This window comes from Salmo salar, chromosome 17 (genome assembly GCF_965601325.2).
Source record: "Salmo salar chromosome 17, fSalSal1, whole genome shotgun sequence".
Taxonomy (NCBI): Eukaryota; Metazoa; Chordata; class Actinopteri; order Salmoniformes; family Salmonidae; genus Salmo; species Salmo salar.
Genome location: NC_138307.1, coordinates 73,877,924 through 73,941,804, shown reverse-complemented (window position 1 = coordinate 73,941,804; position 63,881 = coordinate 73,877,924). Strand labels below are relative to the sequence as shown.

The following is a 63,881-nucleotide window of genomic DNA, read 5'->3' as shown; positions in this document are numbered from 1 at the left end:
CCATGAGTGTGTTCGAGCAATTATAAAACGCTGTTCTGGCAGATTCCATTTTTTCGACAATACAAGTGGAAGTAGAGGTCAAGTTGTTGAGCTGGTCAAGAAGATTGATGAAATGGTGGCAGTAGCTGGAGGAGGGTACTTCACACAGTAGCTACAGGAGGGTCCCCTCCCCCAAAAGGAAAATAAAATAAGGTTGAAGACATCCTCCAGGAATTGTATTCACAAAAGACAAACATTATAGGCTGACAGACTGATTGAGCTCCTAGGTTGCAGTAACACACAAATTAAGTTAGGAATAAAAATATAGAATTGGAGCATAATATCACTCTAAAATATTATAATATTTTTATGATATTATTGTTAATATTATAATATTTTGAAATGAATGAACATGCTATATATACTGTGAACAAAACATTGATTTGTAAATTCAGAAAGAAAAACGAACTTTGCTATTCACAACTATGGTTTGTCAATTCATATATAGGCGACACCTTATCTGAATGACACAAACAGTGAATCTGACAAACATGGCTTTAAAGTTTATTTTGCTGTCCAGTAGATGAATGATAATGCACTGATGTTTTATGTTATTATGATGTAATGTTTTATGCATATCAACCATGACCACCGATTTGACCTATGACCCCTAAAATGCTGATACTTTGTATGACCTTGAACTATATGGGTAATGCAAAAGCAAAGCACAGTATCTATAATCTAAATGTTGATCCAACTTTCTTGTTTGTGTTTGAGGGAAACAGTTGTAGAGTTCAAACTACATTCCAACTGTATTTAATGGTTTTACATAGTTATGTTTTCATGTTTTGAATGTTGTATTGTCGTAACCCTCAAGCATTTGTTCACCATAAGGTAAGATCTATTTCATAATGGAGAATGTTTATACTTTTATTGCATTTATTGATTGTGCCATGTTTATGTTGGTGATAACTGTATCATTGGCTGTCTCATGGTGTGTGTGTGAGGGTGTGTGTCATGATCAGGATGGTCTGAACTCAGAGCCCGATAGAATTCCAGGGAAAACCTCAGTAACTGCAGTCAAAACACGGTGGAACAAAGCCAGAGCGCAGTACCTTCAATTAGTAACTTCACATACTGCTGTTTGCTTTGGTTTTACTTGGATTTTGTAGTTATCTAAAAAAAATGGACATTATATTTTTACTGAAACAGAAGATATTTGAACCTGGACACTTCGCCACAATATAAAACGGATACTAAAGACCCTAATTTTAGTTTTAACTCAATTTTGACCAAATGTGTTTTTACTACAGTCTGCAATTGTATGGCAGAATAGCTGTGCACATAATCCTAATACCTCTTCATGGACTACATTACACCGCCACTACACTATTTTGATACACAACAGAATAGAATAAGAAGTGAGTATAGGCAATGCCCACTGAAGAAAAAGTGGGTATAGGGCGTATACCTGCGATTAGCCTCCACTACAGCACTGGCCCTTTGTGTTTTACAAAAGTGCACTCTCCAACATGAGTGCGCCGATATTACGGTTGCTGTCCTTTCATCATCACGAGCCTGTCACACACTGAAGGTCCAATAGGGTTGTCACTGCGCAAACATGTCTATAATAGATAGACTTTTACAATTTCCCCGTCTCAGTGAACACGGCAACTTTCCAACCATTTACCCAACTCTTCCCTACTAGCGAGTCAAGGAAATTCTGACAAAGTTTGAGGATATTCTTCAATGAAAGTAAAGGACAGTAATGTTACAAGTAAAGTAGGAATCCCAGGTTTCAATCGGTAATAAGATATGTTTCAAAAAAGGAATGCATTCGGAAAGTATTCAGACCCTTTGACTTTTTCCACATTTTGTCACATTACAGCCTTGTTCTAAAATTAATAAAATAATACAAAATTCTCATCAATCTTCATACAAAACCTCAAAATGCCAAAGCAAAAACAGGTTTAGTGATTTTTTTTAAACAAATGTATTACAACTAAAAACAGAACCTTATTTACATAAGTATTCAGAACCTTAGCTATGACACTCGAAATTGAGCTCAGGTGAATCTTGTTTTCACTACATTGTGCATCCTGTTTCTACAACTTGATTGGAGTCCACCTGTGATAAATTCGATTGATTGGACATGATTTGGAAAGGCACACACCTGTCGATAAGGTCCCACAGATGACAGTGCTTGTCAGAGCAAAAACCAAGCCATGAGGTCAAAGGAATTGTCCATAGAGCTCCGAGACAGGATTGTGTCAAGGCACAGATCTGGGGAAGGGTACCAAAACATTTCTGCAGCCTTGAATGTCCCCAAGAACACACTGGCCACCATCATTCTTAAACGGAAGAAGTTTGGAACCACCAAGACTCTTCCTAGATTTGGCCGCCCGGCCAAACTGAGCAATTGGGGGAGAAGGGCTTTGGTCAGGGAGGTGAACAAGAACCCGATGGTCACTCTGACAGAGCTCCAGAGTTCCTCTGTGGAGATGGGAGAACCTTCCAGAAGGACAACCATCTCTGCAGCACTCCACCAATCAGGCCTTTATGGTAGAGTGGCCAGATGGAAACCACTCCTCAGTAAAAGGCACATGACAGCCATCAAAAGGCACCTAAAGGACTCACAGACCATGAGAAACAAGGTTCTCTGGCCTGAATGCCAAGCGTCACGTCTGGAGGAAACCTGGCACCATCCCTACCGTGAAGCATGGTGGTGGCACTACAAGTTTTACATTTCCATGGGATCAAATTAATCCTACATCTGTACAACTGAGACATACAAAGGAATTATAGACAAAAAGTGACTTGTGATTGAGTGATGTATCTCAGGTTAATCTTTGTCAAAAAGGAGAGAATGAAAGTAAAATGGAAATTCCTGAACAGATTCGTAGGTATACAGGGCCTGTTATGAATCACCTGATATGAATCTGGTTATCAGATGGATCTATTGTGTGTGTCTGCGTCATGAAAGAACTAAATACTTTTTCTCCATCTCAGTTTTTTTGTTCTAGAGCGATTTCCTTCAGTGCTTTATGTCTGAAGGCCTGTAAATAGCTCACAAAAAAGAAAGTGGGGTTGAATTGCTCCATGACAACTCAATAAACAGTCATTGATTCCAAAACATTCCAAAACATTTGCCATCAAAAGATAGAGAGGGTGACTATAAGGTAACAGAATAAGAGTCATGAAAGACTCAAAATGTCAGACAGTGATTCAGATGTCAAAGCAAATACTGGACAACAACAACTAAGGATATTTCTACTACTCACTTCCTTTGGCCGCCTTTCCTTCCAGTTCTCTGCGGCCAATGACTGGAACGAATTGCACAAATCACTGAAGCTGGAGTCTTAAATCTCCCTCTCTAACTTTAAGCATCAGCTGTCCGAGCAGCTTACCGATCACTGTACCTGTACACAGCCAATCTGTAAACAGCACACCCAACTACCTCATCCCCATATTGTTATTCATCCTCTTGCTCTTTTGCACCCCAGTATCTCTACTTGCACATCATCATCTGCACATCTATCACTCAAGTGTTAATGCTAAATTGTAATTATTTTGCCTCTATGGCCTATTTATTTCCTACCTCCCTACTCTTCTACATTTGCACGCACTGTACATAGATTTTTCTATTGTGTAATTGACTGTACGTTTGTTTATGTGCAACTCTGTGTTGTTTTTGTCGCACTGCTTTGCTTTATCTTGGCCAGGTCGCAGTTGTAAATGAGAACTTGTTCTCCCTGGCCTTCCTGGTTAAATAAAGGTGAAATAAATAAATAAATAAATACTCTATCCCAACTTGTCAAACCTTTTATGTTCACAGTATTTAGGAACGTTTAACAGCATTTTCTGTTTCCATCACACCGTCATTACTTTTTAATGCGACAGGTAGTTTGCATAAAGTAACTATTGGCTCTTACAGTATATGATGAGTACTGGCACCTAAATATGCAGAGTACCAGCACCCACAATGACTACCAGCACCTATTTCAGTCCACTTCCAGCACTGGTTCAAAGCCGCCAGTAGGTCAAACTGTCAGATGACTTTGTTTGGGAAAGGTGTAGTGGTTTTGTAGAGTGCTTTCTGAGGCAGCTCAATAACAGGCCTATAGACTTCTTTTATCTCTCAGATATAGGACAGACACTTCTAAACAAATTTCCTTTAGATTTCTGTGGGGGACTATCTGTTGTTCCATGTAGTGAATCTGGCCTGATAATTTAGCTAATAAACCACAAAGTATAAGCATTTTAAAGTCAAATAAGTCTTCCTAAATATGTATGTCTGTCAGTAACTTTATAAAAGATTATAAATGCACTGTGACTTCAATAAATGGAAAGACTATTAATACAATAGTATAATACACACAGCACAGTAAAGATATACAGTTCAAGTCGGAAGATTACATACACTTATGTTGGAGTCATTAAAACTCATTTTTCGACCTCCACAAATTTCTTGCTAACAAACTATACTTTTGGCAAGTCGGTTAGGACATCTACTTTGTGCATGACAAATTTAATTTTCCCAACAATTGTTTACAGACAGATTATTTCATTTATAATTTACTGTATCACAATTCCAGTGGGTCAGAAGTTTAAGTACACTAAGTTGACTGTGCCTTTAAAAGCTTTGAAAATTCCAGAAAATGATGTCATGTCTTTAGAAGCTTCTGATAGGCTAATTAACAGAATTTGAGTCAATTGGAGGTGGATGTATTTCAAGGCCTACCTTCAAACTCAGTGCCTCTTTCCTTGATATCATGGGAAAATCAAAAGAAATCAGCCAAGACCTCAGAAAAAACATTGTAGACCACAACTTTGGTTCATCTTTGGGAGCAATTTCCAAACTCCTGTAGGTACCTCGTTCATCAGTACAAACAATAGTACACAAGTATAAACACTATGGGAACACGCAGCCATCATACCGCTCAGGAAGGAGACGCGTTCTGTCTCTTAGAGACTAATGTACTTTGGTGCGAAAAGTGCAAATCAATCCCAGAATAACAGCAAAGGACCTTGTGAAGATGCTGGAGGAAACAGGTACAAAAGTATCTATATCCACAGTAAAACGAGTCCTATATCGACCTAACCTGAAAGGCCGCTCAGCAAGGAAGAAGCCACTGCTCCAAACCGCCATAAAAAAGCCAGACTATGGTTTGCAACTGCACATGAGGACAAAGATCGTACTTTTTGGAGAAATGTCCTCTGGTCTGATGAAACAAAAATATAACTCTATGGCAGGACCCAAAGGGCTGACATTTTTGATGCTTCTCTTACTAAGGACTTAGACTTGGCCTGTGACGTAGTGTCCCCATGAGTGATAGAACATTGAGCCAATCAGCACAATGCTCCTATTTTCTACTGGCTTGCCCCACCACCACAAAAAGCACTGAGCTAGGCTGAAACACCTGCATTTTGGAGCTGCCTAACTCTGGAAAACCAAAAAAAGAGACCATGTTTGTATGTGGCTTTAATTCAATGATAGACATTTTTTTTTACATAGTTTGCAAACTGATATGTGACACTTATTCATGCCAAAATAACATGCAAAAAAAGGAATAATAATGCATTTTTTATTTTAGCAAAAATGCATTTGTTCCATTGTTAACATTTTTGTTGGTGGACCAGTCTTTGAAGGTATTCACAAATTAAGGAGGAGGGCTTTAAGCATCCTCTTCACAAGCTCAACAAACCCTGCTGGCTTATCAACTTCAACTCTCGTTTCAACCACATGGAATGCAGCCTAACCCGAAACTGCTGTGAGAATCTACCTCTCTTGTTATTAAACCTTTGTTTCCTCATATCTCTCAGAACATTAAAGACTAAAAAGAACATTGCGAGGCTCTGGCCTTGTGCAAGGACCCTTAAATTCTGATGCAGCTTGGTCCTAGCACCGGTCCTAGTACATTCTTACTTAACAGTATGTTGTAAATAGTATGTATTATGGTTAGTACACAGTAGCCTATGCAGTTTTAGTAAGTATTAGGCAAGACAGATTTAGGACACAGCCTCTGTACTAGTCTAAAGACAGTTTGTGAAGGACTAGTTGGTACGTTCCAAGATGGCTGCTCCACTTAGGACTATAACAGCCATTTCTGATTCGTCAAATTTGATAAAAATCGGCAGGATTGTAGGACTCACCAACAGTAACTGGCACTACAGATGTATTTGAGCCAGTTTGCTACAGCAGGAAAATAATCCTGCAGGAACAGGAAATGGGAATTATTATGTGGATTACAATTAATGTGCATTTTTATAGGGGTTGATACATTTTTCGTCAGGGACATTTTGACATTTTAAAGTGGAAAATGCTCTCCTGCACCAGGGTGATCAAATTAAGATCCTACATCTGTACAATTAGGCCTACTTCTTCCTAGGGCCGGCGATATGGGCGGCAAAATAGTAGGCTATATGAATATACTTTCTAATTTACCTCATAAAAAACAGAATTTCTGTGTGTTTCATCCCATTTGGCACAAAAAGTCTGCCATAAACAACAAATGTGCCCACTCTGGTCTTGAAACGTGCACTATAGATGGATGACTTGGCACAGGATATATGTGCAACATCACAATCACTACTCTTCAAATGAAATTAAATCAAATTTTATTGGTCACATACACGTGTTTAGCAGATATTGCGGGTGTAGCAAAATGCTTGTGCTTCTAGTTCCGACAGTACAGTAATATCTAGCAGTTTCACAACATATACCCCCCCAAAACACGTAAATCTAAGTAAGGAATGGAATAAGAATATATATATATATATATATATACATATACATATATGTCAGAGCGGCATTGGAGTAAGATACAGTGGCATAGTATAGAGTACAGTATATCCATATGAGATGGGTGATGCAATATTTACAAACAATTAAAGTGACTAAGATACTGTAGAATAGTGATTCCTAATCTATGTCTATAGGCAGCAGCCTCTGATGTGCTCCCTCTGCTGCTTCCTGAAGTCCACGATCATCTCCTTAGTTTTGTTGATGTTGAGTGAGAGATTATTTCCCTGGCATCACACCTCCAGAGCCCTCACCACCTCCCTGTAGGCTGTCTCGTCGTTGTTGGTATTCAAGCCTACCACTGTAGTGTCATCTGCAACTTGATGATTGAGTTGGTGGCGTGCTTGGCCACGCAGTCATGGGTGAACAGGGAGTACAGGAGGGGGCTGAGCACGCACCCCTGTGGGGCCCCAGTGTTGAGGATCAGCAAAGAGGTGTTGTTTCCTACCTTCTACCATCTGGGGGCAACCAGTCAGGAAGTCCAGGACCCAGTTGTATAGGGCAGGGTTCAGTCCCAGGGCCTCGAGCTTGATGATGAGCTTGGAGGGTACTATGGAGTTGAATACTGAGCTATAGTCGATGAACAGCATTCTTACATAGGTATGCCTCTTGTCCAGATGGGACAAGGCAGTGTGCAGTGTGTTGGCAATTGCATCGTCTGTGGATCTATTGGGGCGGTAAGCAAATTGAAGAGGGTCTGGGGTGGCAGGTAAGGTGGAGGTGATATGCTCCTTGACTACTATCTCAAAGCACTTCCTGATGACAGAGGTGAGTGCTACGGGGCGGTAGTCATTTAGTTCAGTTACCTTTTCTTTCTTAGGTACAGGGACAATGGTGGCTATCTTTAAGCATGTGGGGACAACAAACTGGGATAGGGAGAGATTGAATATATCTGTGAACACACCAGCCAGCTGGTCTGTGCATGCTCTGAGGACACGGCTAGGGATACCATCTCGGCCGGCAGCCTTGCGAGGGTTAACACACTTAAATGTCTTACTCACATCGGCCATGGAGAAGGAGAGCCCACAGTCCTTGATAGTGGGCCGCATTGGTGGCACTGTATTATCCTCAAAGCGAGTGAAGAAGGTGTTCATCCTGTCTGGAAGCAAGACGTTGGTGTCCGCGACGGGGCTGGTTTTCCCATTATAATCCGTTATTGTCTGTAGACCCTGCCACATACGTCTCGTGTCTGAGCTGTTGAACTGGGACTCAACTTTGTCCCTATACTGACGTTTAGCCTGCTTCTTCCATATTCTCAGTCTTCTTGCCCTGGTTAAATGTGGTGGTTCGCATTTTCAGTTTTGCGCGAACGCTCCCATCTATCCACGGTTTCTAGTTGGGGTACAGTAGGTTTTAATAGTCAGTGGGGACAACATCTCCTATGAACTTCCTGATAAACTCATTCACCGTATCGGTATATGTATCAATATTATTTTCTGAAGCTACTTTGAATATATCCCAGTCCGCGTGATCAAAACAATCCTGAAGCGTGGATTCCGATTGGTCAGACCAGCGTTGAATAGTCTTCACCACGGGTGCTGCCTGTTTGAGTGTCTGCCTATAGGAGGGGAGGAGCAAGATGGTATCGTGGTTCGATTTGCCAAATGGAGGGTGGGTGAGGGCCTTATATGCATTCTGGAAGGTAGTATAGCAATGGTTGAGGGTTTTAGCAGCGTGAGTACAACAATCAATATGTTGATAGAATTTTGGGAGCCTTGTCCTCAATTTGCTTTGTTAAAATCTCCAGCTACAATAAATGCAGCCTCAGGATATGTGGTTTCCAGTTTGCATAAAGTCCAGTGTTCTTTGAGGGCCGCCGTGGTATCTACTTGGGAGGGATATAGACCGCTGTGGCTATTATTGACGAAAATTCTCTTGGGAGATAGTACGGTCGGCATTTAATTGTGAGATGGTCTAGGTCCGGTGAACAGAAGGACTTGAGTTCCTGTATGTTATCACAGTTACACCATAAGGCGTTAATCATAAAATATATATCTCCACCCTTCTGCTTCCCGGAGAGATGTTTGTTTCTGTCGGTGCGATGTACTGAGAAATGAACTGGCTTTACCGAGTCAGACAGTATATCTCGAGAGAGCCATGTTTCCGTGAAGCAGAGTATGTTACAATCCCTGGTGTCTCTCTGAAAAGCAACTCTCGCCTTGAGCTCATCAATTTTATTATCCAGAGATTGGACATTAGCGAGTAAAATACTCGGGAGTGGTGGGTGGTGTGCACGCTTCCTAAGTCGGACCAGAAGACCGCCTCAAGTACCTCTCCTTTACCAGGCATTGTTTTGGGTCAGCCTCTGGAATAAGTTTGCCATCTCCGTCGGCGCCATTATTCTTCAATGCTTCAGTCTGACAAAGATGGAGAGAGGTCGTAATGGGGGTACTGACCCCTTGTTCAATGCTCAGTGTTACAGCTAATCAGATCCCAAACATAGAGCAGTATTTTAGCTGTATGTAGCCCTGTTATTGAGCTGTCTCATCAAGCACTCTACATAACCACCACTAGGGGGTCACCTTTACCTTACAAAGTCATCTGAAAGTTTGCGCTATCCACTACATCAAAACCTTCATGACACATTGCCTGCCATGTGTTTCTCTACATGAACACAGCACAGGTTAGACAATATAGAGACAGTCTAACCCATGTTTACAGGGACGGGAGTAACTGAAAATACCAGAGGAGATACCTGAACTGACAACAGTATGAGAAAATTTGCTGAATCACTTAGTATGTAAACAAAGGCGTTTAATGTGCGTGCCTCTTGGTCACAACACATACTTTCTCCATCTTGATAATAGTTTCCTGTGCTGAAGAAGGTTGTGCATACTGAATCGATTGGTAACTTGATTAGAGAGCAGTTATGATGGCTCTTACATTCATTTGAATGCAGTTTGAAAAGTAATGAGGATAGCTGAGGTGGGACCAAGTCACTATTATTTGAGTAACAAGTCAAATCAAATCAAATCAAATGTATTTATATAGCCCTTCTTACATCAGCTGATATCTCAAAGTGCTGTACAGAAACCCAGCCTAAAACCCCAAACAGCAAGCAATGCAGGTGTAGAAGCACGGTGGCTAGGAAAAACTCCCTTGAAAGGCCAAAACCTAGGAAGAAACCTAGAGAGGAACCAGGCTATGAGGGGTGGCCAGTCCTCTTCTGGCTGTGCCAGGTGGAGATTATAACAGCACATGGCCTAGATGTTCAAATGTTCATAAATGACCAGCATTGTCAAATAATAATAATCATAGTAGTTGTCGAGGGTGCAACAAGTCAGTAACACAAGAGTAAGTGTCAGTTGGCTTTTTCATAGCCGATCTTTGAGAGTATCTCTACCGCTCCTGCTGTCTCTAGAGAGTTGAAAACAGCAGGTCTGGGACAGGTAGCACATCCGGTGAATAGGTCAGGGTTCCAGCAGGTCTGGGACAACAGGTCTGGGACATTTAGCACGTCCGGTGAACAGGTCAGGGCTCCATAGCTGCAGGCAGAACAGTTGGAACTGGAGCAGCAGCACGGCCAGGTGAACTGGGGACAGCAAGGAGTCATCAAGCCAGGTAGTCCTGAGGCATGGTCCTAGGGCACAGGTCCTCTGAGAGAGAGAAAGAAAGAAAGAGAAAGAGAGAATTAGAGAGAGCATATTTAAATTCACACAGGACACGGGAAAAGACAAGAGAAATACTCCAGATGTGACAGACTGACCCTAGCCCCCCGACACATAAACTACTGCAGCCTAAATACTGGAGGCTGAGACAGGAGGGGTCAGGAGACACTGTGGCCCCATCCGATGAAACCCCCGGACAGGGCCAAACAGGTAGGATATAACCCCACCCACTTTGCCAAAGCACAGCCTCCACACCACTGGAGGGATATCTCCAACCACCAACATACCATCCCGGGACAAGGCCGAGCATAGCCCACAAAGATCTCTGCCACGGCACAGCCCAAGGGGGGGCACCAACCCAGACAGGAAGACCACGTCAGTGACTCAACACACTCAAGTGACGCACCCCTCCCAGGGACGGCATGGAAGAACACCAGTAAGCCAGTGACTCAGCCCCCGTAATAGGGGTAGAGGCAGAGAATCCCAGTGGAAAGAGGGGAAACCGGCCAGGCAGAGACAGCAAGGGCGGTTCGTTGCTCCAGCCTTTCCGTTCACCTTTACACCCCTGGGCCAGACTACACTTAATCATAGGACCTACTGAAGAGATGTGTCTGCAGTAAAGACTTAAAGGTTGAGACTGCGTCTGCGTCTCTCACATGGGTAGGCAGACTATTCCATAAAAATGAAGCTCTATAGGAGAAAGCCCTGCCTCCAGCTGTTTGCTTAGAAATTATAGGAACAATTAGGAGGCCCGCGTCTTGTGACCGTAGCGTACGTGTAGGTATGTACGGCAGGACCAAATCGGAAAGATGGGTAGGAGCAAGCCCATGTAATGCTTTGTAGGTTAGCAGTAAAACCTTGAAATCAGCCCTTGCCTTAACAGGAAGCCAGTGTAGGGAGGCTAGCACTGGAGAAATATGATCAAATTTTTTGGTTCTAGTCAGGATTCTAGCAGCCGTATTTAGCACTAACTGAAGTTTATTTAGTGCTTTATCCGGGTAGCCGGAAAGTAGAGCATTGCAGTAGTCCAACCTAGAAGTAACAAAGGCATGGATTAATTTTTCTGCGTCATTTTTGGACAGAAAGTTTCAGATTTTTGCAATGTAACGTAGATGGAAAAAAGCTGTCCTTGAAACAGTCTTGATATGTTCTTCAAAAGAGAGATCAGGGTCCAGAGTAACGCCGAGGTCCTTCACAGTTTTATTTGAGACGACTGTACAACCATCCAGATTAATTGTCAGATTCAACAGAAGATCTCTTTGTTTCTTGGGACCTAGAACAAGCATCTCTGTTTTGTCCGAGTTTAAGAGTAGAAAGTTTGCAGCCATCCACTTCCTTATGTCTGAAACACAGGCTTCTAGCGAGGGCAATTTTGGGGCTTCACCATGTTTCATTGAAATGTACAGCTGTGTGTCATCCACATAGCAGTGAAATTTAACATTATGTTTTCGAATGACATCCCCAAGAGGTAAAATATATAGTGAAAACAATAGTGGTCCTAAAACGGAACCTTGAGGAACACCGAAATTTACAGTTGATTTGTCAGAGGACAAACCATTCAGAGACAAACTGATATCTTTCCGACAGATAAGACCTAAACCAGGCCAGAACTTGTCCATGTAGACCAATTTGGGTTTCCAATCTCTCCAAAAGAATGTGGTGATCGATGGTATCAAAAGCAGCACTAAGATCTAGGAGCACGAGGACAGACGCAGAACCTCGGTCTGACGTCATTAAAAGGTAATTTACCACCTTCACAAGTGCAGTCTCAGTGCTATGATGGGGTCTAAAACCAGACTGAAGCGTTTCGTGTACATTGTTTGTCTTCAGGAAGGCAGTGAGTTGCTGTGCAACAGCTTTTTCCAAAATTTTTGAGAGGAATGGAAGATTCGATATAGGCCGATAGTTTTTTATAATTTCTGGGTCAAGATTTGGCTTTTTCAAGAGAGGCTTTATTACTGCCACTTTTAGTGAGTTTGGTACACATCCGGTGGATAGAGAGCCGTTTATTATGTTCAACATAGGAGAGCCAAGCACAGAAAGCAGCTCTTTCAGTAGTTTAGTTGGAATAGGGTCCAGTATGCAGCTTGAAGGTTTAGAGGCCATGATTATTTTCATCATAGTACAGATATAGTACTAAAGTACTTTAGTGTCTCCCTTGATCCTAGGTCCTGGCAGGGTTGTGCAGACTCAGGACAACAGAGCTTTGGAGGAATACACAGATTTAAAGAGGAGTCCGTAATTTGCTTTCTAATGATCATGATCTTTTCCTCAAAGAAGTTCATGAATTCATCACTGCTGAAGTGAAAGCCATCCTCTCTTGGGGAATGCTGCTTTTTAGTTAACTTTGCGACAGTATCAAAAATACATTTCGGATTGTTCTTATTTTCCTCAATTAAGTTGGAAAAATAGGATGATCGAGCAGCAGTGAGGGCTCTTCGATACTGCACGGTACTGTCTTTCCAAGCTAGTCGGAAGACTTCCAGTTTGGTGTGGCGCCATTTCCGTTCCAATTTTCTGGAAGCTTGCTTCAGAGCTCGTGTATTTTCTGTATACCAGGGAGCTAGTTTCTTATGACAAATGTTTTTAGTTTTTAGGGGTGCAACTGCATCTAGGGTATTGCGCAAGGTTAAATTGAGTTCCTCGGTTAGGTGGTTAACTGATTTTTGTCCTCTGACGTCCTTGGGTAGGCAGAGGGAGTCTGGAAGGGCATCAAGGAATCTTTGGGTTGTCTGAGAATTTATAGCACGACTTTTAATGCTTCTTGGTTGGGGTCTGAGCAGATTATTTGTTGCGATTGCGAACTTAAGAAAATGGTGGTCCGATAGTCCAGGGTTATGAGGAAAAACATTAAGATCCACAACATTTATTCCATGGGACAAAACTAGGTCCAGAGTATGACTGTGGCAGTGAGTAGGTCCAGAGACATGTTGGACAAAACCCACTGAGTCGATGATGGCTCCGAAAGCCTTTTGGAGTGGGTCTGTGGACTTTTCCATGTGAATATTAAAGTCACCAAAAATTGGAATATTATCTGCAGGGAACTCAGTGAGGAACGCTGCATATGGCCCAGGAGGCCTGTAAACAGTAGCTATAAAAAGTGATTGAGTAGGCTGCATAGATTTCATGACTAGAAGCTCAAAAGACGAAAACGTTGTTGTTGTTTTTTTGGGGTAAATTTAAATTTGCTATCATAAATGTTAGCAACACCTACGCAAGTCTCAAGTCACAATGTCCGAGTCTCAAGTTGAGTCCCAAGTAGAACGGGTCAAGACTCAAGTCAAGTCCAAGTCGTGCATTCTCTAAGAGGTCAAGTCTAAAGTCAAGTAAAAACAAAATATATACATGCAACGACTTGTTCAACTACAAATCTTTGTCTATTTATTGAGGCTACCAGACAGCCCTTTACGTTATTTTGATTAGCCTATGTAATTGTAAAGTAGGGACCTTGTAGCAGTTGTAACAGCATGATTTCAGCAGAAGCCAAGGCAGGTTGACATGCTTAGAGTGTAGATGTATTTACAGGTCTTGGTAATCCAATGGTGAAAGCGCCATATCATACAAAATATACAAGTAGATTTACCAAATATACATGGGCAATAGCCCAAAATGTCATCGCCGTGTGTGTAGGTGGCAAGGAAGTCAGGCACAGGAGAAACCAACTTGGTATAACTGGAGTTGTTCAATAAATAATAAACAAACACAAACTCCAAAACCAACGTACATAAAAATAACATGAGTAAAAATACCCGTAGCTCACCAATACAAAAATACACGAAATCAATAACAAACAAAACAATCTCGGACAAGGTACATGAGGAAAAACAGAGGGTTAAATACACAACATGTAATGAATGGGATTGGAAACAGGTGTGTAGGAAAACAAGACAAAACCAATGGAAAATGAAAAATGGATCAGTGATGGCTAGAAGATCGGTGACGTCGATCGCCGAGCACCGCCCGAACAAGGAGGGGCATCGACTTTGGCAGAAGTCAAAGTCAAAAGAAATAGACAGGACAGGTTAAGCCTGATACAATCTGAACGGACACAGATAGAGGGCAAGACTGTACAGCATCCCCTTAAGAAACCACATTGAATCTGTCTAACAGGAGCTCAAACAGGTAAATTGATTCTTCAGGTCGGAAAGTCGGAGCTCTACAAAGAGGCCTGTTTACCCAAGTTGGAATTCCGTGTTTCATAACAGTTCAAATCGATTTTACCCTGTTGGAGCTCAGTTGTTTTGAACGCGGTGACAGACACACGGAATTTTGACATAACCCAGGAAAGCGAAATATGACAAAGGAAACCATACATTGAATTAAACAAACAGAACTTCTACCTCAAGAGTCTTGCGAATTTTCATGTGCACTATAAACATCGCGCTCACTCAGAGCAGGGCAAAAAAATGGTTGGTTATAAAATGTAAAATGTATCGTAGGTCTATCAAACATGAAACACATGTCTACATGCTGCAATAAACGGAATGGGGTTGGCAGTGGTGTAAAGTACTTAAGTAAAAAATACTTTAAAGTACTACTTAAGTAGTTTTTGGGGGTATCTGTACCTTACTATTTATATTTTTTCCAACTTTTACTTCACTACAGTACATTCCTAAAGAAAATAATGTACTTTTTACTCCATACATTTTCCCTGACACCCAAAAGTACTCGTAACATTTGGACAGGAAAAGTGTCCAATTCACACACTTATCAAGAGAACATCCCTGGTCATCCCTTTTGCTTCTGATCTGGCGGACTCACTAAAAGCAAATGCTTTGTTTATAAATTATGTCTGAGTCTTGCCCCTGCTATATGTCAATAAAAAATGAAAACATTGGGCCGTCTAGTTTGCTTAATAGAAGGAATTTGAAATGATTTACACTTTTACTTTTGATAGTTAAGTACATTTTAGCAATTCCATTTACTTTTAATACTTAAGTATATTTAAAACGAAATATTTTTTTACTTTTACCGTCTTTGCTATGAGACTCTAAATTGAGCTCAGGTGTATCTTGTTTCCATTGATCATCCTTGAGATGTTTCTAAAACTTGATTGGAGTCCACCTGTGGTAAATTTGATTGATTGGACATAATTTGGAAAGGCACACACCTGTCTATATGAGGTCCCACAGTTGACAGTGCATGTCAGAGCAAAAACCAAGCCATGAGGTCAAAGGAATTGTCTGTAGAAACCCGAGACGGGATTGTATCAAGGCACAGATCTGGGGAAGATCACTCTGACAGAGCTCCAGAGTTCCTCTGTGGAGAGGGGAGAACCTTCCAGAAGGACAACCATCTCTGCAGCACTCCACCAATCAGGCCTTTATGGTAGAGTGGACAGACGGAAGCCACTCCTCAGTAAAAGGCACATGACAGCCCGCAAAAAGCATCTAAAGGACTCACAGACCATGAGAAACAAGGTTCTCTGGCCTGAATGCCAAGCGTCACGTCTGGAGGAAACCTGGCACCATCCCTACCGTGAAGCATGGTGGTGGCACTACAAGTTTTACATTTCCATGGGATCAAATTAATCCTACATCTGTACAACTGAGACATACAAAGGAATTAAAGACAAAAAGTGACTTGTGATTGAGTGATGTATCTCAGGTTAATCTTTGTCAAAAAGGAGAGAATGAAAGTAAAATGGAAATTCCTGAACAGATTCGTAGGTATACAGGGCCTGTTATGAATCACCTGATATGAATCTGGTTATCAGATGGATCTATTGTGTGTGTCTGCGTCATGAAAGAAGTAAATACTTTTTCTCCATCTCAGTTTTTTTGGTCTAGAGCGATTTCCTTCAGTGCTTTATGTCTGAAGGCCTGTAAATAGCTCACAAAAAAAGAAAGTGGGGTTGAATTGCTCCATGACAACTCAATAAACAGTCATTGATTCCAAAACATTCCAAAACATTTGCCATCAAAAGATAGAGAGGGTGACTATAAGGTAACAGAATAAGTGTCATGAAAGACTCAAAATGTCAGACAGTGATTCAGATGTCAAAGCAAATACTGGACAACAACAACTAAGGATATTTCTACTACTCACTTCCTTTGGCCGCCTTTCCTTCCAGTTCTCTGCTGCCAATGACTGGAACAAATTGCACAAATCACTGAAGCTGGAGTCTTATATCTCTCTCTCTAACTTTAAGCATCGGCTGTCCGAGCAGCTTACCGATCACTGTACCTGTACACAGCCAATCTGTAAACAGCACACCCAACTACCTCATCCCCATATTGTTATTCATCCTCTTGCTCTTTTGCACCCCAGTATCTCTACCTGCACATCATCATCTGCACATCTATCACTCAAGTGTTAATGCTAAATTGTAATTATTTTGCCTCTATGGCCTATTTATTGCCTTACCTCCCTACTCTTCTACATTTGCACGCACTGTACATAGATTTTTCTATTGTGTAATTGACGTTTGTACGTTTGTTTATGTGCAACTCTGTGTTGTTTTTGTCGCACTGCTTTGCTTTATCTTGGCCAGGTCGCAGTTGTAAATGAGAACTTGTTCTCCCTGGCCTTCCTGGTTAAATAAAGGTGAAGTAAATAAATAAATAAATACTCTATCCCAACTTGTCACACCTTTTATGTTCACAGTATTTAGGAACGTTTAACAGCATTTTCTGTTTCCATCACACCTGTCATTACTTTTTAATGCGACAGGTAGTTTGCATAAAGTAACTATTGGCTCTTACAGTATATGATGATGTCACGATTCCCACCGACGGTGGCGCCCCCTCCTGCTCGGGTGGCGCTCGGCGGTCGTCGTCACGGCCTATTAGCTGCCACGGATTCCCTTTTGCTTTTCCCTTTTTTTATTTTGTGACACCTGTGGTCAATTAGCCATTAGAGGGGCTATTTAGTTTAGCTGGCCCGCTCCTGTTCGTGCAGGATTAATGATTGTTCCTTGTCAGACGGCTTGTGTTCGTGTCGACGTTGTTGGACGCCGTATGTATTGGGAACATTTGTTTTGTGTGTGGGAACATTTGTTTTTGTGTGAGTGTATATTAAAAACACCACTACCCTGTGTTCGCTGCTTCCTGCGCCTCATTCCTCCTCCACGATTACCAAGCCGTAACAGATGAGTACTGCCATCTAAATATACAGAGTACCAGCACCCACAATGACTACCAGAACCTATTTCAGTCCACTTCCAGCACTGGTTCAATGTCGCCAGTAGCTCAAACTGTCAGATGACTTTGTTTGGGAAAGGTGTAGTGGTTTTGTAGAGTGCTTTCTGAGGCAGCTCAATAACAGGCCTATAGACTTCTTATATCTCTCAGATATAGGACAGACACTTCTAAACAAATTTCCTTTAGATTTTTGGGGGGGACTATCTGTTGTTCCATGTAGTGAATCTGGCCTGATAATTTAGCTAATAAGCCACAAAGTATAAGCATTTTAAAGTCAAATAAGTCTTCCTAAATATGTATGTCTGTCAGTAACTTTATAAAAGATTATAAATGCACAGTGACTTGAGTAAATGGAAAGACTATTAATAAAATAGTATAATGCACACAGCACAGTAAACATATCACTAATACACAACTTTGGAACTATGCACACTTCAAGCTCTTAGTCACAAGGACGCACAAAAGTGACCTAAAACAATCCTTTGTGACATTCATCTTCATTATTATAATCAAAGTTAGCAAATTCTACAAGCTGGATGGGAGTGTTTTCTTTTCCAATCTTGTAAGTCCTGTAGTGTCTTCCCTATCAGCTCCACTACCTGAGGACGGTCTGTTCAAGTGTTTCTGAACACACGGTACCCGCCCTCACAGGACCTCACTATTTCTTTAAGAGGATGTTCTGCCTGTTCAAGAAATGTTTCTATGCTCATATGTTGCAGGTCCTCTCCATGAGTGAAGAGCATATGGTTTTCTTCCGTACCCACATAACCAAAAGTATGTGGACACCTGCTCATCGAACATATCATTCCAAAATCATGGGCATTAATATGGAGTTGTTCCCCCCCTTTGCTGCTATAACAGCCTCCACTCTTCTGGGAAGGCTTTCATGAGGTCGGGCTCTGATTAGTGATGTCGGGCTCTGATGTTGGGTGATTATGCAGTCGGCATTCCAATTCATCCTAAAGGTGTTTGATGGGGTTGAGGTCAGGGCTCTGTGCAGGCCAGTCAAGTTCTTTCACACCGATGTTGATAAACCATTTCTGTATGGACCTCGCTTTGTGCATGGGGGCATTGTCATGCTGAATCAAGAAAGGGCCTTCCTCAAACTGTTGCCACAAAGTTGGAAGCACAGAATCATCTGGAATGTAATTGTATGCTGTGGCGTTAAGATTTCCCTTCACTGGAACTAAGGAAACTAGCCAGAACCATGAAAAACAGCCCCAGACCCATTTTTCCTCCTCCACCAAACTTTACAGTTGGCACTATGCATTGGGGCAGGTAGCGTTCTCCTGGCATCCGCCAAACCCAGATTCACCGGTCAGGCTGCCAGATGGTGAAGCGTGAATCATCACTCCAGAGAACGAGTTTCCACTGCTCCAGAGTCCAATGGCAGCGAGCTTTACACCACTCCAGCCGACGCTTGGCATTGCACATGGTGATCTTAGGCTTGTGTGTGGCTGCTCGGCCATAGAAAACCATTTCATGAACCTCCCGACGAACAGTTCTTGTATTGACATTGCTTCCAGAGGCAGTTTGGAACTCGGTAGTGAGTGTTGCATCCGAGAACAGACGACTTTTACACACTACGTGCTTCAGCACTCTGCGGTCCGTTCTGTGAGCTTGTGTGGCCTACCACTTCATGGCTGAGCCATTGTTGCTCCTAGACATTTCCACTTCACAATAACAGCTCTTACAGTTGACTGAGGAAAATCTAGCAGGGCAGAAATTTGATGAACTGACTTGTTGGTGCAAAATTGAAAGTCTGAGCTATACAATAAGGCCATTCTACTGCCAATGTTCGACTATGGAGATTGCATGGATGTTTGTTCGAATTTATACACCTGTCAGCAACGGGTGTGGTCGAAATAGCCGAATCCACTTATTTGAAGGGGTATCCACATACTTTTTGATGTCTTTAAGAATAAACCTGTTAGTGCCAATTTTAGCATGCAAATCTTGGTGCGGCAAAAACAAAACATTGTGGGATGCATGCCAGCAAAGCCACTACACTACACAACACTAAACAATACATTAATTGCACTTTAACGGTGACAAACGGTGCCCATAAACTGTTAGGGCCTACATAAAGCTCTCCCAACAGCAGAGTCCCAACACCAGTCCCAACACCTTACCACTGCTACACCTGGCTATCAGCGGAGCCTTGTCTGGCAGCGAAACAGTTCATTCAGCCTCATTTACTGCCTTTTAAAAAATCATAGCTGATATGGCTGACTTGCTTAAACAAATGTGGCTTCTACTGACAATGGAGATGTACAAGCTATTGCATAAGGGGACGAAAAGCGGATAAGAGGCAATCCATAATTTTGATTAAGACATTAATGAGCGAGCAACGATGGATGTAGTCAATATAACTATTTGTTTTGCACTTTTGAAATGTACAGCGACAGAATTCAGAACATGGGCCGTTCTTACAGTGTTCTCCCTTTACACCAAGTCAGAATCGTTGAAAAGTAGGTTGACGACATCCGATCCTCGTTTGTTAAGTCAAACCACACCGCTGGTCCTGCTCACATTGCCCTACCCTATGCTTTGACCTCTTTCTCCCCTCTCTCTCCAGATGGAATCTTGCGACTTGTGACGGCCGGCCGCCCAACAACCTGCCCGCTTGACCCTATCCCCTCCTCTCTTCTCCAGACCATTTCCGGAGACCTTCTACCTTAATGCACCTCTCTCATCAACTCATCCTTGACCGCTGGCTACGTCCCTTTCGTCTTCAAGAGAGCGAGAGTTGCACCCCTTCTCAAAAAACCTACACTCAATCCCTCCGATGTCAACAACTACAGACCGGTATCCCTTCTTTCTTTTCTCTCCAAAACTCTTGAGCGTGCCGTCCTTGGCCAGCTCTCCTGCTATCTCTCTCAGAATGACCTTCTTGATCCAAATCAGTCAGGTTTCAAGACTGGTCATTCAACTGAGACTGCTCTTCTCTGTGTCACGGAGGCTGTCCGCATTGCTAAAGCTAACTCTCTCTCCTCTGCTCTCATCCTTCTAGACCTATCTGCTGCCTTTGATACTGTGAACCATCAGATCCTCCTCTCCACCCTCTCCGAGTTGGGCATCTCCGGCGCGGCTCACTCTTGGATTGCGTCCTACCTGACAGGTCGCTCCTACCAGGTGGCGTGGCGAGAATCCGTCTCCGCACCATGTGCTCTCACCACTGGTATCCCCCAGGGCTCAGTTCTAGGCCCTCTCCTATTCTCGCTATACACCAAGTCACTTGGCGCTGTCATATCCTCACATGGTCTCTCCTATCATTGCTACGCAGACGACACACAATTAATCTTCTCCTTTCCCCCTTCTGATAACCAGGTGGCGAATCGCATCTCTGCATGTCTGGCAGACATATCAGTGTGGATGACGGATCACCACCTCAAGCTGAACCTCGGCAAGACGGAGCTGCTCTTCCTCCCGGGGAAGGACTGCCCGTTCCATGATCTCGCCATCACGGTTGACAACTCCATTGTGTCCTCCTCCCAGAGTGCTAAGAGCCTTGGCGTGACCCTGGACAACACCCTGTCGTTCTCCGCTAACATCAAGGCGGTGACCCGATCCTGTAGGTTCATGCTCTACAACATTCGCAGAGTACGACCCTGCCTCACACAGGAAGCGGCGCAGGTCCTAATCCAGGCACTTGTCATCTCCCGTCTGGATTACTGCAACTCGCTGTTGGCAGGGCTCCCTGCCTGTGCCATTAAACCCCTACAACTCATCCAGAACGCCGCAGCCCGTCTGGTGTTCAACCTTCCCAAGTTCTCTCACGTCACCCCGCTCCTCCTCACACTCCACTGGCTTCCAGTTGAAGCTCGCATCTGCTACAAGACCATGGTGCTTGACTACGGAGCTGTGAGGGGAATGGCACCTCCGTACATTCAGGCTCTGATCAGTCCCTACACCCAAAGAAGGGCACTGCGTTCATCCACCTCTGGCCTGCTCGCCTCCCTACCTCTGCGGAAGCACAGTTCCCACTCAGCCCAGTCAAAACTGTTTGCTGCTCTGGCACCCCAATGGTGGAACAAGCTCCCTCACGACGCCAGGACAGCGGAGTCAATCACCACCTTCCGGAGACACCTGAAACCCCACCTCTTTAAGGAATACCTGGGATAGAATTAAGTAATCCTTCTAACCCCCCCCCCCCCCCCCAAAAAAGATATAGATGTACTATTGTAAAGTGGTTGTTCCACTGGATATCATAAGGTGAATGCACCAATTTGTAAGTCGCTCTGGATAAGAGCATCTGCTAAATGACGTAAATGTAAATGTTACAATGGTCGATGATTACATTTCTCTTAAACAAGTTATAGTCTACATGTGCACTACCAAATTAGAACAGTAGGCGAAATGAAGAGGTTAAAATAGACCAAATTATTAGGGTGAGACACATTGAATGCCATTTGGGTTTTTGCGTGTCAAAAAAGAAACACATCGAATAACACTTTCTATTATAGAATGTTGTGTGTGCTGAATTTGCACGTGCAAGCCAAGCACCACCACTACTATCAGTAGCACTGTCAAAGCTGTCCAAAATGAAAGTCTGCAAACAATCACACACTGGCCACGAACGATGTGTTTACAATACCGCGTTGATGAAAATAGACACAATTATTTGGGTGAGGCACATGGGCTGTTAACATCTTACTACGCAACATACACTTAGTATTACTTTCTTAGCTACAGTATACAGGTGAAGTTGGAAGTTTACATGCACCTTAGCAAAATACATTTAAACTCTGTTTTTCACAATTCCTGACATTTAATCTTAGTAAAAATTAGCTGTCTTAGGTCAGTTAGGATCAGCACTTTATTTTAAGAATGTGAAATGTCAGAACAATAGTAGAGTGATTTATTTCAGCTTTTATTTCTTTCATCACATTCCCAGTGGGTCAGAAGTTTACATACATTCAATAAGTATTTGGTAGCATTGCCTTTAAAGTGTTTAACTTGGGTCAAACGTTTCGGGTAGCCTTCCACAAGCGTCCCACAATAACTGGGGGGAATGTTGTCCCATTCCTCCTGACAGAGCTGGTTTGTAGGCCTCTTTGCTCGCACACACTTTTTAAGTTCTGCCAACAAATCTTCCATGGGATTAAGGTCAGGGCTTTGTGATGGTCACTCCAATACCTTCACTTTGTTGTCCTTAAGCCATTTTGCTACAACTTTGGAAGTATGTTTGAGGTCATTGTCCATTTGGAAGACCCATTTGCGACCAAGCTTTAACTTCCTGACTGATGTCTTGAGATGTTGCTTCAATATATCCACATAATTCCCCTCTCATGACACCATCTATTTTGTGAAGTGCACCAGTCCCTCCTGCAGCAAAGCACCCCCACAACATGATGCTGCCACCCCCGTGCTTCACGGTTGGGATGGTGTTCTTCGGCTTGCAAGGCTCCCCGTTTTTCCTCCAAAAATAACGATGGTAATTATGGCCAAACGGTTCTATTTTTGTTTCCTCAGACCAGAGGACATTTCTCCAAAAGTATAATCTTTGTCCTGATGTGCAGTTGCAAACCGTAGTCTGGCTTTTTTATAATGGTTTTGGAGCAGTGGCTTCTTCCTTGCTGAGCGGCCTTACAGGTTATGTCGATATAGGACTCGTTTTACTGTGGATATAGATACTTTTGTACCTGTTTCCTCCAGCATCTTCACAAGGTCCTTTGCTGTTGTTCTGGGATTTATTTGCACTTATCGCACCAAAGTATGTTCATCTCTAGGAGACAGAATGCATCTCCTTCCTGAGCGGTATGACGGCTGTGTGGTCCCATGGTGTTTAAACTTGCCTACTATTGTTTGTACAGATGAACGTGGTACCTTCAGGAGTTTGGAAATTGCTCCCAAGGATGAACCAGACTTGTGGAGGTCTACAATTTTATTTCAGAGGTCTTGGCTGATTTCTTTTGATTTTCCCATGATGTCAAGCAACGAGGCACTGAGTTTGAAGGTAGGCCTTGAAATACATCCACAGGTACACCTCCAATTGACACAAATGATGTCAATTAGCCTATCAGAAGCTTCTAAAGCCATGACATAATTTTCTGGAATTTTCCAAGCTGTTTAAAGGGACAGTCAACTTAGTGTATGTAAACTTCTGACCCACTATAATTGTTATACAGTGAATTATAAGTGAAATAATCTGTCTTTAAACAATTGTTTGAAAAATTACTTCTGTCATGCACAAAGTAGATGTCCTAACCGACTTGCCAAAACTATAGTTTGTTTACAAGAAATTTGTGGGGTGGTTGAAAAATGTATTTTAATGACTCCAACCTAAGTGTATGTAAACTTACGACTTGAACTGTATATCCATATACATACACATATGCATACATATACACATATATACATACACATACCTATATAGACATACATACTTTTTTAGAATATACCTTTATTATTCCCCGCGAACCCTACCACCCTTCCCCCAATTGGAGTAAACTAATAAACAATAACACTTAGGCTTCTACCTTCAGATTATACGTCTTATACACATTTTACAGACACAATCTATTTTACAATAGTTATATTTTGTTTGTTTTTTAGTCCTTCCTCTATTTCTGATGTCCGTCCAGATTGATTTCTATTTGTAACTGTGCTATTTCACAAAATCTCTGAACCTATATACATTTTTCAGACCCCGTATGTTTTACATTGGTTATCGTGTTATTAGTCCCACCCTTCAGCTCCATTCAACCCCTCCCATCTATCTTTCAACACCATCCATTTTGGATTTTTATTTGCCATATATTTTTCTACTGTGCTGTGATGCTTCACAAAAGTACTGAACCTTTCTATTCTCATAGCTTCGACAGAATGTAAATGATTTTTTTTGGCTAAAATAATTATTATATTATTGATTGATTGTCTATGGCTTTTCAAATCACCCAGTATTGCTATCTGTAGTGTTAGTTCTAGGCAAATTTTGCAATTCTTCAGCCATTCCTGGACCTGTGACCAAAAACGAGCTACATATGGACATTACCAAAATAAATGATCTAATAACTCTGCCTCCTCACAGCAAAATCTGCAGAGCTGGGAAGATTTTATCCCCCATATATATAACATTATATTGTTTGCAAGAATTTTGTATAGCAATTGAAAAATTCAAAGTTTTGAATTTGGCGTTGTTTTGCGTATCAATTCATAAACCATGTGCCATGGAATGGGTACATCGAAAATCTCTTCCCAACTATTTTGCAATTCATATGGCACAGCTATCAGTTTTTTGGTCCTTAAATGAAATTGCTATATGTTTTTATTTATCACACTTTTCTTTAACCATTTATGTTCTTTAATACAGGGCCGACATACAAGTTCCTTACTTTTTTCCCCTTAAGTTCCTTACTTTTTTCCCCTTCTACTTGCCTCTTCCATTTTTGTGGTAATGCTGCAATTAGTTGGTTGTAATTTTGGGTAGAGCAGACATTTCCATATGTCTGTATTAGCTGCATGTGTAACATAACTCCACCAGTCCTGTTTATATCATTCACTAAAATTATACCTTTTTTGAACATTTCTTCAAAAACTACATTTTTTTTTATCAATTAGTATATTTGAGTTTAACCACTATTTGTTGTATTATTTGTTTGTCTTTTCAAGTGGATTAAACTGAAATTGCAACCAACTTTCTTAGGCTTGTTTAAAAAAATAACGATATTTTGGAGATTATTTCCTTTTCAAACAACCGAAAGTGAGCAGGTGTAATCTGAATAAAGGGAAAAAGGCCATTCTTGAACATAGGAGGAGACATTCCTACCAATTTACTAGAGAACCAGTTTGGATTTAAGTATAACTTTTGTATGACTGATGCCTTTAGTGAGAGGTCTAATGCTTTAATATTTAATAGTTTCTGCCCCCCGGATTCATATTCGTTATATAAATAGGCCCTTTCAATTTTGTCTGGCTTGCCATTCCAAATAAAATTGAATGTGTTTTGTTCATATAATTTAAAAAGCAGGTCACTAGGTGTAGGCAAAACCATAAGCAAATAGGTAAACTGTGATATGACTAAATATTTTCAGCGGGATTTTTCCCAAAATTGACATGTATTTCCTTTCCATGGTAGCAAGATCTTATCTATTTTTACTAACTTTCTCAAAAAATATATTGGAGTGGGATCATTTCTTTCTTTTGGGATTTGTATACCGAGTATGTCCACATCTCCGTCAGACCATTTAAATGATAAACTACACGGTAATGTACATTTTGCATTTTTTTGTGATCCAATACGTATTATAGTACACTGATCATAATTTGGTTTTAATCCAGAGAGGATAGCAAAAGTATCTAGATCCTCTATGAGGCCGTGGAGAGATTCTAATTGTGATTTTAAAAGAAAACATGAATCATCAGCGTTCAATGACACCTTAGTTTTTAAGCCACGGATTTCTAATCCCTTAATATTATTGTTTAATTTAATTTTAACAGCTAACATTTCGATGGCAATAATAAATATATATGCCAATAGTGGACAATCTTGTTTTACTCCTCTAGATAGTTTAAAACCTTCTGAGATGTAGCCATTATTTACTATTGTACACCTAGGGTTACTATACATAACTTTAACCCATTTTATAAGAGATTCCCCAAAATTGAAATATTCTAGGCATTTATATATAAACTCCAGTCGAACTTTATCAAAAGCCTTTTCAAAATCAGCTATGAAAACCAGGCCTGGTGTCCCCGATATTTCATAGTATTCTATTGTTTCCAGTACTTGTCTTATATTATCTCCAATGTATCGTCCATGTAAAAATCCTGTCTGATTAGGATGAATAATATCTGACAATACTTTTTTAATTCTATGAGCCAAGCATTTTGCTAGGATTTTTTGCATCACAACACTGACGTGTAAGAGGTCTCCAATTTTTTTAATGGACTGGATCTTTATATATACCACTTGGGTCCTGTTTCAGTAATAACGATATCAGACCTTCTTGTTGTGTGTCTGATAATCTACCATTTATACAGGAGTGGTTAAACCATGCTAATAATGGTCCTCTGAATATATATAAAAAAGATTTGTATACTTCCACTGGTATGCCATCCAGACCTGGAGTTTTCCCAGCCTTAAAAGCTTTAATTGCATCAAGAAGATCCTCCTCTGTAATTTGGCCTTCACATGAGTCTTTCTGTACAGATGTTAATTTTACATTATTATTAGGAAAATAATCCATACAATTAGTTTCAGTTAGTGGAGATGAGGGAGACTGAAACGAAAACATATTCTTAAAGTACTTTACTTCCTCTTTCAAAATTTCATTCGGTGAATCATGTGTGACTACATCATTTGAAACAAGTTTCAAACATTTTTTGGTAGCATTTCTATATTGAAGATTGAGAAAGAATTTGGTGCATTTTTCCCCATATTCCATCCAGTTCGCTTTATTTTTATGATATATTACACTGGATCTTTCTTGAATAAGTTCCTCCATTTATTTTTGTTTTTCCTCTAACTTATTCTGTGCCTCCATGGTACAGTTTTTATTGCTATCTAACTGTGTTAGTCCTTCAATTTCCTTTGTTAATATGGACTCTTTTGATCTAATTTACTTTTGTTTTATAGATGAGTACTGAATTTCATGGCCTCTAAAGGCACATTTAAAAGTGTCCCATACAATAAGGGGAGCTGCTGTACCTATGTTATGTCTGAAAAAGTCAGTAAAAAATGATTCTGTCCTAGTTCTAAACAATTTATCTAGTAGGCTTTGATTAAATGTACAATATCCTCTCCCACGTGGAAATTCTGTAAGAGTAATATACATGCCAATTATGTGATGATCCGACATTCTGTCCCCTATCAACACTTTTTAAACTTTTGGTGCCAGAGAGAATGACATAAGAAAGTAGTCAAGATGACTAGCTTGATTAAGCCTACGCCATGTATATCTCACTAGGTCTGTCACGCCCTGACCTTAGAGATCCCTTTTATTCTCTATTTGGTTAGGTCAGGGTGTGACTAGGGTGGGAAATCTATGTTTTCTATTTCTTTGTTGGCCGGGTATGGTTCTCAATCAGAGATAGCAGTCTATCGTTGTCTCTGATTGGGAATCATACTTAGGCAGCCTTTTTCCACCTTTAGTTTGTGGGATCTTGTTTTTGGTACTGTGCTGTTGCCCTACTGAATGTTACGTTTTCATTTGTATTTGATTTGTTTTTCGGTGTTCATTTAATACATTTAAAATGTACGCCTACAACGCTGCACCTTAGTCCAATCCTTCCAACGACAAACGTAACAAAAGATCCCACCACAAACGGACCATGCAGTGTGGCCAGGAGGAGCAGACATCCTGGACATGGGAGGAGATCTTGGACGGTAAGGGATCCTGGAGTTGGGAGGAAATCCTGGCTGGAAAAGACCGCCTTCCATGGGAGCAGACGGAAGCAGCGAGAGGTGAACAAGATACAACATGGGAGGAGGTAGAAAGGTGGTCGGTCGACCCAGGGAGAGTGCCAGAGCCCGCCTGGGAGTCAATTGAGCAGTGCGAGGAGGGATACCGGAGAATGGAGTTGGCGAGGAGTATGCGGCAACGCAGGCGTTTGGAGGAGAGTGAAGCGAGAGAGCAGTTGGTTTGGTGCAGTATGCACGGCATTCGCCTTGAGGAGCGTGTTAGCCGTCCGATGCCACTTGAGTCAGCTCCCCGTACTCGTCCTGAGAATTGTGTTAAAGTTCCGGTAAAATTGATGGCGGCTATACGCACCAGGTCTCCAGTGCGCCTCCACAGCCCAATGCATCCTGTGCCTGCTCCTCACGCTCGCCCTGAGGTGTGTGTCACCAGTCCGGTACCACCATCGACGGTCTGCAGTCCAGAGTCAGTCCACACGGGATGGTCGGAGGAGCCGAAGTGTGAACCAGAGCCAGTCAGGGAGTCGAGTGAGGAACTCAAGGAAAGATTCCGGAGAGAGGTGTTGGCATTGAGAGCGCTGCAGAGCGGGCGTGCTGAGGAGCGTGACACCAGTCCGGTGTAATATGCACCAGTTTTACGCATCTGGCCTCCAGTGTGCCTCTCCAATCCGGTACGTCCTGTGTCTACTCCACGCACTCGCTCTAAGGAGCGTGTGACCGTTCAGGCACCATGTTACGCGGTGATTAACACTGTGTCGCCAGTGCGCCTTCACAGCCCAGTGCGTCCTGTGCCAGTGCCCCGCACTTGCCGTGCTAAAGTGATTATCCAGCCAGGACAGGTTGTGCCAGTTCCGTGCACCAGGCCTCCTGTGCGTCTCCCCAGCCCAGTACGTCCTGTGCCTGCTCCACGCACCAGACCTGCAGTGCGCCTTCATAGCCCGGTACGTCCTGTGCCGGCTCCACGCTCCAAGCCTCCTGTGCATCTCCCCAGCCCGGTACGTCCTGTGCCAGCTCCACGCACCAGGCTTCCTGCGACGGTCGGCAGTCCAGAGCTTCCGACGACAGTTTCTAGTCCAGAGCTTCCGGAAACAGTTCCCAGTCCAGAGTTTCCGATGACAGTTCCCAGTCCAGAGCTTCCGGCGTCAGTTCCCAGTCCGGAACCTCCTGAGATGGCCCACGGTCCGGAGCCTCCTGAGACGGCCCACGGTCCGGAGCCTCCTGAGACGGCCTACGGTCCGGAGCCTCCTGAGACGGCCCACGGTCCGGAGCCTCCTGAGACGGCCCACGGTCCGGAGCTTCCGGCGACGATCCCCACACCAGAATCGCCACCGAAGATTGCGGATCCGCAAGCGGATGGGGTCTACGTCCTGTACCGGAGCCGCCACCGAGGCTAGATGCCCTCCCCTATAGAGTCAGGTTTTGCGGCCGGAGTCCGCACCTTTGGGGGGGGGGGGGGTACTGTCATGCCCTGACCTTAGAGATCCCTTTTATTCTCTATTTGGTTAGGTCAGGGTGTGACTAGGGTGGGAAATCTATGTTTTCTATTGCTTTGTTGGCCGGGTATGGTTCTCAATCAGAGGCAGCTGTCTATCATTGTCTCTGATTGGGAATCATACTTAGGCAGCCTTTTTCCACCTTTAGTTTGTGGGATCTTGTTTTTGGTACTGTGCTGTTGCCCTACTGAACGTTACGTTTTCATTTGTATTTGATTTGTTTTTCAGTGTTCATTTAATACATTTAAAATGTACGCCTACCACGCTGCACCTTAGTCCAATCCTTCCAATGACAAACGTAACAAGGTCAGGGTATTTAAGTCTCCATATATCCACTAATTCCAATATATCCATGACATTCATGATTTCCTTACATGCCTGAGGGTGATAGTTTGTAGTGTGATTTCCTTTCCATTCCATAGAGGCATTTAAGACCGTATTAAAATCTCCCGCCATAATAATAGACTCTAGTGTTGCTTGTAGAGTTGATCAAATTTTATATATATTTTCAAAGAAGCTTGGATCATCATTATTTGGAGCGTATGGGTTAATAAGCCATATCTGTTTATTGTCCAATAACATATTTAAAATAATCCATCTACCTTGATGATCTGTTTGGACAATTTGCACATTTGGATCAAAATTACTGTTAATTAAAACCATCACCCCTTTTGACTTTGTTTGCCCATGGGAGAAATATATTTCGCCCCCCCAGTCCTTTTTCCACAAAACTTCCTATAAAATTGTTGAATGAGTTTCCTGTAAACAATAGATATTCTATTCCTTCTCTTTTAGCCAGGTAAATACTGATCGTCTTTTCTTATTATCTGCTAAGCCATTACAATTGTAACTGGCTATACTTATTTCACCACTTACCATAATGAGACAACTTTCAATTCTATTTATCAAAATATATGTTTGTAAACGTACCATTAAAAAGTAACATGATGATTGAGTGTCTATGTAGCTGTACCATGATATTTGCATTGCTACTAAGTAAACCTTCAATTGGTCCCCACTATTCCACCCGCTAAAAGCCCTCCTCATCCCGAGTTGGGTTGTCATCCCAATGCCCGGCAGACCACCCCCGACCCCCCGTATCCCATAGCCGTGAAAAGACTGGGATCCATCCTTCGAAAAGAGCACACAGTGCCAATTACAGAACAGAAGTAGATCAACCGCAAAATGCATTTCCATCGCCCTCACCTCGATTTGTATTATATATAGCAATCAAAATATATACAGTGAGGGAAAAAAGTATTTGATCCCCTGCTGATTTTGTACGTTTGCCCACTGACAAAGAAATGATCAGTCTATAATTGTAATGGTAGGTGTATTTGAACAGTGAGAGACAGAACAACAACAAAAAAATCCAGAAAAACGCATGTCAAAAATGTTATAAATTGATTTGCATTTTAATGTGTTCGGAGGCCGGGCACTGCCATACCAGGCAGGGATGCAACCAGTCAGGATGCTCTCAATGTTGCAGCTGTAGAACCTTTTGAGGATCTGAGGACCCATGCCAAATCTTTTTAGTTTCCTGAGGGGGAATAGGTTTTGTCGTGCGCTCTTCATGACTGTCTTGCTGTGTTTGGACCATTCTAGTTTGTTGGTGATGTGGACACCAAGGAATTTGAAGCTCTCAACCTTCTCCACTACAGCCCCGTCGATGAGAATGGGGGTGTGCTCGGTCCTCGTTTTCCTGTAGTCCACAATCAGGAGATGATTGTGTCTTGGTCACGTTGAGGGATAGGTTGTTATTCTGGCACCACCCGGCCAGGTCTCTGACCTCCTCCCTACAGGCTGTCTCGTCGTTGTCGTGATCAGGCCTACCACCCTTGAGGGGCTCCAGTGTTGAGGATCAGCGTGGCAGATGTGTTGCTACCTTAAAGGTCTTACTCACATCGGCTACGGAGAGAGTGATCACACAATCGTCTGGAACAGCTGACGCTCTCATACATAACTCAGTGTTGCTTGCCTCGAAGCGAGCATACTAGCCCTGCTCCTGCAGTAGAAGGTGTACTAACCCTGCTCCTGCAGTTGCAGTACTAGCCCTGCTCCTGCAGTAGGTGTACTAGCCCTGTAGAAGGTGTACTAGCCCTTCTCCTGCAGTAGAAGGTTTTCTAGCCCTGTTCCTGCAATAGAAGGTGTACTAGTCCTGCTCCTGCGGTAGAATGTTTACAAGCCCTGCAGAAGGTGAATTAGCCCTGCTCCTGTAGTAGAATGTGTACTAGCCCTGTAGATGGTGTGCTAGCCCTGTAGAAGGTTTGCTAGCCCTGCTCCAGTAGTAGAAGGTAAACTAACCCTGCTCCTGGAGTACAAGGTGTACTAGTCCTGCTCCTGGAGTACAAGGTGTACTAGTCCTGCTCCTGTAGTAGAAGGTGTACTAGCCCTGCTCCTGCGGTAGGTGTACTAGCCCTATCGAAGGTGTACTAGCCCTGCTCCTGTAGTAGAATGTATACTAGCCCTGCTCTTGTAGTAGAAGGTGTACTAGCCCTGCTCCTGTAGTAGAAGGTGTACTAGCCCTGCTGCTACAGTAGAAGGTGTACTAGCCCTGCTCCTGCAGTAGAAGGTGTACTAGCCCTGCTCCTGCAGTAGAAGGTGTACTAGCCCTGCTCCTGCAGTAGAAGGTGTACAAGCCCTGCTCCTGCAGTAGAAGATGTACTAGCTCTGCTCCTGCAGTAGAAGGTGTACTAGCCCCGCTCCTGCAGTAGAAGGTGTACTAGCCCTGCTCCTGCAGTAGAAGGTGTACTAGCCCCGCTCCTGCAGTAGAAGGTATACTAGCCCTGCTCCTGTGCATTTATTTTCTTGAGCGTCAGGGTAGTGCAGGGGTCTTTAACCTTTATTGACCAGGGACCCCCTCCCAGGCAAACCGGCGACCCAGGGACCGCCATCATATATGTTAGCAATAATAAAAATGATCAAAATATCTTGTTTTATCATCCTATGAAGGATACTGGCAAAGACAAGTAATCAACATTTTATAATGAATGAATTGGGTAGATAGTTTTTTATTATTTTGACCTACCCACGTTATAATTGTAAGAAATGTAAACTCTAAAATAGCATTTTAGCTAGAAACGTAACTCAAAACTAGGGCTGTGACGATTGTGTAATTATGGGTAGCGATTCATTGTCATGTGGTGTACTAGTTGTCATGTGGTGGACACAGTTTTTGTAATTTTAGTAGATTTTTTTTTTAGCTTATAATTAATGTATCAAATTAAGCTCCTCCTCCCAACCGTGCTATTCTGCTCGTAAACGTATTATCAACTTTACCCACTTCATTTAAAAATGAAAACTGCTTTTGGGTAAGCTATATCTACTTGAATATGAAGTTGAATCCCCCTTTTGCCTAAATTTAGAATGTATAAAGACGATTATGACGTTTTTTATACAATAGTTTAAAAAAGGTTAGCAATTTGTTGGCAAAAAATGTCCTTGTCAAGAAACCTTGCCAGCAGCCACCATCACTTGCTGCGACTGGTACTCACTGGTGCTTTTTCAAAGCCTATGTCAGATACTCCAGTGAGTGTAATTTCCTCAATATTAGGAGTTGAGAAATAAAGTTGATATCATTATAAGATATTCCCCTATTTTTACTCTAGGTCTGTAATACAAAATGAGTTTAGTAGATTTACGAAGCCTTGGTGATAAGACAAGATTCCATTCCATGATTCGTGTCTGTGTGCCTGTCTGTCGGTGCCAGGGAGACCCAATCTCCAGTTTATTTAAGGAATGGTCCTAGTGTCTTTGTTCCATTAGTATTCCTGTATAAGCAAGCAGTAAATGAACTAGAGACAGATATTTGGCGCCATGTAAATCTTGATGTCTGTTGCTTGAGAGTAAAATGTACCTTTGTATAAATTCTCTCATCTGTGAAATGTCATGAACATTCAGGAGGATGGACTTTGTTATAAAATGCTGTGGCTTCGTCCTGGTGGTTGGGCTCTCAACTAATCACCTAGGGGTGGGTCTTTGACAAGCTCCATTACTGCAGTAATGAAATAATAAAGTCTGATTGTTTTGAGGAAGTCTAAAAGTCTCTCCTTTGATTAGAATAATTCCACCACAGAAGATACCTGAAGGGAAAAACCAGATAGGATCCAATGAAACATCACAAAATATAACATCACAAAATATATTTAACTGGAACAAAATGGGAATGACCTCAGATATTCTAAAAGGCTTCCACATAGTTCTCCTCAGATGATTACTTTTTCCTCATTGTGGAAGTAAATATTCAAGAGTTGCATTACACAATTCAAGCTGTGACGATGTTGGATTAATCCATTTTGCCATGCTTGATTATTAACTTGACCATGTGTCACGATCGTCGTAAGAACTGGACCAAGGCGCAGCATACGTAGAGTTCCACATGTTTATTCAATGAAACTCACACAAACTGTAAAGAATAAACTAAACGTGATGTCTGGAATGCTCGCAGGCAACTACACAAAAACAAGATCCCACAAAACAAAGTGGGGAAATGACTGCCTAAATATGATCCCCAATCAGAGACAACGGCAAACAGCTGCCTCTGATTGGGAACCATACCAGTCCAACATAGAAAATAACAACCTAGATTACCCACCCTAGTCACACCCCGACCTAACCAACATAGAGAATAAAAGGCTCTCTATGGTCAGGGAGTGACAGAACACCCCCCCCCCCCCCCCCCCCAAAGGTGCGGACTCCGGCCGCAAAACCTGACTCTATAGGGGAGGGTCCAGGTGGGCATCGAGTGGCGGCTCCGGTGCGGGGCGAAGTACCCACTCCGCTCGAGGATCCGCCAGCATCGGTGGCGTCAGGACTTTGCCCCCGCCCAGACCATGGGTCCGGCCATGGAGCTGGGTAGAACGCCGTGCCCGGACTGGGCCTCGGTGTAGAGGAGGGCCCCGGCCATGGAGCTGGGTTGAACACCGCACCCGGACTGGGCACCGGCACTGAGGAAGGCTCCGGCCATGGAGCTGAGTTGGCCGCCGTGCCTGGACTGGGCATCGGCGCAGAGGGAGGCTCCGGCCATGGAGCTGGACTGGACACCGTACGCGGACTGGGCACCGGCGCAGAGGGAGGCTCCTGCCGTGGAGCAGGATTGGGTGCCGTAGTAGGAGGTTCCGGACTGTGGACCATCATAGGAGGTTCCGGACTGTGGACCGCCGTAGGACGCTCCGGACTGTGGACCGTCGCCGGACGCTCCGGACTGGGGACCGTCGCCGGAAGCTCCGGACTGCGGACCATTGCCGGAAGCTCTGGACTGTGAATGCGCACTGGAGGCCCAGTGCGTGGAGCCGGTGCAGGGGGCACCGGACTGAGGAGGCGCACTGGAAGCATGATGCGTGGGGCCGGCACTGGTGGTACCGGACTGGTGACATGCACTTCAGGGCGAGTGCGGGGAGCAGGCACAGGACGTACCGGACTGGGGAGGTGCACTGGAAGCCTTGTGCGTGGAGCCGGCACAAGTGGCACCGGACTGGGGAGGTGCACTGTAGAGCCGGCACAAATTGTACCGGAACGATGACACACTTCGCACGGCGAGTGCGGGGAGCTTGCGCAGGACACCCTGGGTTGTAGAGGCGCACTGGAGACCTGGTGCGTAGAGCCGGCACAAATTGTACCGGAACGATGACACACTTCGCACAGCGTGTGCGGGGAGCTGGCACAGGCATACTGGAGACTTGGTGCGTAGAGCCGGCACACATGGTACCGGACACATGACACGCTCCTCAAGGCGAGTGTGGAGAGCTGGCACAGGACGTACTGGGCTGTGGAGGCGTACTGGAGACCTGGTGCGTGGAGCCGGCACAGTTTTTACCAGACTGCTAGCACGCTCCTCAGGACGAGTACGGAGAGCTGACTCAGGTGGCATCAAACAGATAACACGTGCCTTAGGGCGAATGTAATGTATCATACCCCAACACAACAACTCTCTCATTTCTCTCTCCTCCAATTTCTCCATCAACTCACTGATGGTCTCTGACTCTTTCCGTTTACTCTCCTCCAATTTCTCCCTCTTCTCCCAGATTGGCTCTGGTTCGCTCCTTGGCTCCGCCCGACCACCCCGTGTACCCCCCCCCCCCCCCCAAAAAAAACAAAACAAATTTGGGCTGTCTTTTGGGCTTTCTTTGTGACCGCGAACCCCGGCGTCGTCGCTGTCCCCTCTTCTCTCCTTGACGTGACACCATGCCCAAATGAATAGAGCCTACTGTACAGTATCTGCTTGTTACAGTTTTTTAACTTTGGTGCAATTTTCACAATTCTAAGCACAAAAAACAAAACAGATAACCAAATCACTCTTTCAATTTGGATGCATATTTAATCAAAGTATGTATTAATCAAAATGCAGTAATTACTTTACTTTTGATGTGATTTTCTTGTCATCTGTTAACAACACAATTAATAATCACTTAATCAATCAAACTGCTCAAAACTGATAACTATTAAACCAAAATGATGCTGTGCCTCTAACGTATATAGTTTGAAGCCATACATGTCTATAAATGTATCAATTTGACATCAATTTATGTTAGAAGGTGAAACAAAATCATATTTTGATAAGCATATACTTAGATTGAATATGAATCCAAATTGAAAGAGTGATTTGGTTCAGTGAACAAGTGACTTTATGAATTTGTTTGTTGTACTCAGTCAACTGGAAATGTGCTGGAGTTTTGAAACATGAGCCATTTTGGTTATCTTTAAATTTTTGTGCTTGGAGTTGTGAAAAGGTACCACATACTTGTGAAAACTTTATATAGTCAAATACTGTAAGGAAAATGTAGATTAATGACTGAGGGGTGAAAGATGTGTAAATCTACAATGAATGCACAATCAAAGGTTCTAATATAATGTATGCCTTTTAGGAAATGCTTTTATCCAAAGTGACTTAAAGTCATGTGTGCATATATTTTATGTATGTGTGGCCCCAGGAATCAAACGCACTACCCTTAAAGTGCAAGCACCATGCTCTACCAACTGAGCTATACAGGACCATTGTTCTGAACATAAGATAAGGGGCAAACTGTTATCAGTTGAGAGTTTTGACCTTATAATTTGTTTTACCCATCAATCAATCAGTGCCCTTCTTTATGAACCATTGGAAAAGCTCCTTGGTCTTTGTGGTTGAATATGTGCTTGAAGTGCACTACTCAGCAAAATTATTTGAATTATTCCATTCATGCTTGCAGTAGGCAAGACTGAATTATGCAGAATGCAGTTACATTTAGACAATACATTAAAAACACAATATATCACATTGCATTAAAAAGGTCCTAGCTACCTTACATATAAGGCATGTTTATGGGGCACAGAGATAGGGCAGCCAAAAATAATGTTAAATTACTGCAGCAAAATTAGTAATGATAATACATTGCATTTCAAGAAACACAATGATGCTGTACAACAATAAAAAAAATGTAAAGATGAAGAAAATGCCCTTCAGCAAATTATTTGTACTGTGAAGCAAATGTTTACTACTTTTACTTTCAATAACAAAGGAGGTGAATACCAAAACATTTCGGTTTGTATTGTTAGTCAAAATTTTAAAAAATTGAAATAATAATAATATATATGTATATGTGTATATATATGTATGTATATGTGTGTATATATATATATGTATATGTGTATATATATGTGTATATGTGTATGTATATGTGTATATATATGTATGTATATATGTATGTATATATATGTGTGTATATGTATATATGTGTGTGTGTGTGTATAGATATAGATAGATATAGATATATAATAGATATATATAGAGATATATAGAGATAGATAGAGATATATACTGCTCAAAAAAATAAAGGGAACACTTAAACAACACAATGTAACTCCAAGTCAATCACACTTCTGTGAAATCAAACTGTCCACTTAGGAAGCAACACTGATTGACAATAAATTTCACATGCTGTTGTGCAAATGGAATAGACAACAGGTGGAAATTATAGGCAATTAGCAAGACACCCCCAATAAAGGAGTGGTTCTGCAGGTGGTGACCATAGACCACTTCTCAGTTCCTATGCTTCCTGGCTGATGTTTTGGTCACTTTTGAATGCTGGCGGTGCTTTCACTCTAGTGGTAGCATGAGACGGAGTCTACAACCCATACAAGTGGCTCAGGTAGTGCAGCTCATCCAGGATGGCACATCAATGCGAGCTGTGGCAAGAAGGTTTGCTGTGTCTGTCAGCGTAGTGTCCAGAGCATGGAGGCGCTACCAGGAGACAGGCCAGTACATCAGGAGACGTGGAGGAGGCCGTAGGAGGGCAACAACCCAGCAGCAGGACCGCTACCTCTGCCTTTGTGCAAGGAGGAGCAGGAGGAACACTGCCAGAGCCCTGCAAAATGACCTCCAGCAGGCCACAAATGTGCATGTGTCTGCTCAAACGGTCAGAAACAGACTCCATGAGGGTGGTATGAGGGCCCGACGTCCACAGGTGGGGGTTGTGCTTACAGCCCAACACCGTGCAGAACGTTTGGCATTTGCCAGAGAACACCAAGATTAGCAAATTCGCCACTGGCGCCCTGTGCTCTTCACAGATGAAAGCAGGTTCACACTGAGTACGTGACAGACGTGACAGAGTCTGGAGACGCCGTGGAGAACGTTCTGCTGCCTGCAACATCCTCCAGCATGACTGGTTTGGCGGTGGGTCAGTTATGGTGTGGGGTGGCATTTCCTTGGGGGGCCGCACAGCACTCCATGTGCTCGCCAGAGGTAGCCTGACTGCCATTAGGTACCGAGATGAGATCCTCAGACCCCTTGTGAGACCATATGCTGGTGCGGTTGGCCCTGGGTTCCTCCTAATGCAAGACAATGCTAGACCTCATGTGGCTGGAGTGTGTCAGCAGTTCCTGCAAGAGGAAGGCATTGATGCTATGGACTGGCCCGCCCGTTCCCCAGACCTGAATCCAATTGAGCACATCTGGGACATCATGTCTCGCTCCATCCACCAACGCTACGTTGCACCACAGACTGTCCAGGAGTTGGTGGATGCTTTAGTCCAGGTCTGGGAGGAGATCCCTCAGGAGACCATCCGCCACCTCATCAGGAGCATGCCCCGGCGTTGTAGGGAGGTCATACAGGCACGTGGAGGCCACACACACTACTGAGCCTCATTTTGACTTGTTTTAAGGACATTACATCAAAGTTGGATCAGCCTGTAGTGTGGTTTTCCACTTTAATTTTGAGTGTGACTCCAAATCCAGACCTCCATGGGTTGATAAATTGGATTTCCATTGATTATTTTTGTGTGATTTTGTTGTCAGCACATTCAACTATGTAAAGAAAAAAGTATTTAATAAGATTATTTCTTTCATTCAGATCTAGGATGTGTTGTTTAAGTGATCCCTTTATTTTTTTGAGCAGTGTATATATATATATATATATATATATATATATATATATATATATATATATATATATATATATATATATATATATATATATATATATATATATATATATATATATATAATAGATATATATAATAAAAATTCAAATTAAATCGAATTATTTACAGGTTGTAATACAACAAAATGTGAAAAGGTCTGAGAGGGTGAATATTTATCCTAATCAAAGTACACCAACTCCAGTTACTTCCATCCCATCCCTTGACTTTTCTCTGGCTCAGGATAAAGAATTCAGCCCAACAGCAGGCTACATAATGATAATTTATTTATTAAATCTTTATTTCAGATACCATGATATGTTTTATCAGTTAAGCTTAAACCAAGTAGGCCTATCTTAAACAACAACATATTTGAGAAATATATATATTTTTTACTTTCTCTTCAGCCTCTCGCTTTGTAATTTTACATTATTATCAAAGGTATGCTATAGGATAATGTGTAGCCTATAGATGTATATGAATTGACAAATCATAGTAGTGATTTTCAGACTTTATAGTTGTTCATCTGGAGTTACACTGCTCACAATTAATGTAAATACTTTCTTAAAATAGATCAACAACCATTTTTTGTTAATACATTATCTTATTACACCCTTTAATTGGTATTTAGTGTTTTATTAGGATCCCCATTAGCTGTTGCGAAAGCAGCAGCCAAAAGTAATGTTAAATTACTGCAGCAAAAATAGTAATGATAAGAAATTGAATTTCAAGAAACACAATGATGCTGTACAACAACAAAAATGCAAAGATGAAGAAAATGCATAAATATAAAAACTGCACACATGGCCTACATATCAACACATACACACAAAATATCTAGGTCAAATAGGGGAGAGGCATTGTGGCGTGAGATGTTGATTTATCTGTTTTTTTAAACCAGGTTTGCTGTTCATTTAAGCAATATGAGATGGAAGCGAGTTCCATGTAATGATGGCTCTATATAATACTCTACGCTTTCTTGAATTTGTTCTGGATTTAGGGACTGTGAAAAGACCCCTGGTGGCATGTCTGGTGGGGTAAGTGTGTCAGAGCTATGTATAAGTTGACTATGCAAACAATTTTCAACACATTAATGTTTCTTGATGCAGTCACTCTCATCAACTCTTAGCGAAGAGAGACTGGCATCCATAGTATTTATATTCTCTCTCTGATTACAATGAAGAGCAAGATGTTCTGTTCTGAGACAACTACAGCTTAACTAGGTATTTCTTTGCAGCACTTGACCACATGGCTGGACAATAATCAAGATAAGACAAAACTAAAGTCTGCACTTGCTTTTTGGAGTGTGGTGTCAAAACAAAATATCTTTACTATGGACAGACCTCTCCCCAACCAATGAATCTATATGTTTTAACGATGACAGTTTACAATCTAAGGTAACAATAAGTAATTTAGTCTCCTCAACTTGTTCAACAGCCACACCATTCATTACCAGATTCAGCTGAGGTGAGGTCTAGAACTTAGGGAATGATTTGTACCAAATATAATGCTCTTAGATTCAGAGACCAGTTTATTACTGGTTAACCATTCCAAAACTGACTGCAGCTCTTTGTTCAGGGTTTCAGTGACTTCATTAGCTGTGGTTAGTGACACGTATATGGTTGAATCATTAGCATACATGGACACACAGGCTTTATGTTAATGCCAGTGGCAGGTCATTGGCAAAAACAGAAAAGAGTAGAGGGCCTAAAAAGATGCCCTGCGGTACACCACATCTTGCATATTTGACATTAGAGAGGCTTCCATTAAAGAGTCTGAGTTCTATTAGATAGCTCTGAATTCACGATATGGCAGAGGATGACCAGCCATAAAACACAAGTTCTCAACCACAGGTTATGGTCAATAATATCAAAGGCTGCTCTGAAAACTAGCAGTACAGCTCCCACAATCTTCTTACTATCAATTTCTTTCAACCAATCATTAGTAATTTGTGTAAGTGCAGTACTGTGCCCCTGCCCAGTCATGTGAAATCCATAGATGAGGGCCTAATGAATTTATTTCAATTGACTGATTTCCTTATATGAACTGTAACTGAGTAAAATCATTGAAATTGTTGCATGTTATGTTCATATTTTTGTTCAGTATAGCATTGTATGCCTTGTTATTAACCAATATGGCATGTTCATGACAGTGTATCTGATTAGGTGAAACAATAAACAAACAATCTCTTTACAAAAATACATATATTTTTTTGTTAGATTATGCTCGAATTTCATACCATCATGACTTCATTTGAGTGTTATCGTAAGCTTAGACATCAATCAGCATGTCATACAACATTTCATTTTCACTTTTCTCTTCATATTGTATTCACTACATTCTGAATTGTAATACATAGCATTTTAACTAATGTGCATCTAAAATAATAAAGAAAAATGTTGATTGAAGGAGAGATTTCCTACTCAAGTACTATATTATGTTATACTACAGTAAGCTAAATGGTTAAGATATCATAATTCACATCGTGGTAGTAGTCACAGATTGTGTTCCTCGTGGAGAGGAAATAGCCACAGCTATGCTTAATTATTAGTCATCTTCTAAATCAAGTATTTTTTTAAATTCAATTACTCTCTGCTGCAATTCAGCAAGGAATGTGAATTTGTATATTTGGAGCTCTGCCAATTCCCTTGTCATATTTTGCTGTTTAATCATTCTCTCTGCCTCCTGATACATTTTCTCAGTGAAGTGCTTTCCTCCATTTCCTGCCACCATGTCATCAATCTTCTTGATCAGCTCAACAACTTGACTTCTATTCCCATCTCTGTTGTTGAAAACATGGAATCTGTTGCCACATCGTTGAATCACTTCTTGAAGCTTTGGATGACCGGTGCGTACATACGTTTGTATTGTTTGACCCTGAAGTTCATCCCCACGAGTAAACAGCACAATCATGTGATTGGAGGCCTCTGGTCCAAAGATTTTCTCCAGGGCCTCAATCGAATTCTGCTCCTCTTTGGTGAATCTTCCTACCTGAATCACCAGCAGGAAGACGTGAGGACCAGGGCTTGAAACCTGAATACACTTCACTATCTCGTTTTTGATATCTTCAGCTTTTTTGCCTGTATCTAAAATCCCTGGTGTATCCACCACATGAATCCACCTATCACTCTCTTGAAGTTGATGCTTTTCACAAGTCCCAGTCACAGAGTTAGCGCTGGGATGAGATTTGAATATGTTTTTGCCCAAAATGGTGTTTCCAACAGCACTTTTCCCCACTCCAGTTTTCCCAATCATCACAATTCTCAGGTCAGGACCTGAAACGAAAGAATGAATGCTTAGTGACCTATTCAGTGAAAACAAATGTCCTGCTAAACATCCTTCTTGTGCTGGAAGAAATTGGATTCATACACTCAACAATGTTTCCTGTGTGAAACTAAAGAAACAACTTCAAAAAAGCTACAGTATAGTTAGCTTTATATAACATTTTCTGACTTTTCTCATCAATACCTCTTCAACGGAACATGCAATAATTATATAAATGACATATTCTGAATCAGCTGACGATAGCGAACAAGTTGCACCGCTTGTTTTTTCAATTTGGTGTCTATTTTCTTTTTGGATGCGAAATATAGCTAAAGTGTTGCTCTCCTCTCCTCTGTTGCTCTCCAAACGTGCAGAGAGCACCAGGTGCCCGTGGTTCCTGGCAGTGGGACTATAGAGGTCTGAGTGGGAGTAAGCTGTACTCTCATAGCCCAGGGAGAGAGCAGGTAGGCAGGCAGTGCAGCCAGGGAGTGTAGGTCTAAAGGCCTGGATGTCTGTGGGGGAGAGGTCACCAGGTCAGTGGGGGCATGCCTGGAGGTCAGGTAGGCCCCAGAGAGAAGGCCCATGTGAGTAGGTGTGTGAGTGACACTGTCCTTCACGGGGGCAGAGCAGGCATTTTCTGTAGAGATTGGCAGTTCTGTCCCCCCTTTTTTTTGGCCTACTGGGCCTCTGGTGTGTGGAGGGCTGGCTGAGGCATGGTGGTGGGGCTAGGTGAGTGACACTCTCCTTCTGGGGGCAGAGCAGGGTCCCTGGGGTGGCCCCAGCCCTCCCTGGCCCTTTCTCTGGGGCAGGGAGTTGGCTGGATGAAGTCCCCTTGCGGCTGTACGTGGGTTGCCCCCCACCCTGTGCCGGCCCCAGCCCTCCCTGGCCCTCTCCCCCCAACTCTGGAGCTCTGGAGGTCTCTCATTCAATTCAATGAAGCAGGGATAAAAGGCATGAGTACCTATGACCCTCTTTAGATATCCAAAGATATCCCACTGCAGCTTACAGCTTTTTTTCTTTCATAAAAGTCATGTGGTGGAAGTAATTTACGTTTTAAGGAAGTATCTTTTTTTTTAAGTCAATTTGAATTAGTTGAAAACCGCGAAAGTAAAAAAATAAAGTAATTTCCGTACATACATGGTCCCTGATCCAATAGCAGTTGGTTGTATTCATTAAAGTCATATGGGGTGGAAGCTATTGAAGTCAAGGAAATATTTTTTATTTAAAGTAAATTGAAATTAATAGAAAATAAACTAAGTAAAAAAATACAAAAAGCAAATGTCATAGATTGGAGGGAAGAGGTCCATGAATCAATAACAGTTGATAACAAATCAACAACTACCAAATGAATTGCCTTAGATTGTACAGACAAGTTCCCTGAACCAACCGCAGTTGGTTGTATTCATGAAAGTCATATGGGGTGGAAGGTATTGAAGATTTAAGGAAGTCTTTTTTGGGACATATAATTCAATACATTTCATAGAAAATAGCTAAAGTCAAAAACTACAAAAGTAATTGCCTTAGATTGTACAGACAGGTCCCAGAACCAATAGCAGTTGGTTGATTTCGTGCAAGTGACATGGGGTGGAAGCTATTGTGTTTTAAGAAAGTACTTCTCATGTAAATTCTATGAAAATGTATAAACAAAATAGACAAAGTGAAAAAATACTAAAGTAATTCATATGGATTGGACAGGTGAGGTCCCTGAACCAATATCAGTTGGTTGTGTTAATTAAAGTAATATGGGGTTGAAGCTATTCAACTTTTAAGGAAGTATTTTTCATGTCAATTCAATTAAAATATATAATTTTTTAAATAGCCAAATTCAAAAATGCTAAAATAATTGGCATAGATTCTACAGACAAGGTCCCTGAACCAATAACAGTTGGCCATATTCATGAAAGTTATATGGGGTGGATGCTACTGAAGTTACAGAAGTATTTTTCATATTAAGTAAATTTAGCTTCATAGAAATAAGCCAAAGTCAAACAATACAAAATGAATTGCCATAGATTGTACAGACAAGGTCCATGAACCGATAGCAGTTGGTTGTATTCATGAAAGTGATATGGGGTGGAAGGTATTGAATTTTTAAGCAAGTAATTTATACATATAATTCAAATTAAATTAATTGAAAATAGACCCCCCCAAAATTAAGACAAAATAATAACATATGCAATGGATTGGACTGGTGAGGTCCCTGAACCAATAGCAATACTTTTTTATGAAACAAGAATTTTCTGACAATTTAGGATGTTGGCTGAACATGGTGTGAAACATCCTAAATTGTGGTGGATAATGTTGTTTCATGAAGAAAGTGGGCATATTTTCCCTGTTTTTTTCCCCACCTTCTCGCCATTAAAGATAGTTAAGCAGGAAAATTATGCATGTTCAGCATGACTGGAGGATCCTTTATGTACGAGCCGGTCCACAGGGGACACGTGTATTACTGAATACCGGGAATGGGGTTAAACCTAGAAGATCGAGCATGGTCGCTAGATCTGCACGATCAGCTGCCTAGGCTAATATAAAGCTAACTTCACCTCATTGCAAAAAAGTTTAAGAATTTAATTCTCACCTTCTGGGATAGAGCAGCCACCACCCATTTTGTCTTAATACAGTTGGATGAAGTGGAAAGGTGCAACTTGTCTGTTTTATCAAGCTCCCTTAGAACCGCCCACACGATTGACCATACCTCTATACAATTCAGTATATAAATGGAATGCAAAACATTCCTTTTAGATTTGCAGAGACATGTTGAAAACCTCCCTATTCATTTTATTTTTTCAGGTTTCGTAATCCCGTGACAATTGCTGCAAAACGAGATGAGGAAAATGACAGGTACGTGCAATTTTTCTCATTCTAAAATCATCAACCACCATAAGCCACTATTTTACTTTTAATAAAGAGATGTCAACCCAGCAAATATATAATTTCTACTCTCATAATGTGTTCATACTTCTAAGGATCTATGTGATTTATTTAACAACATTTAGTTTGAAGAACGTCTTGACAAAATAACATAAAGAGCAGACACTGCTCCAAGGAGTTAAACAATTTGGACATATGGGCGACATTTTTCTCATTTTAACGCTGTACACCAAAGGCACAGATCTCTGCAAAGTTGAGCTCACATCTGTTCAAAAAAAAGTAACCCGCAAAGATACAAATCTACAGTTTTAGTCATATGCCGATAAGGCTTTTTGATAAAACACCTATTTATTACCCCGAATTGTACAATTGCTGCATCACTACAGGTTGTGTTGTGTGCGGTGTTAAATATGTATTTTTAGGCTGAAAAAACAGATACAGTTTAGTGTCTTTGGAAAACAGCAATTTTTTCTTGAGTAAGACATGATGAAAACAAGGATTTTACTGGTGTGTAGCAGAAAGATGTTGCTCAATATGGTTTAAATATGTCCTGGAATACTGTTCAAAATCAAATCAAATTGTATTTGTCACATGCGCTGAATAAAACAGGTGTAGACCTTACAGTGAAATGCTTACTTTACAAGCCCTTAACCAACAATGCAGTTTAAACAATATGAATAACAATAAGAAATAAAAGTAACAAGTAGTTAAAGAGCAGGAGTAAAATAACAATAGTGAGACTATATACCGGTACAGAGTCAATGTGCGGGAGCACCGGTTAGTCGAGGTTTGGTAATGTTCTTGGACTCAATTGCGTGTCCCTTGCAATGGTATAACATTACGATCTAAGACTGTTCTTATCGTTTTAACTAGGTTCTGGAGGAAAATTAACCATCCTTCTGTTTGGAAAGGAAGGAGCTCCAAAGTGTTCAATAGGAAATCTGATCCTAGGAGAAAAAGATGGTTTTGATGATCATACGGAACTATGTGAGCGGAGAGAGAATAAATCATATGCTGTAATCAACACCCCAGACATGTTTGGAGAAGGCAATCATCCAGACCAGCAAATTATCGACTGTATGGCACTTTCATACCCCGGCCCTCATATATCCCTGCTTGTGATTCAAGATGGGCATGATACACCAGAGGAGGTTAAACAGCAAGTTGTTCACCTACAAGATACCTTTGGAGAAAAGATTAGAGCAAACATGATAGTTATGTTACCATGCAGGGTTGACATCGTTGCACTGAAACATTATATCAATCAAAACATGAAATATCCCCTGGAAGTCTTGAACAATTCTAATGATCTGCACAAAAAGTTACAAATGGACCATAAGTTCTTCAAGTACACCTACGAAAAATACACTGAAGGTGTTGTACTAAAAAGAAAGGCAACACTGGTGGGAAACAGAAAGGCCCAAAAGATGTAAGACTAAATTGCATTAATTAAATTTTCTTTCTTTTCTAATATTGTTAAAGTCACTACAAGCTATTATATATTTGTCATGGTGTACTTAGGTATATTGACTATGACAGTCATCCTGGAAAAGAGTTCAGTGGAACAAGATTCAGAGACCAATCAAAACCCCAAGATGAGATGTAAGACCAAATTACATTCAATACATTCTTTATTTTCTAATATTGTCAAAATCACTAAAAGCTATTATATATTGTAACGACCCTGGGTTTAGAAGCGTGGATATCGACTCCGCCATGAGCATGCTTTTGGGGCACAGTCGATAGCGCGCTGGACTTCGGGCTAGAAGGTCGAGGGTTCGAGACCTGTTCCCTGCCTGTTTCATTACAATATATTTGTCATGGTGTACTTAGGTATATTGACTATGATGGTCATCCTGGAAAAGAGTTCAGTGGAACAAGATTCAGAGACCAATCAAAACCCCAAGATGAGAGGTAAAATCAAATGACATTCAATACATTCTCTAATATTGTTAAAGTCACTAAAAGCTATTATATATTTGTCATGGTGTACTTAGGTATATTGACTATGACAGTCATCCTGGAAAAGAGTTCAGTGGAACAAGATTCAGAGACCAATCAAAACCCCAAGATGAGAGGTAAAATCAAATGACATTCAATACATTCTCTAATATTGTCAAAATCACTAAAAGCTATTATATCGTAACGACCCTGGGTTTAGAAGCGTGGATATCGACTCCGCCGCATGAGCATGCTTTTGGGGCACAGTCGATAGCGCGCTGGACTTCGGGCTAGAAGGTCGAGGGTTCGAGACCCGTTCCCTGCCTGTTTCATTACATTGGTGTCAGAAGTGATCGGACCTTGTGGCATTCAATACATTCTTTGTTTTCTAATTATTTTCTAATTTGGCCAAATGAAATGTTCTTTATTTTCTAACATTGTCAAAGGCACTAAAATCTATTATTTGTCATGGTTGTATACTTTAGGTTCAGTGATCCTGGCAGATCTCAGGATGGGCCGACAAGCGGATCTGGAAACTCAAAGACTGGTAAGCCCCAGGGTGGAATTTACTCAATAAGTGAAATCTTTACCACAAGCTACACTAGCCTGCATTGCGTGAGTCTTTATATCAAGCCACAAGTTTAAGTGTAGAACTCCTTGCGCTATGCAATACAAAATACACTATATGCTTTTTAACATTTCAAAACATTTGGCTAGTTTAACTTATGCACATTCTGCTGTATTTTTTTACATCAGTATAAAAATAACATAATTTAGTTGACTATCCTCGCACCCATTTGAATCACATTGAGGCTACAAAAAAATCAATAAATTATAAGTAATATCCTGCTCTCACTTTTTAAATATGTATTGTCCCCCACCAATGATATAACCTGAATCAATTTAAGAGCATCAGTAAACTAATTGAGAAGCAAGGTATATTGAAGCTGGATGAAACACTGTCTAACTCGATTGCTGCTATTATTGTTTCACCAGGTAAAAGAAACTATGAAAGCGATCCCAGCAACATTTTGAACATTGTGCTACTGGGACAGACAGGAACTGGAAAGAGCAGAAGTGGAAACACAATCCTGAGGAAAAACATTTTCCCATCAAGAGCAAGCTCTGTACCAGTTACAAAAGAGTGTCAGGTAGAAAAGATGAACATGGGAGGGACAGAGGTTAGGGTCATTGATACCCCAGATTTCTTTGATGATTGTCTTGAACAGCCAAGCAAACACGTTGCGGATTGCATAAAGAGCTGTCAGACAGGGTTGAGTGTGTACTTACTGGTGATTCAGATTGGCCGATTCACAGATGGTGAACGAGAGATCTTGAAACAATTGGAAGGTGCCTTCACTGACTTGGGAAGAATTAGAGAGAGCACATGTGTCCTCTTTACTAATGGAGAGGACCTCAAACATATGAGCCTTGACATGTTCATCAATCAGGCTGACACTCACCTGAAAGAAATAGTAAGCTGCTGTGGGAACACACATGTGTTCAAAAACACAAAGACAGACTACCAGCAGGTGACAGAGCTGATGGAGAAAATATACAAGTTACTGGGCGATGATCAAATGTCTCGTGACTTTGAGGACTGGAAAACAAAACATACAGATGACAAGTGTACAGTGAGTTAACTTAGATCCCAGAGACAAAACTGAATTAATGTCACCAAATGATTGTTTAAGTCACATCATTGTATCATCAGAAGAATCTAAGACCGTGATGCGAAACAATTGATCTAAAATGTTCTAAATTGCGAATTAATATACAGGTGTAGGATCTTAATTTGACCACCCTTTTGCAGGAGATATTTCGTGCAATGCAGGAACATTTAAAATGTGTAATATATTTGAGGTTTTAAAAGTTTGTCATTTCCACTTCTACATTTCAGTCTTGGTTTTTCCTTTCGAAAAATGAATCAACGCCTTCAACCATGTCCATTAATTATAATCCACATGATAATTTACATTTCCTATTGCTTCTGGATTTTTTCCTGCTGTAGAAACAGGCTCAAATTAAGATCCTACATCTGTATACTGTATTTCAGCTGAATGGCATGAAGTGTTTTATTTTACTTTCCAGTTATTGAATATGGGTGACTGCATCTGTAGTGTAGTTTAAGATTTCCTTTTTGTAACTTCTGTCAGTTATGTAGATTTATGGATACTTATTTGACCCAAAATAGTTAGAACATTTTTGTGACTTGATTCACTGTTGTTTTAAGAACCTGTCAGATCACAAACAAATGTGTTTTTAAATTTAGCGACTTTGAGATTCTGTGCAAAATGAAAAGTGGCATATAAAATGAATCAATTATTATTACTATTATTATTAAAATGTGGCTTATTTCCTTATGATGGACCACAAGAATGTAACTGCATACATTCAAACAATAGCTTACCTTCTGTGGAGTGGATCATAAAATATGTTGTGTTTTCTAATGACAATGACTTTTCTTTTTGACTTACATTATGTTGTGTTGTTAGTCACACAGGAGTCATCTTGATTTGTAACATCAGGAAATTAAATGTTGGACTTAACTGTAAAAATAATTTACTGTGGTAAACCTTTGTAAAGTTGAGCATAAAAATAAACTATGGATTTGTATACAAATAATTATCCTGGTGTTATTTAATCATGTTAAAATCTCTTATGACAATATGCATTAGCTGTGTGCGGGTCAGCTGCTTGTTCAATTGCTTATAACCCATCCGCAACCGCCTGACTATATGTGATAAAGTGAAAATCTGATGCCTGCACCCAACCATAACCCGCTAATATAGAAAATGCCTGTAGGCTACAGTCAGAGAAGGTGTAAAGATTTTCTGACATGGGGTACAGGATATTTTTTTGCCTGATTTAGATATGTTTCTGCTTATCATTTCTGACATTTAATGTTAGTCAAATTGTCTATAATTAGATACATGCATCTTCTCTTCTGTCAATAGGATTATATGTTCCCCTAGAAGACTAAAGAAACCCTTGCTCACCAGTATAATATCATAAATCGATAGAATAAATGCTTCAATCTAGTTGACAATGGTAAAGTTGTCACACCCTGATCTGTTTCACGTGTCCTTGTTATTGTCTCCACCCTCTCCAGGTGTCGCTTGTTTTCCCCAGTGTATTTATCTCTGTGTTTCCTGTCTCTCTGTGCCAGTTCGTCTTGTATGTCCAAGCCTACCAGCGGTTTTTCCCGGTTTCCTGCTTTTCCTTTTCTCCTTTTTCTAGTCCTCCCGGTTTTGACCCTTGCCTGTTTCTGGACTCTGTACCCGCCTGCCTGACCATTCCGCCTGCCCTGACCTCGAGCCTGCCTGCCACTCTGTACCTCCTGGACTCTGATCTGGTCATGACCTTTTGCCTGTCCACGACCATTCTCTTGCCTATTCCCTTTGGATTTATTAAACATCTTAAACTCCAACCATCTGCCTCTGGTGTCTGCATTTGGTTCTCGCCTTGTGCCTTGATAAAAGTTTTCTGTCATCTCTGCTTCTTTCGCGGAGCAAAGACGTTTATGGACCGGGGAGAAAATGCAATAACTTATTTTTTTTAAATGGAAAGATTTGCTGTACAAAATGTCCAAATGACATCAGTTTGACCAGCAAGGAAATTTAAAGCTGTGAAAACAACCCAACATGTTTCTGATAATAGTTAAAAGTTGTAATGTCACATAAGTAAGCATCCTATATACAGGGTCAGTTCCAATTCCATATTTATAATGTGTAGGGATACTAGTGTGATGGAGGTAGATATGTATAGGGGAAAGGTGACTAGGCAACAGGATATAAGATAAACAAAGTAGCAGCAGCTTGTATGTGAGTGGGTGTGTATAGTCAGTATAAATGTATGTGCATATTATGTGTGAGTGAGAAGATGATGGAGTGAGTGTGTAGGGCCCTGTGAGTGTCCATAGAGACAGTGTAAAAATAAAAGGTCAATAAAGATACAAGGTTAACTCAGATAGTCCATGTAGCTATTTATCAGTCTTATTGCATGGGGATAGAAGCTGTTTAGGAGCTTGTTGGTGTCAGACTTGATGCACTGGTACCGTTTGCTGTGCGGAAGCAGAGAGAATAGTCTATGGTTTGGGTCGTTGAGGTCTTTAACGATTCTCCGGGCCTTCCTACCACACTGCCTGATATAGAGGTCCTGGATGGCAGGGAGCTCGGCCCCAGTGATGTACTGGGCTGTTTGCATCACCCTCTGTAGCACCATGCGATTGAGGGCGGTGCTATTGGAAAGGGAAAGGGGGATACCTAGTCAGTTGTCCAACTGAATGTTTTCAACTGAAATGTGTCTTCTGCATTAAACCCAACCCCTCTGAATCAGAGAGGTGCGTGGGGCTGCCATAATCGACATCCACGGCGCCCGGGGAACAGTGGGTTAACTGCCTTGCTCAAGGGCAGAACGACATAATTTTACCTTGTCAGCTCTAACCACTAACCACTATTGCCATACCAGGCAGTGATACAGCCAGTCAAGATGCTTTCAATGGTACAGCTGTATAACTTTTAGAGGACTTGAGGGCCCATGCCAAACTTTTTCAACCTCCTGAGGGGGAAGAGGCATGACTGTGTGCATGTGTTTGGACCATTTTAAGTCTTGAGGGTCAGCGTGGTGTAGGTGATGTTGCCTTCCTTCACCACCTGGGGTCGGCCCGTCAGGAAGTCCAGGACGCAGTTGCAGAGGGAGGTGTTCAGACCCAGAGTCCTAAGCTTGGTGACGAGCTGTGAGGGGACAATGGTGTTGAACACTGAGCTACTGTATATTCAATGAACAACATTCTCATATAGTGTATAGGTGGGGGAGGGTAGTGTGGAGAGCTATTGAGATTGTATAATCTATGGATCTGTTGGGGCGCTATGCAAATTGGAGTGGGTCTAGGGTATCTGGGATGGTGGAGTTACTTATGTGCCATAACCAGCCACTCAAAGCACTTCATGATTACAGAAGTGAGTGCTACATGGCGGTAGTGTGGCATGAAGCCTTAGAGTTCTTATGAACAGGAATGATGGTGTTCATCTTAAAACGTGGGGATTACAGACTGGGACAAGGAGAAGTTGAAAATGACTGTGAATATGCTTGCCAGCTGTTCTGAGCATGCTCTGCGAACGCGCCCTCGAATAATGCCGGGGCCCGCGGCCTTCAGGGTGTTGACCTAATTAAAGATGTTTCTCACGTCGGCCTCGGAGAGCGAGATCACCCAATCCTCTGGGTCGGTGACGGCCTGCCTAGTTAAATAAAGGCTAATAAATAAAATAAAATAAATGGCCCTCATACCCGCACAATGTTGTTGTCATAGCTTGTGTCGTGTCTGGACTATCATTAAATGTGAAGACTTATTTATTTCAAATCAGTTCTCTAGGTTTAATTATTACGTGGAATTTTTTAAATAGCCAATACTGTGCTGCCGTATTCATTGACCTGGCCAAGGCTTTCGACTCTGTCAATCACCACATCCTCATCGGCAGACTCAATAGCCTTGGTTTCTCAAATGATTGCCTCGCCTGGTTCACCAACTACTTCTCTGATTGAGTTTAATGTGTCAAATCGGATGGCCTGTTGTCCGGGCCTCTGATAGTCTCTATGGGGGTGCCACAGGGTTCAATTCTTGGGCCAACTCTTTTCTCTGTATACATCAATGATGTCGCTCTTGCTGCTGGTGAGTCTCTGATCCACCTCTACGCAGACGACACCATTCTGTATACTTCTGGCCCTTCTTTGGACACTGTGTTAACAACCCTCCAGACGAGCTTCAATGCCATACAACTCTCCTTCCGTGGCCTCCAACTGCTCTTAAATACAAGTAAAACTAAATGCATGCTCTTCAACCGATTGCTGCCTGCACCTGCCCGCCCGTCCAGCATCACTACTCTGGACGGTTCTGACTTAGAATATGTAGACAACTACAAATACCTAGGTGTCTGGTTAGACTGTAAACTCTCCTTCCAGACTCACATCAAACATCTCCAATCCAAAGTTAAATCTAGAATGGGCTTCCTATTTCGCAACAAAGCATCCTTCACTCATGCTGCCAAACATACCCTTGTAAAACTGACCATCCTACCAATCCTCGACTTCGGCAATGTAATTTACAAAATAGCCTCCAATACCCTACTCAATAAACTGGATGCAGTCTATCACAGTGCCATCCGTTTTGTCACCAAAGCTCCATATACTACCCACCACTGTGACCTGAACGCTCTCGTTGGCTGGCCCTCGCTTCATACTCATCGCCAAACCCACTGGCTCCAGGTAATCTACAAGACCCTGCTAGGTAAAGTCCCCCCTTATCTCCGCTCACTGGTCACCATAGCAGCACCCACCTGTAGCACGCACTCCAGCAGGTATATCTCTCTGGTCACCCCCAAAGCCAAGTCTCTCCTTCCAGTTCTCTGCTGCCAATGACTGAAACGAACTACAAAAATCTCTGAAACTGGAAACACTTATCTCCCTCACTAGCTTTAAGCACCAGCTGTCAGAGCAGCTCACAGATCACTGCACCTGTACATAGCCCATCTATAATTTAGCCCAAACAACTACCTCTTCCCCTACTGTATTTATTTATTTATTTTGCTCCTTTGCACCCCATTATTTATATTTCTACTTTGCACTTTCTTCCACTGCAAATCTACCATTCCAGTGTTTTACTTGCTATATTGTATTTACTTTGCCACCATGGCCTTTTTTGCCTTTACCTCCCTTATCTCACCTCACTTGGCCAGGTCACAATGTTAAATGAGAACTTGTTCTCAACTTGCCTACCTGATTAAATAAAGGTGAAATAAAATAAACAAATAAATAAATAAAGAATAGCACTCCAATGACATGTAATGTAGGTTTCACTTTATTTTTATACAAACTTTCAGAAATACAATAAATGTATGAAAGATTTGTGAATGTGATTCCAAAAGTTAGAACTGGTGCTCCCTAGCTGTGAAACCTACATCTCCAGTATCGGACAGAATTTAGGAGCACTAGAAACATTTGTGGATACTGGATACAGTGCTAAACTTGAAGAACTCATGCTTCTAACAGTGAAGTGAATTCGATACAATGTATCGGTTTACTGGCCAGTGTGCTCTGAACAAGAAATAATAAGGTACAGTAGACTAACCACATTGCTCACAAACAGCACATTTTAATTTCTCAGATAGAAGCCCAGGTCTTCTTACATTTTTATTCCAGGTTGCATATCAACATATTTATGGGTATAACCTATCTGATGGTCTGCTTTGCTTATACAGTCATGTGAACCATTTGCTCAACATTCACACAAACACAATGCAACCAATAGTCACTTCAAGATAGACAGTATGTCTACAAGGTAAAGCAAATAAGACTCATGAAAGCCTAAAAAATGTCAGACAGTGATTCAGAGGTCACCTCACTAACAACAACCAAGTCTAGACTACTCTATGTTTAGAAGCAACAATCTACAGTAGAAAAACACTCAACCTAAACCAACAACTCATAGGCCTAGTACACTTTGAGCCCACTCAGCCTAAACCAACAGCTCATAGGCCTAGTACACTTTGAGCCTACTCAGCCTAAACCAACAGCTCATAGGGCTAGTCCCCCTTCAGCCCACTCAGCATAAACCAACTGTCACGTCCTGACCCTGGTATGAGGTCATTTTTTCCTAGTAGTTGGTCAGGGAGTGACAGGGGGGTGTTTTGTCTATGTGTTTTGGGTTTTCTGTTTATATGTGGGGTTTTTGTAGTTTCGTTTTCCATGTTTCGGCCGGGTATGGTTTCCAATCAGAGGCAGGTGTCTTTCGTTGTCTCTGATTGGAAGCCATACTTAGGCAGCCTGTTTTCCTTTGGGGTTTGTGGGTGGTTGTTTTCTGTTTAGTGTATGTCACCTGACGGAACTGTTGTCGGTCGTTTTGTTGTTTTGTGTATTCATGTATTCGTGTATTCATTAAAAGTAAATATGAGCACTCTACACGCTGCGCCTTGGTCTCCATTCAATGACCCGTGTGACAGAACCACCCACCGTAAAAGGACCAAGCAGCATGAGAGAAGATACCTGGAGTCGTGGACGTGGGAAGAAATCCTGGATGGGAAAGGACCCTGGGGCCAGGCTGGGGAGTATTGTCGCCCGAAGGAGGAATTGGAAGAAGCCAAGAGGGAGCGACGGTATTATGAGGCGCTGTATCCTCCAATAGGGGAGGCGAATAGGCATTCCCCCCAAAAAAATTTGGGGGGCATACGGGGAGTTTGGCAAGGTCAGGGGGGACCCCTGATCTAACTTCCCGGGCATTTCAGAGAGAGCCATGGAGTAAACCGGAGCCAGTCGGGGAGTCAAGCGCGGAGAACGACGCTAGATCCCGGAGAGAGGTACTGGTGGAAAGGGCACGGCGGATCAGGCGCGCAGAGGGGCGAGCAATGCAGTATGGAGTGATGCGCACTAGGTCGCCCATACGCACTCTCAGTCCGGTGCGGTCGATACAAGCTCCTCAACGTTGCCGTGCGGGAGTTGGCCGGCAGCCAGGAAAAGGTGAGCCGGCTCAACGTATCTGGCCTCCAGTGCAGCTCTTCGGCCCAGGATATCCTACGCCTGCTCCACGCACTGTACCCCGTACAGCCCAGTTCGCCCTATGCCAGCGCTCCGCCCTTGTCGGGCTAGAGCCAGCATCGAGCCAGGACGGGTTGTGCTAGCAGTAAGCGCCAGACCTCCAGTGAGCATCCATGGCCCAGTATATCCGACGCCATCAGACAGAACCAAATGTTCTGTGTCAGCTGCTGCAGAATCAACAGTGTTCACACAATGTCAATATAATACAACAGTGAATAATCAGTGTGTCCTCAGACCTTGTACATCCAGTCTGGTGTCAATCACTATTAACAGATAAGACAATAATCCATAGCATTCACTATGAAGTCTAGTGACCATCAACCTGCACCTTGAATGTTACAAACAGAACACTCGGAATGATTTGAAATAACATAAACTCTAAATACTCTGTTAGATATCCTGTCTAGGATAGGGTCCAGTATTTTCACGACCGGATGAAAAACGTACCCGATTTAAACTGGTTACTACTCTTGCCCAGAAACAAGAATATCCATATTATTAGTAGATTTGGATAGAAAACACTCTAAAATTTCTAAAACTGTTTGAATGGTGTCTGTGAGTATAACAGAACTCATATGGCAGGCAAAAACCTGAGAAGATTCCAAGCAGCAAGTTGCCTGTCTGACAATTTGTGATCCTTCTGTTGCATCTCTATCGAAATTACAGTATCTGTGCTGTTATGTGACACTTTCTAAGGCTTCCATTGGCTCTCTAAAGCCTTCAGAAACCGGATTGACGCGTCTCCTGACTCTGGGCAAAGTATAGGAGCACAGTTTGTCAGTGGACTGCCTGGTGACTCAGAGACTGGAGATGCACGTTCACGAGACCTCGCCATTTTTTTCTTTCCCTCTTTGAATGAATACAACGTTGTCCGGTTGGAATATTATCGCTATTTTACGAGAAAAATAGCATAAAAATTGATTTTAATGCTATTTTACGAGAAAAATAGCATAAAAATTGATTTTATCAGTGTTTGACATGCTTCTAAGTACGGTAAAGGAACATTTTGAATTTTTTTGTCACGAAATGCGCTCGCGCGTTACCCTTTGGATAGTGACCTGAACGCATGAACAAAACGGAGGTATTTGGATATAACTATGGATTATTTGGAACCAAAACATCCTTTCTTGTTGAAGTAGAAGTCCTGGGAGTGCATTCTGACGAAGAACAGCAAAGGTAATCAAAATTTTCTAATAGTAATTCTGAGTTTAATGAGCCCCGATGTTGGCGGGTGTCTGAATAGCTAGCCTTGATGGCCGAGCTATGTACTCAGAATATTGCAAAATGTGCTTTTGCCGAAAAGCTATTTCAAAATCTGACATAGCGATTGCATAAAGGAGTTCTGTATGTATAATTCTTAAAATAATTATGTATTTTGTCAACGTTTATGAGTAATTTAGTAAATTCACTGGAAGTTTTCGGTGGGTATGCTAATTCTGAACATCACATGCTAATGTAAAAAGCTGGTTTTTGATATAAATATGAACTTGATTGAACAAAACATGCATGTATTGTATAACATAATGTCCTAGGAGTGTCATCTGATGAACATCATCAAAGGTTAGTGCTGCATTTAGCTGTGGTTTGGGTTTTTGTGACATATATGCTTGCTTGAAAAATGGCTGTGTGATTATTTTTGGCTGGGTACTCTCCTGACATAATCTAATGTTTTGCTTTCGCTGTAAAGCCTTTTTGAAATCGGACAATGTGGTTGGATTAACGAGAGTCTTATCTTTCAAATGGTGTAAAATAGTCATATGTTTGAGAAATTGAAGTTATAGCATTTTTAAGGTTTTTGTATTTCGCGCCACGCTCTACCATTGGATATTGGTGAGGCGTTCCGCTAGTCTAATATTGTGTTAATCACTCTGAACTGAATATGAACTGACATTTCCTCATTACACTCAGTCTGTACAATACATAGAACATTCACTACAAAACAGAGCTCACATACAAAACAAAGCATAAACATGTGTTTTATTCTGGTGATCTCGTCTAGTGAGGACTTCCTGACCAAGGCCCTAGCTGACAAAGAGTACAGGGATATGGACTAGAAGGAGATTGTCTACTGTTTTTTTCATTTAACAATGATGTACTACTACTACTACTACGTAGCCTAGTGGTTAGAGCGTTGGGCCAGTAACCGAAAGGTTGCTGGATGGAATCCCCGAGCTGACAAGGTAAAAATCTGTCATTCTGCCCCTGAGCAAGGCACTTAACCCACTGTTCCCCGGGTGCCAAAAATGTGGAAGTCAATTAAGGCAGCCCCCTCTCTGATTCAGAGGTTGGGTTAAATGCAGAAGACACACTTCAGTTGAAGGCATTCAGTTGTACTAGGTATCCCCCTTTCCCCTACTACCACTACTAATGCATTTTAGTTATATAGCACGGTTTTTGGAGACTACCGTCATTTCCGGTCACAACTTGTATACTTGTTTACGTCCTGCTCTGTGTTTTGTTGCTAACCTTACTTTGCTACCTGCCAACTCCACGGTTTTTATTTTTTAATTACCGCTTATATATTTTTTGGTTTTTCCGTTGCTCAACTTATTTCATTCAACTTTTTCAGTTAGGCAAGGGTCATTTAAGTGTAGGAAAGGATGAAATAGTGTCTGTGCCACCAGTAAGTACAGATAGTAGTATAAATCGCCTCGCACAGTCCCCGTAGCCAGACAATTTTCTCATGGCTTCTGGAGGGAAATGCTGTAGGAATGCTCAACCGGTGTCGCTCATTCAGCCGACAGAAACTTTCAACCGGTTCTCCCCATTAAGCAGCGAGTCGGAGTCAGAGGCCGAGCCTTCTCTGGTCTTTACTCCTCCCGTTACGGAGTCTGAGACGCCGAAGCCTCCCACCATTAGCTCTGACAAATTGAAAACCCAATTCATTGGCGACTCCATTACCCACAGTATTAGACTTAAAACAAATCATCCAGCGATCATACACTGTTTACCAGGGAGCAGGGCTACCGACGTAAAGGCTAATCTGAAGATGGTGCTGGCTAGAGAGCATAGAGATATTGTTATCCACATCGGCACCAACGATATTAGGATGAACAGTCAGATGTCACCAAGCGCAACATAGCTTCAGCATGTAAATCAGCTAGAAAGATGTGTCGGCATCAGTCTCTGGCCCCCTCCCAGTTAGGGGGAGTGATGAGCTCTACAGCAGAGTCTCACAACTCAATCGCTGGTTGAAAACTGTTTTCTGCCCCTCCCAAAAGATAGAATTTGTAGATAATTGTCCCTCTTTCTGGGACTCACCCACAAACAGGACAAAGCCTGGCCTGTTGAGGAGTGACGGACTCCATCTTAGCTGGAGGGGTGCTCTCATCTTATCTAGGAACATAGACAGGGCTCTAACTCCCCTAGCTCCACAATGAGTTAGGGTGCAATTCAGGAACTAGGCTGTTAGCCAGCCTGCCAGCTTAGTGGAGTCTTCCACTAGCACAGTCAGTGTAGTCAGCTCAGCTATCCCCATTGAGACCATGTCTGTGCCTCGATCTAGGTTGGGCAAAACTAAGTATGGCGGTGTTCGCATTAGCAATCCCACTGGAATAAAGACCTCCTCCATTCCTGCCATTATTGAAAGAGATTGTGATACCTCACATCTCAAAATGGGACTACTTAATGTTAGATCCCTCACTTCCAAGGCAGTTATAGTCAATGAACTAATCACTGATGATAATCTTGATGTGATTGGACTGACTGAAACATGGTTTAAGCCGGATGAATTTACTGTGTTAAATGAGGCCTCACCTCCTGGTTACACTAGTGACCATATTCCCAACCCAAAGATTCCTAAATGCCCTTCCAGACTCCCTCTGCCTACCCAAGGACGTCAGAGTACAAAAATCAGTTACCCACCTAACTGAGGAACTCAATTTAACCTTGCGCAATACCCTAGATGCAGTCGCACCACTAACAACAAAAAACATTTGTCATAAGAAACTAGCTCCCTGGTATACAGAAAATACCAGTGCTCTGAAGCAAGCTTCCAGAAAATTGGAACGGAAATGGCGCTACACCAAACTGGAAGTCTTCCGACTAGCTTGGAAAGACAGTACCATGCAGTATTGAAGAGCCCTCACTGCTGCTCGATCATCCTATTTTTCCAACAATCCAAAATATATTTTTGATACTGTCGCAAAGCTAACTAAAAAGCAGCATTCCCCATGAAAGGATGACTTTCACTTCAGCAGTGATAAATTCATGAACTTCTTTGAGGAAAAGATCATGAACATTAGAAAGCAAATTACGGACTCCTCTTTAAATCTGCGTATTCCTCCAAAGCTCAGTTGTCCTGAGTCTGTACAACTCTGCCAGGACCTAGGATAAAGGGAGACACTCAAGTTTTTTAGTACTACATCTCTTGACACATTGATGAAAATAATCATGGCCTCTAAATCTTCAAGCTGCATCCTGGAGCCTATTCCAACTAAACTACTGAAAGAGCTGCTTCCTGTGCTTGGCCCTCCTACGTTGAACATAATAAACGGCTCTCTATCCACCGGATGTGTACCAAACTCACTAAAAGTGGCCGTAATAAAGCCTCTCTTGAAAAAGCCAAACCTTGACCCAGAAAATATAAAAAACTAATCGGCCTATTTCGAATCTCCCATTCCTCTCAAAATGTTTAGAAAAAGCTGTTGCGCAGCAACTCAGTGCCTTCCTGAAGACAAACAATGTATACGAAATGCTTCAGTCTGGTTTTATACCCCATCACAGCACTGAGACTGCACTTGTGAAGGTGGTAAATTATCTTTTAATGGCGTCAGACCAAGGCTCTGCATCTGTACAAATACTCCTAGACCTCAGTGCTGCTTTAGATACCATCGATCACCACATTCTTTTGGAGAGATTGGAAACCCAAATTGGTCTACACGGACAAGTTCTGGCCTGGTGTAGATCTTATCTGTCGGAAAGATATCAGTTTGTCTCTGTGGATGGTTTGTCCTCTGACAAATCAACTGTAAATTTTGGTGTTCCACAAGGCTCCGTTTTAGGACCACTATTGTTTTCACTATATATTTTACATCTTGGTGATGTCATTTGGAAATATAATGTTAACTTTCACTGCTATGCGGATGAAACACAGCTGTACATTTCGATGAAACATGGTGAAGCCCCAAAATTGCCCTCTCTGGAAGCCTAACTCGGACAAAACAGAGATGCTTGTTCTAGGTCCCAAGAAACAGAGAGATCTTCTGTTGGATCTGACAATTAATCTTGATGGTTGTACAGTCATCTCAAATAAAACCATGAAGGACCTCTGCGTTACTCTGGACCCTTATCTCTCTTTTGATGAACATATCAAGACTGTTTCAAAGACATCTTTTTTCCATCTACGTAACATTGCAAAAAATCTGAAACTTTCTGTTAAAAAATTATGCAGAAAAATGTATCCATGCTTTTGTCACTTCTAGGTTAGACTACTGCAATGCTCTACTTTCAGGCTACCCAGATAAAGCACTAAATAAACTTCAGTTAGTGCTAAACACGGCTGCTAGAATCTTGACTAGAACCAAAAGATGTGATCATATTACTCCAGTGCTAGCCTCTCTACACTGGCTTCCTGTTCAGGCTAGGGCTGATTTCAAGGTTTTACTGCTAACCTACAAAGCATTACATGGGCTTGCTCCTACCTATCTTTCCGATTTGGTCCTGCCGTATATACCTACACGTACGCTACGGTAACAAGACGCAGACCACCTTACTGTCCCTAGAATTTCTAAGCAAACAGCTGGAGGCAGGGCTTTCACCTATAGAGCTCAATTTTTATGGAATGGTCTGCCTATCTACGTGAGAGACGCAGACTCGGTCTCAATCTTTAAGTCTTTATTGTAGTCTCATCACTTCAGTAGGTCCTATGATTGAGTGTAGTCTGGCCCAGGAGTGTGAAGGTGAATGGAAAGGCACTGGAGCAACGAACCACCCTTGCTGTCTCTGCCTGGCCGGTTCCCCTCTCTCCACTGGGATTCTCTGTATCTAACCTTATTACTGGTGCTCTTCCATGCCGTCCCTAGGAGGGGTACATCACTTGAGTGGGTTGAGTCACTGGCGTGGTCTTCCTGTCCGGGCTGGCTCCCCCCCTCGGGCTGTGCCGTGGCGGAGATCTTTGTGGGCTATACTCGGCCTTGTCTCAGGATGGTAAGTTGGTGGTTGAAGGTATCCCTCTAGTGGAGTGGGGGCTGTGCTTGGCAAAGTGGGTGGGGTTATATCCTGCCTGTTTGGCCCTGTCCCGGGGTCTTCCCTGTGGCTCAGTTGGTAGAGCATGGTGTTTGCAACGCCAGCATGGTGTGTGCAATGCCAGGGTTGTGGGTTCAATTCCCACAGGGGGCCAGTACAAAAATGCATGAAATGTATGCATTCACTACTGTAAGTCGCTCTGGATAAGAGTGTCTGCTAAATTACTAAAATGTAAATGTATTGTCGGATGAGGCCACAGTGTCTCCTGTCTCAACCTCCACTATTTATGCTGCATTAGTTTATGTGTCGGGGGGCTAGGGTCAGTCTGTTATATCTGGAGTATTTCTCCTGTCTTGTCCGGTGTCCTGTGTGAATATAAGTATGCTCTCTCTAATTATCTTTCTCTCTTTTTCCTCTCTCTCTCTCTCTCTCTCTCTCTCTCTGAGGACCTGAGCCCTAGGACCTTGCCTCAGGACTACCTGGCCTGATGACTCCTTGCTGTCCCCAGTCCACCTGGCCCTGCTGCTGCTCCAGTTTCAACTGTTCTGCCTGCGGCTATGGAACCCTGACCTGTTCAACGGACGTGCTACCTGTCCCAGACCTGCTGTTTTCAACTCTCTAGAGACAGCAGGAGTGGTAGAGATACTCTGAATGATTGGCTATGAAAAGCCAACTGACATTTACTCCTGAGGTGCTGACCTTTTGCACCCTCGACACCCACTGTGATTATTATTATTTGACCCTGCTGGTCATCTATGAACATTGAACATATTGGCCATGTTCTGTTATTATCTCCACCCTGCACAGCCAGAAGAGGACTGGCCACCCCTCATAGCCTGGTTCCTCTCTAGGTTTCTTCCTAGGTTCTAGCCTTTCTAGGGAGTTTTTCCTAGCCACCGTGCTTCTACACCTGCATTGCTTGCTGTTTGGGGTTTTAGGCTGGGTTTCTGTACAGCACTTTGTGACATCAGCTGATGTAAGAAGGGCTTTATTAATAAATTTGATTGATTGAAACATAGTGGAATCTCAAGGTTCTTAACCTTATAATCTGTTTTGAGTAATACTTGTGTGCTCATGTCAATCAAAACATATGAAGATATTTTTTTTCACCTCTTCTGAGATGGAAAGGTAGAATAGAATAGATATCTCTTAGGAATGTGACCGGTGCAGGGGTGTTTGATAACCACCTATCAATGAAACTATCAGACAGTAAATGTGAACATTGATCTTTGAACAAGTTGAACCTGCAGTTTGAACCTGATTGTGATTGGCATGGTGACCACACTATGACCTGTTACGGAATTCTTCTCTCAACCGTTCATCTCTCTCTCCAACCACCCCTCCATCTATCTCCTCTCATCACTCCATCTCTCTCATGCCAGGAAGTGATTGTGAGTTCTTCACTGATTAAATAATTTGCCTGATTAAATAGCTCCTCTATTAGTAAGGGGAGACAGGGGGAAACTGTCTGATTAAATAGCTCCTCTATTAGTAAGGAGAGACAGGGGGAAACTGTCTGATTAAATAGAGTATCTATTAGTAAGGGGAGACAGGGAGAAACTGTCTGATTTAAATAGCTCCTCTATTGGTAAGGGGAGACAGGGGGAAACTGTCTGATTAAATAGCTCCTCTATTAGTAAGGAGAGACAGGGAGAAACTGTCTGATTAAATAGAGTATCTATTAGTAAGGAGAGACAGGGGGAAACTGTCTGATTAAATAGAGTATCTATTAGTAAGGGGAGACAGGGAGAAACTGTCTGATTTAAATAGCTCCTCTATTAGTAAGGAGAGACAGTTTTGGTTAAGTGGTCATTTGTGAAGTGTCTCTCTACTTTCCCTCTGCTTGAATGCTAGACTACCACTGCAGAAAACTACTGGCATTGTTCTGAGTCAATTTGCATGCAACTGCCAGTCACTGAATATTTACGGACAAGGTGAGAAGGGAGATGCCAGCAATCAAATCCAGGAGAATTTGGGATTCAATTTAAATTTAATTACATTTCTATGATTTCCCTAAGCCCAAAATTGCAAACTATTCAATAAAAAAAGTATTGTGGTGGCAGTACCATGTTATAGGATTACATTGTATATCACTTCAATCAACAACAAATTTGAATATTCACATGTACATATCCATTTTATGTGTGAAGATTAAATACTGCAAATATTGATAATATCTTCAGTAATCAGCAATTCAGACAGCTGTTTGGACACATTCTTACCACAATTCTGTGAATAATTTAACACATTTATA

The 63,881-nt window shown here is 42.0% G+C and overlaps 2 protein-coding genes across 7 annotated transcripts; one reads left to right on the top strand and one right to left on the bottom strand.

Annotated features, from left to right (window-relative positions):
- Positions 1-40,965: 40,965 nt before the first annotated feature.
- LOC106576602 (GTPase IMAP family member 7) lies at positions 40,966-44,696 on the bottom strand. The gene is made up of 2 exons (XM_014153847.3): positions 44,619-44,696; positions 40,966-42,051 (listed from the first exon to the last, which is right to left on the bottom strand). The coding sequence occupies exons 1-2, from the start codon at positions 44,644-44,646 to the stop codon at positions 41,324-41,326; spliced, it is 756 nt and encodes a 251-aa protein (XP_014009322.1). The 5' UTR covers positions 44,647-44,696; the 3' UTR covers positions 40,966-41,323.
- Positions 44,697-44,775: 79 nt separating this feature from the next.
- On the top strand, positions 44,776-49,477 carry LOC106576594 (GTPase IMAP family member 8). Of its 6 annotated transcripts, XM_045700127.2 has the most exons (7): positions 44,785-44,881; positions 45,785-46,340; positions 46,433-46,513; positions 46,745-46,825; positions 46,909-46,989; positions 47,338-47,399; positions 47,849-49,477. In XM_045700127.2, exons 3-7 carry the CDS (start codon positions 46,444-46,446, stop codon positions 47,885-47,887), a joined length of 333 nt encoding a protein of 110 aa, XP_045556083.2. In that variant the 5' UTR covers positions 44,785-44,881; positions 45,785-46,340; positions 46,433-46,443; the 3' UTR covers positions 47,888-49,477. The 6 variants fall into 6 exon arrangements, 4 of the variants coding, with proteins under 4 accessions (XP_045556085.1, XP_045556083.2, XP_082820225.1 ...); XR_014381221.1 differs by lacking the exon at positions 47,849-49,477 and having other exon boundaries at positions 47,338-47,403; XM_082964099.1 differs by lacking the exon at positions 46,745-46,825.
- The last annotated feature ends 14,404 nt before the right edge of the window (positions 49,478-63,881 follow it).

What these genes read in the sequence shown, in the direction of transcription:
- LOC106576602 (XM_014153847.3), bottom strand. Translation starts at nt 44,646, where the DNA reads ATGGGTGGTGGCTGCTCTATCCCAGAAG. An exon ending in TGGCTGCTCTATCCCAGAAG is followed by an intron (nt 42,052 to 44,618) that starts GTGAGAATTAAA and finishes CTTTCGTTTCAG; the next exon opens with GTCCTGACCTGAGAATTGTG.
- LOC106576594 (XM_082964099.1), top strand. An exon ending in AACAGAAAGGCCCAAAAGAT is followed by an intron (nt 46,341 to 46,432) that starts GTAAGACTAAAT and finishes TGGTGTACTTAG; the next exon opens with GTATATTGACTATGACAGTC. An exon ending in TCAAAACCCCAAGATGAGAT is followed by an intron (nt 46,514 to 46,908) that starts GTAAGACCAAAT and finishes TGGTGTACTTAG; the next exon opens with GTATATTGACTATGACAGTC.